Source organism: Triticum urartu, chromosome 4A, assembly GCF_056163025.1.
Source record: "Triticum urartu cultivar PI428250 chromosome 4A, HENAU_Tu73, whole genome shotgun sequence".
In the NCBI taxonomy this organism is placed as follows: domain Eukaryota; kingdom Viridiplantae; phylum Streptophyta; class Magnoliopsida; order Poales; family Poaceae; genus Triticum; species Triticum urartu.
This window is the reverse complement of record NC_141876.1, coordinates 33,886,722-33,958,810: the sequence shown is the minus strand read 5'-3', so window position 1 is coordinate 33,958,810 and position 72,089 is coordinate 33,886,722. Positions and strand designations below refer to the sequence as shown.

General features: G+C 45.9%; 1 long non-coding RNA gene across 2 annotated transcripts; it reads right to left on the bottom strand.

The window, feature by feature from the left end:
* Nucleotides 1-46,305: 46,305 nt before the first annotated feature.
* Nucleotides 46,306-50,224, bottom strand: LOC125550454 (uncharacterized). Of its 2 annotated transcripts, none has more exons than XR_007301647.2 (7): nucleotides 49,937-50,224; nucleotides 49,655-49,794; nucleotides 49,020-49,139; nucleotides 48,457-48,713; nucleotides 47,988-48,318; nucleotides 47,800-47,901; nucleotides 46,306-46,986 (listed from the first exon to the last, which is right to left on the bottom strand). It is a non-coding gene; the product is annotated as an uncharacterized LOC125550454 (long non-coding RNA). The 2 variants fall into 2 exon arrangements; XR_007301646.2 differs by having other exon boundaries at nucleotides 49,682-49,794.
* Nucleotides 50,225-72,089: the final 21,865 nt, after the last annotated feature.

Here is a 72,089-nt window from a genome sequence, read left to right as displayed (position 1 = left end):
TGTTAAATCATTAGGTGATTAGTTTTACTGGATGCGTGTGGATCCTAGTTAAGTCATCAAGTATATGTCATATCCATATTATATATATTTGATCACCTACTTAAGTGATCGAGGTAATATGGATATGGCATATATATACTTGATCACTTAGCTAGAATCCATCTAGTTGAAACTAATATGCAATTTCTTTCATAAATGATATAATAACTCATCATCATCATCATATTAATTAATATAAAAACTCTTGCATCATATATATCATCACCAACGGTTTTCATAGCAAAGATATCATCAAGTTCAACATGGTAATGATATTATAAGCGTTCATAACACCACAAAAGCAAATCACTGTTTGAGATTAAGTTCAAGACGAAGAACACGGACATGAGAGGACAAGTACTAAGAGCATGAACTAGCTAATTAATCACTCCTGCTGCTCTCTCTCAGGTAAAATAGCATAGAACATGTATAGCTTTGCTGATTCATCATATTGGAGCATGCAGATGAACCAGTCTCCTAATCGTGGGTTGCGCTTCTGATTGCTGCCCCCTAGTACTTCTCTGTGATCGTTCACAATTTTGCTCCAGTCTTTTACTATTAAGCATTCCTCGCTATTAGAAATCCGGAATTCACTAAAGTGCATTGTAGGATATCTTGGCCGTAAGCTAACAATATTCATGGTACCTTTAGTCTCGATCCAATCAGGCACAACATTCATCGAGAGTCCCTGTTGAAGAACATCGTATAGTAACATACTTAGCAATGAAGTTTAGCTTAAAAAATAATGTATGCAAAAGATGCATTGAGAAGAAATAGTAGAAATCTTACCATCTTTCCTAAATATATGTGACCATAGTTCAGTACGAACACTATTGGTCGCACGTTTTGAGTACTAACATTTCTAAGTGCAGGAAAGAAATTTGTCTTGACAGCATCAAGATCCTCAAGCCATAAAACATAATGACTTGTCTCCTCGCAGTTTAGTTCAGCCCGGGGACAGTGGATGGTCCTGTCTATCAAGCGCCGGACATGTTTGCTTGACTGGAAGTAAGCTGTCAATATTAATTGAGATCTATTAATTATTCAACTGGTTCAAATAATCTCATATCAAAGACATAAATATGGTTGAGAAACTTACATAATGGTAGAACTGGAGGCGTCCGCACATCGACCCAGATGTCTCTATTACCTTCAATATCATCTTCCGGACGAATATCAAAGGTGATAACCATATCAGGCTCAAATGCATAAGCCTTGCATAGTGCTTGCCAAGTTTTGCATTCAAAATAGGTGTATGTGTCTGCATTGTATAATTTGACGTTGAAGGTATAACCATGCTCGGTCTTCAAGTAAACTCTTTTTACCTCCATAGTTTCGTTAGGACTGAAACCTATCTTATCCAAGACAAAAATTCTTGCATGGCAGGGGATACGCTAGTAGAATAGTGAAAAATTAAAATTAAAAGGTGAAGCAAAATGAAGCATAAGTCATGCTTAATTACGAAAAAAGACTTGTCGTTGTGACTTACTGTATCCACTTCGAAGTTCTCATCCAGCTTGATGCTGAAGCGTCTATCATCAACTAGAAAATTTTGGCCACACAGGCCGCGCTGGTCTTCGCAGTATTCACACATAATGAAATCGTGTTCGTCGTCAGACGACATTCCTATGTTCATAGGTGAAACATTAAACACTTATTAGTTCTATTAATTCAACTAATTCTGTTAATTCAACTAGTTCAACTAAGCACTTACGAAGAATATACCTAATTAATTAAACTAATTCAACTAACTAGTTCAACTAATTAATTGAACTAATTCATCTAATATCTAACATATATGTTCATATATAGGTGAAACATTAAACACTTACTAGTTCTATTAATTCAACTAAATAAACTAGTTCTATTAATTCAACTAAGCATTTACTAAAAATAAACTAGTTCTATTAATTTCTTACTAAAATAAAGTAGGTAGTTCTATATAGTAATATTCTGATTAGATCATCAAATCTCATATACCTAAATTTTCTTACTAAAAATAAACTTGTTCTATTAATTTTCATACTAAAAATAAACTAGTTATATTAATTCAACTAGTTCAAATAATCTTATATATATACCTAATTAATATCTAGCTATACTAATTCAACTAGTTCAACTTGTTCTAATTCATGTAAAATATATTTGACATTAATATTTAACATCTTTTCCATATAATTCATCTAACTGTTAACATTCTAACATTATTATCTACGTAATTTATCTAACATTAATCTAAACAACAGAAAATAGAAAATAAGTAAAAATTAACAATGTGTGTGTGTATGTGTGTGTGTACGTACGACCGGGGGACGACGGCGTACAGGCGGCGGCGGGCGACGACGGGGGGACGGGCGCGGCGGGCGAGAGGCGGCGGCGACGTACGGGCGCGGCGGGGGCGACCCGTGTCGGGCGGTGACGGCGACGGGCGGCGGGGGCGGCGCGCGATGGGGCGACGGGCGCGCGGCGAAGAAGTTTGGATCGAGAAGAACTACTGGTGGTCGATGAACTGATTTTTTCGTAGGTTCCATATATATAGGAGGGGTCTTTAGTGCCGGTTGGAGCCACCAACCGGTACTAAAGGCCAATTTTCGCCAGGCCAAGGGGCGGGAAACGGCCCCTTTAGTACCGGTTCGTACCATGAACCGGTACTAAAGACCCCCCCCCTTTAGTACCGGTTGGAGCCACCAACCGGTACTAAGGTTGTGCGCTGCCATCGGCGGTGCACAATGTTTAGTCCCACCTCGCCGAGCGAAGGGCAGCCGCACTGGTTTATAAACCCAGCCGCGGCTGCTCCTTCGAGTTTCTCTATATAGCAGGCTTCTAGCCTAATTAACTAGGGCGCGCTGCCCTGTGAGCCTGCTGGCCCTTCTGGGCCTGCATTTGCACACCCTAGGTCTGGCAGGCCCACTGGGCAGCGCGCCAACAAATTTTTTATATAGTTTTTTCTTTTCTGCATTATTTATTTTCTTCTATTTATTTTTGAGTAGTTTTTTATGTAGTTTTTTCTTTTCTGCATTATTTATTTTCTTCTATTTATTTTTGAGTAATTTTTTTGTATAGTTATTTTATTTTCTGCATTATTTCTTTTCTTCTATTTATTTTCTTCTGAAAATTGAATGTTGCATACTGAACAATTAGGTAAATGACCGAAAAACAACAAATGATGTCAGAACATGTTGGAAATTGATGACGTCGCTTTGAATGCTGCATACTGAACACAAAAGAACTCCGGAGTTCAAATAAATTTAAAAAACATTGAAGTGGCCGTGTAACAGATGAGTTCTCGTCCGAAACCCTGATACTCCGAAAGAGTATGTCCAATTTGTACACGAAGTGCGTCCAGTTTTTGCCGTGACCCTCTCTACTCTTTCGCGCATGCTATGCGGGTGATATGATGATACCATGTCAAGTTTCAACATTTTCAGGATTCATTTTGTAGTGATTTTCAATTTCACGGTCATTTAGCTCTCTAAACAATTAGTTAAATGACCGAAAAGCAACAAATGATGTTAGAACATGTTGGAAATTGATGACGTCGCTTTGAATGCTGCATACTGAACACAAAAGAAATCCGGAGTTCAAATAAGTTTAAAAAACATTGAAGTGGCCGTGTAACAGATGAGTTCTCGTCCGAAACCCTAATACTCCGAAAGAGTATGTCCAGTTTGTACACGAAGTGCGTCCAGTTTTTGCCGTGACCCTCTCTACTCTTTCGCGCATGCTATGCGGGTGATATGATGATACCATGCCAAGTTTCAACATTTTCAGGATTCACTTTGTAGTGATTTTCAATTTCACGGTCATTTAGCTCTCTAAACAATTAGGTAAATGACCGAAAAACAACAAATGATGTCAGAACATATTGGAAATTGATGACGTCGCTTTGAATGCTGCATACTGAACACAAAAGAAGTCCGGAGTTCAAATAAGTTTAAAAAACATTGAAGTGGCCATGTAATGAATGAGTTCTCGTCTGAAACCCTGATACTCTGAAAGAGTTTGTCCAGTTTGTACACAAAGTGCGTCCAGTTTTTGCCGTGACCATCTCTACTCTTTCGCGCATGCTATGCGGGTGATATGATGATACCATGCCAAGTTTCAACATTTTCAGGATTCATTTTGTAGTGATTTTTAATTTCACGGTCATTTAGCTCTCTAAACAATTAGGTAAATGACCGAAAAACAACAAATGATGTCAGAAAATGTTGGAAATTGATGACGTCGCTTTGAATGCTGGATACTGAACACAAAAGAAGTCCGGAGTTCAAATAAGTTATTAAAAATAAAAAAGAGGTGCAATGCTGGTTAATTTGCTTCAAGCCATTTGGAATAGTGTAGACTGCACTGCACATAGCTCAGTGTAATCTATGCTATTCCGCAAGGCTTGAAGCTAATCAACATGTAGGTGAGCATTGCAACTCTTCGTCATTGTCTGTGCACTCACGGCTTATAAACCGCTCATACTGCCTCTCTCTTGGCGGGGTGGGACTAAAAATCAGCTTACAAAGAAACTCTAGTACCGGTTCATGGCATGAACCGGTACTAAAGGTCTTCATGGGGGCCCCAGACTGACCATAGCCTGACACAGCCTCATTAGTACCGGTTCGTGGCATGAACCGGTACTAAAGGTTACCCATGAACCGGTACTAATGATGTCCGCCCGCCTAGCCGTTGGAACCGGCACTAATGGTCACATTAGTGCCGGCTCAAATTCAAAGCGGCACTAATGTGCTTCACATTTGACCCTTTTTCTACTAGTGCTAGGATACAAGTGTCCTAATAGGACACGACTCCACATCCTATGTAAACAGAATACAACTCATAGTCCAACTGTAACCTACCTTGTACACAATATTCGACACAACTCTAACAAACTCCACCTTGGCGAATATTCTCCACCACCTTGAATTCGTTAATGCGTCAAACTTCCATGTACATTGGACTTGAGCTTATCCCATGAGTACTGCTGCTACTCCAAAAACTCCATATGACTCCACCCGCAACTTGTAGTCCCTCCTTTTCTTGACCACAGTCAACATTCGAGCAAAATTAAATTCCTTGTTACTCTAGTTTGTGCTCCCAACTTCCAGAGCATCAGTCCAACGCCATCACACACTGATCACTAACCTGCGTGAAAGTGAACAACTCACATATTGGGCGTCACACATAAGAGTTACCTGAACTCAACATCACCGCTCCTTTCTTGACCGTCTGTCTGAAACTTGAAGGAATTTCACCATTGCTTGTAATCATCCCAAGTCAAATTCGCAGTTGTCTCACCACATGTATGACCACCAGAGCCCTGGTTCGTCTCCATGCCCCGTGCGTACCGCACGCCTCGTCGCTATTACCGCGTCGAGCCTCCGTTGTCCCGGTTGAGTCTCAAGGGTCGCGAACCCACACCACTCAACCTCCACTGCAGAGTACCACCGATCATCACCGACCGATGACGAGTTTCATGCTTCCATTAGACCACTGGGCTTCAATCCGAACTGCATGTCACTCGCTTTTCCCGCTGAAATAGGCTTCGACTCTCTGAGCTCTTGCGCCGTAACCCCTCAATCAGCATTGAGTGAAGTCCTCCCGACTCCAGCTCCACCTTCAACATGACTCCATGGTAGATGATCAGTCCACCCATCGCGTCCCGTCGACTTCAAACTCACATGCGTACGCCATCTTGAATCAACCCCACGCCATAGTCTCGTCGAAGCCACACAAGCCCTCGGGACCTGCACCACGTGTTTCCACGCCCCAGAAGTCGGTCACAATCAGCAACACGATCCAATGTCGTCATCACCGATCTCACCACCGTATTCTGTACCAACCGACTCGCGTCGATTCGTCAGACTATCTAGTCCGACCCAGCCAAAATTCTTCGACTGCACGACACACTCCAGACTCCTCAAGCCATCATCGTGACCATTACCATCCATACACAAATGTGAATACCAACGAAGAAAACCAAAGCAAAGTCCAGATAGCCTTCCTGTGTGAATATACCAAATCAGATCAACAAAGCTAACTAGCTAAAACTCCTGATTCATCACACGTATGTAGCCGGCCTTTCTTTTTCTTTTCTTTCCCGTGACAACTTCACGATCTGACTAAGCCCATATGTCGTTTTTTTTTCCAAACAAATCACGTGTTAGCTCGGATCCTTTGTCCCAGACTCCCTCCATAGTGCAAGCAGCTGCCTGCATCGGCCACTCCAATCCACCACGGCTGCACAAGGGCCTAGGCCTCCAAGAACGCATTACCAGCCCCATTGGGCCAGCCTGCCACGTCCTAGGCCGTTGCCCACGAGCAACCTTGGCCACACGCAACCGAACTTGTCGACTCGGACAAGCAAGGACTCCTACTACCGCACAAATTCAGCGGGATCCGGCTGGAACAGCTTCCGTATGAACAATTCCTCCTGACAGCTAAACGAACGTAGCAACTCGCCGACACCATAGATTTTCCGATCGGTGCACCCGACCATCGATTTGACGAATTCTTCCACTCCGCTTCTTCCTCTAGATCAACATCCGCACCTTAAATCGAACCTTGCTCATGATACCACCTGTTAGAATAAATCCAAGCCATACCGTCGATCATCCGAGGACCAAGCAATCACATGAGCACGACACCGAGATTTGTTAACGAGGTTCACCGATATGGCTACATCCCCGGGGCTTGACTATGGGCGCTCCTCCCCATGACACCGCTACAATACCGCAACCGGTCACCCTGGACACCGGCACATGCCGCCGGCTTTCCCTGCGTTCCGGTGCTATTATGTTGGCATAGGTTACATCGTGTGTCTACCCCCGCTATATATGAGAGGCCTAGGATACAAGTGTCCTAATAGGACACGACTCCACATCCTATGTAAACACAATACAACTCATAGTCCAACTGTAACCTACCTTGTACACAATATTCGACACAACTCTAACAGGCCCGCTGGGTTGTTCGCGGTTTTGCACAACGTGCCGGTGTTGACTTCTCGGAGACCTTCTCCCCGGTTGTCAAACCTGCCACGATTCATGTTGTTCTTCAGCTTGCCGCATCTCGTCACTGGCCTGTTCATCAGCTCGACATCAACAACGCTTTCCTCTATGGTCATCTTCAGGAGCGTGTTCTCTGTCAGCAGCCTACTAGTTTTGTCGATCCCTCTCGGCCTGATGATGTTTGCCTGCTCTCACGGTCTCTCTATGGTCTGAAGCAGGCGCCCCGTGCGTGGTATCAACGCATTGCAGCATTCCTCACTGCTCTCGGTTTTCGCAGCACCACCTCTGACACGTCGCTGTTTGTGCTTCATCGAGCTGATCATGTCGCCATGCTTCTTCTATATGTTGACGATATTGTCATCACCGCCTCTCAGGCGGACTTACTTCGCGACATCATCGGTCGTCTTGGTTCTGAGTTTCGGCTTAAGGACTTGGGAGCTCTGCACTTCTTCCTCGGCATCAATGTGCGACGTGACACTTCCGGGTTCTTTCTTCATCAAGGACAATATGCTCTTGATCTCCTGGATCGTGCTGGTATGACTGACTGCAAACCTGCTACTACTCCTGCTAAGGCCAGCCGAAGCTCTCTGCCACTGCTGGCCAACCTGCCACAGATGCCGCCCTCTGCTGCAGTATTGTTGGTGCTCTTCAGTACCTCACGCTCACCCGACTAGACATTCAGTTCGCCGTGCAGCAGGTTTGCCTGCACATGCACTCGCCTCGTGATGTTCACTGGTCTTTGGTCAAGCGCATCCTCTGGTACATTCGTGGCACACCGACGTTCGGTCTTCGTCTTCGCGCCTCCGCCTCCACTGAGCTCTTTGCTTACACTAATGCGGATTGGGCCGGATGCCCCGACACTCGACGATCTACGTCCGGATATTGTGTTTTCTTCGGTGACTCTCTCATCTCATGGTCCTCTAAGCGGCAGCCCACCGTCTCCCGCTCGAGTGCTGAGGCCGAGTACCGCGCCGTTGCCAACGTTGTTGCCGAGACATGTTGGTTACGACAACTACTTGGCGAACTTCGGGTCTCCATCCCGAAAGCTACGGTGGTTTTTTGTGATAATGTTTCGGCCACCTATCTCGCGGCGAATCCGGTGCAGCATAAGCGCACCAAGCACATTGAGCTTGATGTGCACTTCGTTTGAGAGAAGGTTCAGTTGGGTCAGCTTCGTGTTCTTCATGTACCGACCATCCAACAGTTTGCCGACATTATGACCAAGGGGCTTCCAACCGCTGCATTCCAGGAGTTCCGTTCCAGTCTTTGCATCGCCGACGCTGACGCTTCGACTGCGGGGGGTGTTGAACGTGACATATTTGTATTGCTTATCCTATCTTCTCTAGCCTTGTATAGATGACTCCTAGAGATATGGTAGGATTAGTTTCCTTGTCACGCAAGACATCATGTGTATATATTATGACCGACTCCCTGGAATACAATTGAGTTGCACCAAATATTCTCTCAACAATCTGAAACAAATGGCTGGCAATCACTTAAGTTAAGAGAAAGAGAGTTTTTTTAACTAAAATTTTCTTGTCTGTGTATTTCATAATTTGTAGAGGGACATTGAGATTTTTGTTTTACTAGTTCTTCCCTTAACCATTAGTAACGGATAGACCTGGACTCTTGGTCTTCTTAATATAATTTCTTCTATTGCTATAGGATGCAATCATGTTGCTTCACATAATATGTCGTTGTAATGGACCCTGGTGCTGATGTGCTCGTCATGTTTTTTGATTGTGTATGGTTTAGATTAATATATCTGGGAAGCTTGGTGTATAGGCAGTATGGAACCACCATGGCTGGGCTGCCAAGCAGAGTTTTTGCCAGGCGTGCCTTCATGGACCACAGCATGAGTTTGGTTCGCAAAGTAGCTCTGCCTCTGCCTTCTCTCCCTGCATGGTGCCTCAGGTAGCCACTTGAATCTGGCGTAGGTGAGCCACTTCGGTTGCTCTCTTCCCTACTTTGTTGCATGCTTTGTGTGCCGATGGTCATCTAACTGTGGTAGCAGTTTGGCATTGCGATGATTTATGGTCCTTTTAGCAAGGCATGTGTAGTGTAGGTGCCATATAATATGTATTTCTTAGATGGTCAGGATGTTTCTTGTCGAACATGGCTCTCGTTTTTAATTCAATTTGGTTACTATTATGATTTCTTAAGCATGTGTATTATGAGTCCTGTGTGTTATGGCCGCTCAGCTATGACCCATGTTCCACCATTGTGGTTCCTTACTGTATGTGTTCTGAGAATTAATAGATAGGATGATCATGTATTATGCTTGCCCCTGCTGTAGGAACCGTTGCTTCTGTCCCATTCTTACAAATTTGCTTGCGGTATTACTGGATATCTTCTTTCCAAACCTGTTGATTTTCTAGATATCTTCCTTGCTTGTTTTTTAGATATTAGCTGCTATTTTGAAGAATCTTATGGTGAAATTGCATTTAAAGGTCAAGGATAGGGAATTAATTCAACTGAATTTGATTAGAAAAATGATGGTGCTATTGGCTACTAGTCTACTGGTTGGGTCCGACATTTACCAAACCTTGTTTTTTTTGGATTTGCTAAAAAGCTATGAGCATTTGTATACTATGGTTATCTTAATGTTTGACGAACCATCTTTATAGTTTCCTATTGAATACTAATAATTTTGGTTTTCACTCACATTTGTAGCATTGTTTCTGGGCAAACCTTCTGGCACGTCGCCGCTGTTCGGCACAAGTTTGGCCGGCGAAGCAGCTCTCCCTGCTCTGGCGCTGACTTTGACGTCTCCCATCCTTCCCCTCCAGTGACCCATTCCTCTTCGGTCCTGACATAGGTTAGTCGTTGGTCCTTTTCTTTGCTATCTCTCATGCTCTATGGCACTTGATACTTGTTGAGGTAGTTGAAACTTGTACAGGCGAATCTTTCCTATCGATGAATTTTTTGCTTGTTTTCTGGATCCCAAATCCTGCTGCTGGCCTGCCGGGGTTTGTTTACGGAGGGAGTACATACATTTTCTGCAAAACTTCCCAGGATACATTACTTTTATCAGTCTTTGGTGTTGTGCGTGCCGGCCATGGAGCCGCTTGTCATCTATGTTGATGCCAGAATTTGGGAATTGCAATTTTTTACTTAGGCTTGCCAAATGATACCGTATTACACGTTTCAACGTCGCTTTTCTGCCCCCTCTGTTTTTAGGTTATATATGGCTATGTCTCAACATGCTACAGTTTGATAACAATCAGTTTTGGGATAAGAACAGTATTATCACTTTTTAGAATTATAGAATGTTGTATAGGGTTCTGAGATTCAGATCATACTAGATACTAGCTTAGCTTCTCTTGTTATTTACATATACAAATATTTGATGGTCTTGGATGAAGAGTAAAGCACGTGCTCTGCTCTTAGATTTGGTGATGACTCAGTTACTAACCCAGCATGGTTTTGGTTCATGTCCTGGTTGTCAAGAACATGGTACTACTAGAGTTGATTTTATATCCTCGTTTCTAGAGTTTGATGAGGAAGAGCGGTACTGGAACTTACTCAATGGTGTTGCACTGTCAACTAAGATGGTAGTTGATCCTTTCACCAAGGCATGTGTAATGTAGATAGTGCAATATGTATTTCATTCTTAGATGATGAGGAAGGGGTGTTCTCTTTTCTTGAATGTGTTCCAGTTGAGAACAAAGTTTTGTTTTTAGTTATTGTTTGGTCAAAATATTATGATTGCTTAAACTGTTGTGGAGTGGCTGCTACTATTAAGTTAAATCATATCCTGCTACCCAGCATGTTAAAAAATGACCTATGTCCTTTAAAATGCTATGTTCTTTATTTGATATAGGCATCGAACGACAATCCTATCCCAAAATGGATTTCTTTGAGATTTTAAATTTTATGAGTTGCTCCTCTCAATTGTAGGCTGCTGTCTCCAGCAATTTTGATCGACCTCCATGGACTACATCGACGAGGAACAACCAGACCACACGCCCAAGCTGTTGAGCTTGACGAGGACATCATCGGGTCGTACCTCAACCTCGAGGTGACGACGACGCTGACTCCCTGCACAGTTTGCTCTCTGCTCTGCCCTCCCACCCAAGCTGTTTTTTTTTTATTTTCAAGTTATCGTTGCTCTGCTCTAGCATAGTTTCTAGACACTCGCATCGTGCTACTCTTCACAGTGGACTAGTTTCTTGGTCTAGTCTAGTTGCTAAGGAACTCCAGTACTGATGTAGACGTTGCTGCTTCACTCAAGTTTTTGCACTTGACAAAACTTTTGTGATGCTACATCATGATGCCTGTGAGGTTGATGATCACATGCTAGTACCTCACTGCTATTACCTTAAATTGTTTGGTCCTTGTCAGGGCTTTGGCTGTAGAGGTCTTTCTAGGACATATTTGTACCTATGATTCTTGACGAGAAACTTGGTTTATTTTCTAGTAATGTGAACATATTTGTGTGCCACGTGTTGTGAGACTTGCTCTTTTACTTGTGAAATGTAGCTATTGGTCGTGTGTTTAGTGACCATGATTTTGTTAGTTCTTGTTGTTACCTTAACTATATGCTTGTCATGTCTGTGTGATCATGTATTATGCTTTTCCGTGTTGTAGGAACCGTTGCTTCTGTCCCATTCTTACAAATTTGCTCGATATATTCTTTCTAGACCTGTTGATTTTCTAGATATCTTGTTTGTTTTTTAGATATTAGCTGCTATTTTGAAGTAACAAACTAATGGTCAAATTGCATTTAAAGGTCAAGGATAGGGAATTATTTCAACCGAATTTGATTGGAAAAAAGATTGTGCTATTGGGTACTACTAGTCTACTGGTTGGGTCGGACATTTACCAAACTAAACCTTGTTGTTTTTTTGGATTTGCTGAAAAGCTCTGTACATCAGTATATTATATGGCTATCTTAATGTTTGACAAACGATCTTTATAGTTTCCCTATCTTGAATACTACTGATTTTGGTTTTCGCTCACATTTGTAGCATTGTTTCTGGGCGAACCTTCTGGCACGCCGCCGCCATCCGGCACAAGTTTGGCCGGCGAAGCAGCTCTCCCTACTTTGGTACTGACTTTGACGCCTCCCATCCTTCCCCTCCAGTGGCCAATTCCTCTTCAGTCCTGGCATAGGTTACTTGTTAGTCCTTTCCTCTGCTATCTCTCATGCTCTATGACACTTGATACTTGTTGAGGTAGTGGAAACTTGTAGAAGTGGATCTTTGTTATTGATGATTTTTTTTGCTTGTTTTCTGGATCCCAAACCCTGGTGCTGGCCTGTTGGGGTTTGTTTCTGTGCATCTTCTATTTCTTGTTGTATTGAAAGAAAAACATGATTTTTCTTAGTGCTCCGGCAGATTTCTGCTTCTCATCAAAAACATGATATTTCATCTCACTATTGGTTATTGTTAGTTTTCAGTTGACCTGAGCAATGTCTATCAATTTTACGGTCAGATGTTCTATGCTTTTTATTTCTAGCTTTTACGAATATACATGTGTCATCTCCTGTGTACCAAACGTCATATGGTGTTCAGGTTCATGTAGTTATAAGAAAAATAATATTGACTGTCTGAAAACAGAACTCTCCGGCAAATTCCAATAGCTTTATAAGCAAGCACTTGGCTTCAATGGTTAACAAACCTTTTAATGTGTGTCTTGCTGCTTCGAAACAGAGATAACTTGCTAGAGTGCTCATTTTGTACCATTTAATTTCTGAATCTGCAATGAGCATGGGATTGAGGCCTAAACAGAGATAGCATGGTCAGCCTTCCAGGGTATTTGGTTGATATTCCTGTTAGGTCTCTGTTTAGGCAATGTGTTATTTGACTGAGGCCTAAACAGAGATAGCATGGTCAGCCTCCTGGGGTATTTGGTTGATGTTCATGTTAGCTTTAGTTTATTTCTTGAATGTCTTGTTTGATGGTTTCTCAGTATATAAGCAGTGTTTGAGAATATGCATTGTTCATCTCCTCCTGTTTCTGTATGGTACATGACTTGCTTTTCTCATATTTGACGCAAATGCATGTTGGTGTCATCAATTGACTAATTCTTAATTGTAGTGGTCACATGGTAAGCAGATGAAATTTCCTTTCTTTCTTCTTCAAGATAATGCGGGACCCTGAAACTGGAAATTCCTGACGTTTTGGCTATGTGAGCTATGACTCTGTTGAATCATCTGATCAAGCAATAGATGCAATGTCATTGTCGCAGTACTATATATTTCGGCCTATTGTGGTTCTGCTATATGTTTGAACTATTACCTTTGTTGTAATTTCCCAGGTCATGAACAACTAGCATTTATGTAATCGGCCAATCACTTGTATGCTTGCAAGAAAGGAACAAAAGGAGAGCGCCATGGCACGCCAGCACCCAGCAGGTATAGTATTTTGAAATATCTGTTGAGCTAGTTGGTTGGCTTGTACAGTGACATGGATCAGCTCTTGCTTATGTTGAAAGAATATTGAAGTTGGTTGTCTAGTCTTTATTAGGCTATTACATGTCTCTGAACTACTATACTTCTCCAAATCCCGCATTTGAAAGAAAAAAAAACTAGACCAACAATGACTAACCCATGTGGCATTTTCATTAAGAAGAAACAACTCAGACACACACCCTGCATAGCCCAAGGCTCGAACGTGGATGGCTTACTGGTTGACGCCCAGTTCCCTAAACCCCCTCATTTGTGCTTTGACGTTTTAGGCCCTGTTCGGCTCACAGATTTTCTATAAGAATCCTACGGAATTTTTTCATGTGAAGTGTGTATGGTTTCCTTAGGAAAGGGAAGGTTTCCTATGCTTTTTAGGTGAAACATAACATCCATTATAAGACCAAAGGAAGCCTGTAGAGTTTCTAGTTTGCATTCCACCCAATTCCTACGCCTCTTTCCGTTCCTTTGTTTTGCACCCCCATGTATCAAATGGGGCCTTGTTGTTTCAACTTTGTTCAAAGTGATTTCCTTCTGAGTATTTCATCATTTGGTTAAACATGATGGATCTTGATCTTATGTGTTGAAATGTGGAGGCATCTACTACATCCTCTGTTTCTAAATGTAACATGTTTTTGTAGTTCAATTTGAACTACAAAATATCTTACATTTAGGAACATCGGTAGTACTATATCACATAGTTGTCACCTGCTCTTACCGGCATCACCACCTATATGCTGTAGACGGTTCTCTTGATCTGAAGATCTTATTATTACTACCTTTTCTTAACTGTGGCATTCTTTCTTCACACATAGTTCCATTAACTCTGTTGTTATATGTTGGCAGAGAGGTTGCTTGCAGCGAACAACCCAGGATCTCAGAATCATAGGCCTTTTTGCCACTACCCTGCCAACCCAAGGGCTTCAAAACGACGGTGTTGGCCTTTTTCCACTGGGAATGTCGTAGGACAGATGCAACATGTTAGGCCGTGGCCGCCACCTGTCGCTCATTACCCTCCCATGCAGATGCATGGACAAGCTCCTCCTCCCCAGAATATGCAAGTACCACCTCCGATGCAACAACAGCTTCAATACAGGCTTCCAGGGATGCCCCCGCACAACAATGACGGCGACGAGCGACAAGGATGACAACGGAAGTGAAGGAGGAAAAGGAGCAAAAAAGCCATCTGTTCCTAAATGTCCGGACGATGAGGACCAAGGACGCATCCCCCCAGCCTTGGTTCCTTCGTGACTACCGCACCAACCTCGGCGCCCAACCCCCTAGAGCCGCTGACAGTCCTGACTCCCAAGGTCCGGTCCGCCTCACGTCTCTCTCTATATTATATTAGCCTTGCCTCACGCCTTCTTTTACCTGCAGATGCAAGCGCTTTAGTACATGGTGTGATGACTTGTGCTCCCATGGCTGGCTGCCTCCTAGGCTACAGTTACATTAGGTGAGTCCCAGGCTTTGCCTTCCTCTTCATGCTCTAGGAACTAGCTTTCATGCTATGGCCATTATGTGCTCTGCTCTGGCCTTCGAGCCGATAGATATAGTGCTTGTGGTCTGTGGTGGTTGTTAGTGGCCTCTGATGCTTTGTTTTTACTATTGAGATATTCAGGCTTAGTAATATGCTCTCTTAAAGATCATGGCTTTGGTTTGTGGATGGTTAGGGCCTGATTAACTGGAGGTTTATCATCTTTGTTCCAAGATTTTGCTTGCTCTGCTCTGCTCTAACCCGAGCATTGTATTTGTACTTGAACCAGCTCATTGTGATTACCTAAAATTGATGATACTGGGTAGAGATTGTTTGGTCCTGATCAAAGCTTTGCCTCTAGAGGAATTGTTCTCTTTATTTGACAATGATTGATTGATGCTGTATAGGACAGTCATGATGTAGTAGTGATTTAATATCGAACATCAGTTTGATAAGATAATTATTTTTCTATTTGGAGTAGCAGGCGCCCTCCAGTTCCATGGATGACATCGACGACCGGGACATGCGCCCAAGCTGACGAGGACATCGTTGAGTCTGACATCAATCTCTACTATGAGGTCGTCCACCACGACTCCCCACAGAAGGTCGATCCCTCTTTACTATGAGGTTTTTTCAAGTTATCGCGCCGCTGCTGTAGCCTAGTTTTTAAACTAAACCAGATGCAGAAAATTATCACCTTTGGCAAAGAAAGTGTCACATTTGACAACTTAATTCACAAACTAGCTCATGAAGTGTTTTTTCTAAGAACCAATCTTGCTTTCTAAATTGGGTCTATGGTTTTGGGGGGTGTCTATTTGTTGCTTCCCTTGTTGATGCTATCCCTTTGTGCAGTTTTTTCTTAACCTCTTGCTCAACAGGGTGGTTAATGACGACTCATGAGTAGTACAGTTTTCTAGTATTTTTATATGTGTTGTAGCTATAGATTTCCCCTACAAGCAATTCTATTAGGCTTCAGAAACGCTACTGTTTCTGTCTTCTGATCTTGTAGTAGTGTGGGTCTGGTTATGCATGATTTGCTTTTTATTCATGGGAGTATTTTTTTTCTTAGGCGTGGAGTTAAAATTATGCTACTGTACACTCCATGACATTTGACGAAATGCATGTGTAGAAAAGGTGCTATCGTTTTCTTGGAATCAATCTATATGTGTGTGTCGGCGTTCTGGGAACGAGGGTCCCCAGACTTGCCTGCCTGCGGCCTGCGGCGTGGCTCAAGCGGGGACCCAGCGCGGCCCATCTTCATCAGCTCAAGCTCAAGACCCTCGTGAGGGGCCAAGCCTCGCAGGGCGGACGACAGGAAGCACAGGCGGGCGCCAGGCAGGCGCCGGCCTACGCAGTGTCCTTGTTTCCCCTTTGGTGCAAAGGGGGCAAAGCACATGCTAAGGCATCAGGCAAAGGTTACCATTCCGGTGCAACGAGACCAAGACCAGCCGGACGGCAGGACGGAGGTCACCATGGAGCCCAAGACGGCGTCATCGCCAGTGCTTTTGGCAGCCGAAGACCACCTTTGGTCAAGATAACTTATACTAGATGTTCCCCTTTGAAATGGCCAATTGTTGGCGCCCTTCCCGCTCATTATTTGGGGAGAGGCCCAGGGCCTCTATAAATAGAGCTAGCCACCACAGAGTAGAGACATCTAGACACCCGAAAAACATCGTGAAATCTGGTAGAACCATAACAGAGAGAGAGAGGCGACTGAACTCACCCTAGCAGTTCATCGCACCAGCTCAAGAACACCTCTTGCGAGGCTGTTCTTCCCTTGTACTGTCCATCATCAGCCCCAGAGGCAGTCCACCACCCCACACACTGGAGTAGGGTATTACACCACAACGGTGGCCCGAACCAGTATAAACCTCGTGTCTCTTGTGTTGTTCATCATTTTCATCTTAGTTCGCACGAGAGGATCAGACGTAGATCGGTAGGGGGGAGATCTCCGCGCGCAACCCGGTGTTCGAACCTCAAGGGTCTGCCGGAACCCGAAACCCGACATTTGGCGCGCCAGGTAGGGGTGCGCCGGAATCTTCCTTCCGTTGTTTGCGTGTGATCTTCCATCTGTCCATGGCTGACGCTCGTCGGGCTCGCGCCGAGCGCCGGGCTGCTCATGCCGCTCGCGTCGCCCAGACGGCGCCCGTCGGCGGCCCCCCTCGTCGTTCCCCGTCGCCCGCCGCCAACGCCGCCACCGGCCCGGCGAGGAACGAGCAGCAGGCCTCGTCCCAGCACCCCTCGGTGCGGCGGGATGGCCGCACCGCCACCATGTCACTGACTCCAGCTGGCTCGTCGTCCCACACCCGTCGCGCACCCATGGATGCGCACGCCTCACTGCTCTTGGCACGGGAGCTCCTGCATTATCGCCCCGTCGACGACCTCTACGAGGACTGGCTTGCCCGCATCACCGAGCTCGTCAGTGCCGTAGGGGGCTCCCCCTTGTGGTCCCTCTCGCTGCCTCGCCCTCCGTCCCGTGCAGGGGGCGAGGATTAGGAGGCGCCTCCGCCACCTTCTCCCCAAGAAGGTGCCTTGACTCCAAGGCGAGCAGCCCCAGGGCGAGACCCTCCATGTTCGGCGCCAGCGCAGCAAGAAGGGAGCTGCCAAGAGATCCCACGTCCCCGGGAAGGTGCTCGCACGCTCTCAGCGCCGGCGCGCCAAGATCGCGCCCCAGCGCCTCCACGACAAAACCCCGCGCTGCTCCTAGTGGCAGCGCGTGGTGACCCGCAAGAACGAGTCCAGCACCAGCAAAGGGCGCCGGTGGCCACGGCGGGCTGCCTCGCCTTCACCCCCGAGCTGCGCGACGTCACATGGCCAGGCAAGTTCAAGCCTGACCTCCCTCCCCGCTATGATGGCACAGCGTACCCCGCGGAGTTCCTGCAGCTCTACGAGCTGGGCATCGTAGCCGCCAACGGAGACGAGAAGGTCATGGCGAATTGGTTCCCCATGACGCTTAAGGACAGCGCCCGCACCTGGCTCCTGAACCTGGCGCCCGGCACGATCTCCTCCTGGAGCGAGATGCGCACCCGCTTCATCGCCAACTTCCAGGGCACTCGCGACTGGCCCCCGACCATGAGCGACCTGCGCCGCATCAAGCAACAGCAAGGAGAAACCCTGCAGAAATACATCCAGTGCTTCAACTACGCTCGCCTTAAGATCCCCAAGGTGACTGAAGAAGCCATCATATCAGCCTTCTCCGACGGCATGCGCGACATCAAGATGAAGGAAGAGCTAGCAATCCATGAAGACCTGTGCACATCCCTGGAGCTGTTCAACTTGGCCACCAAGTGCGCCAGGGCTGAGGAAGGGCGTCTCTCCCTTCTCGAGCTCCCGGCAGCCGACCCGGAAGAAAAGAAGCTCAAGGCCAAGGACGTGAAGCGCAAGGGGGCTGCCGTGCTAGCAGCGAAACCGGACACCAAGCGAGGCAGGGATTAGCCTGAGTGATCTAAGGGTGGACGGTACTGCGTGTACCATGACCTCCACACCCACAACACCAATGAATGTCAAGAGCTCAGAGCTGTGCGAGATGGGTGAATCGGCCGACGCCCAGAGCACAACGATAGGGGCTATGGCCGAGGGGGAGGAAGAGGCGGTGGACGATGGGAAGACCGTGGCCTTCGCCAGGGATGGCGTGACCGCCCTCGCGAGGACCACTGGCAGGACCAGCCTCGTGAGGACCGTCCCCACGGCAACGCAGGCCTCCCTCCTCTGCCGCCTCCACCGAGGAGGAACGAAGACCAACACCAAGACGATGGGGCTGGGGGCTTCAAAGAGCCGTGTGCAATTGCTTGCATCCTGGGCGGCGCCCAGGCCCCAGCCTCACAGCGCATCTTCAAGCAGTTTGCTCGCGAGGTGAATGCAGTCCTTTCCAAGCTTGAGGCCACGCGCACTCTCAGGTGGTCTTCGCGCGCGATCACATTCAGTTCCGCAGACCAGCTCAAGTGTGCGGCAACGGCCGGAGTCCTCCCGATGCTTTGCTCCCCAGTCATCAGCAACGTGCAGGTCACCAGGACCCTCATCGATGGCGGAGCAGGACTCAACGTCTTGTCCGTCGAGACGTTCGACAATCTCCAAGTGCCATACGACCAGCTTCAGCCGACCAAGCCTTTCTTAGGAGTCACCGATGGTTCCACTGTTCCAATTGGGCAGGTTCTTCTTTCGGTCACCTTCGGGCAACGCAACAACTACCGCATCGAGCTCATCGACTTCGACGTCGCTCACATCCGCCTGCCGTACAACGTCATCCTCGGGTACCTAGCCCTAGCCAAGTTTATGGCAGTGACTCACCATGGTTACAATGTCCTCAAGATGCCAGGAAGCGGTGGAGTCATCACCGTACTCTGTGAAGAAAGGGACACAGTGTGCTCGCTCGAGCGTGCGTTCCAAGCCGCAGCAATCGAAGACTCAGATCGCAGGAGCGGGAGGCCTCTCGAGGCGACCCTCAAGAAGAAGAAGACCTCACCTAGCCAGAGCCACAAGGAAGCAGGCACCTCCAGAGGTATTGCGTCAGGATTCGCGTCCGATCAGGGAGCGCCGCCCTCTCGCGCATAGGAAGGCGCGCCCGGCGCCCTCCTCAGGCAGGGCTCGGGGGCTCTCTCTTGGAGAGCCACCGACCTTGCCAAGGTCGCGGGGGAGGTGCTCGGGCACCACTTGGAGGGGTGCTTTCAGGCACGCTTCCCTCAGAAAGGTACAAGTCAAAGGAGACCAAACCCTCAGGAGTTCATCGCAAGGAACACCCAAGAGCTACAAGAGTCCAGAGTCATGCGCGGCAGCCGCCGCTTACCTGCCATGGCCCCACATCCAGGCGAGGATGGAGGACTGCGCGTCTGCGTCGACGTACCAGGGCTCAACCGAGCTGCGTCCCAGGAGCGCCTATGGCCTTCGGCCGTAGGGCGCTGCGTGGGAGCACCCCACAACTATGTTCGCGTGCCCTTTGGCCTACCGAGCGCGGTCGCCGCACATCAGCGCCTGTTGAGGAGCATTCTGGAGGCTCTGGAGGTCAGGCATCGCGTGGTCCTGGCGGAGGTGGCGATGGTCCCCGAAGACCTGCACGTGCCACCAGAGCCTCCCGAGGCCCCTGGGCCTGGGGGCTCATGAGGGCCGACATCTTCACCGCGCATCGCTCACTTCCTCAGCATCACTTCATCTTCAACAGCACCAGGTGACATCTTTTAGAGTTCTACTTTCAGCTGGGAGCGCCCACAGGGCTGCACCATTCCCAGGCCGCGTGGGTTCGTCCCCACGGCATGTATCCATTTTGTTTATGCTCTTTATTTACCTTGTTGGGGGCGCCCCTCGGGCTGCATCATCCCCACGCCGCTCGGGCCCGACCCAGTGGCAGTTGCTTTTCCAGCGTTTACCCTAGGATGAAGTTGTTCTTTCACGCTTAATCTGATTCCCATAATTATCACCTACTGCTTGTCGTCGTGCAAAGCGATTTCACATTAAAAGGGGGACGCCTGAGCATCGCGACTCATGGGCTCTTACTAGCTCTCCAGCCCTCACCCCCTGGCCTTGACCCACGGCATCGCGACCTGTCATACCAGCGATGGCTGAGCTCGCTTGGGGGCCGGGACCTGAGGACGTAGAGCATTTGCATTCTAACAACCCTGCAGGAACACACCAATTGATAAAGGCCCAGAGCCAGGCGCAACCCGCCTCGAGGTAGGGCCTCGTGAGTCCCGCGCTGGCTCACGGGTGCCCAGATACACCTCTCCTAGCCTTACCATGCCGGCCACGTGTCAGGGCGGGGATGTACACGCCCCGGGGGCTCCTCCCGAAGGGGAGCCCCCTCTCACGCACCAATGAAAGCACCATGCTCCACGTTGGCTGACGACACTGCCGAGGAGCGGCTATGCCCGTACACATACGGAAGCGCTATGCTCCGCGCTGGTGATAAACAACTGAGGGCGGCCCATGGCCGTACCAACCTCAGGGAGCCCAGGGCTCAGTGTCCGGCACCATTGCAACGCCTCCCCTCGGGAGTGCCGCGCGAGGGGGCTGGACACGGGGGCTACGCTCGGGCCTCGCCTGAGCACACGCCACCCAGCCAGATCCCTTGGACCTGGTCGTCACGCGCCACTCCCCAAGCGGAGCCAAGGTATGAAACCCGTTTGAGCGTCTAGGGGGACTCCTGAGCATCGCGACTCAGGAGCCTAACTTGCCACGTAGCCCCTCACTCCTTAGTCTCGTCCTTGGTTTCCGGTCGGGGCTAACGCTGGGTGAGGTACGCGCGGCGCCGGGCCCTGCCGACGTAGAACGATCAATCCACTCCTCGCTCCCCCCCTTCCCTACTTGTTGCTCGCGCATCAAGGGGGACTCCTAAGCATCGCGACTCAGGAGCCTAACTTGCCACGTAGCCCCTCACTCCTTAGTCCCATCCTTGGTTTTCGGTCGGGGTTAACGCTGGGTGAGGTACGCGCGGGGTCGGGCCCTGCCGACGTAGAGCATAAACAAGTAGGAGAGGAAAATGCAAATTCCGGGAAATTCAAAGCAAATATTACAAGCCATAAGATTGTTCCACAACGCCAAACACAAGTTTTAACGCCTCCACAAGGCATGGTGCATGTGCAGGAATAAAACAGGATGGAAGTCGTGAAGGAATCACTCCCCAGTAACGCCGTCACCGGTGGTGGAGTCACGCTGGACGGCTTTGCCTCCCAAGGTCACAAGGCCGATGGCACCGCGCCCGGGCAGGACGCTGGGGGAGCGGAACTTCCCCAGCAAAACCTCGGCTCGGCCCCTCACGGCCTCAGCGGCGGCAGCGGCGCGGTCGCCGCTCACGGGCTCCAGCAGGCTGTCAAAGTCGACGTTGGGGTCGCGCAGGTAGACATGGCTGAGGACACGCGTCAGCGCCGCAGAAGATAGGGCACGCGCCTTGGCCTCGATCGTGGGGCCAAGGCCGTCTGCGACGTCCTCAAGCGCATCAACCAGGAAAGGGAGCAGCTTGGCGGGGCCATCCTCCGCACCAGCCAACGGCTCCTCCAGGCCGCTCTCATACAGCGTCGTCAGTATGCCTCGAGCCTTCTTCTCCAGCTCCGTGAAGGCCGCCCGGTCCTCCGTCAGGACCTTTGCCTTGGCGTCCAGCTCGGTCCTCTCCGCCTTCAGCGACCGCTCCAGCGTCTCCAGTCGGCTGTGGCGGACATCAAGCTTGGCGTCCCGTGAAGGAAATATGCCCTAGAGGCAATAATAAAGTTATTATTTATTTCCTTATTTCATGATAAATGTTTATTATTCATGCTAGAATTGTATTAACTGGAAACATAATACATGTGTGAAAACATAGACGAACAGAGTGTCACTAGTATGCCTCTACTTGACTAGCTCATTAATCAAAGATGGTTATGTTTCCTAACCATAGACAAAGATTTGTTATTTGATTAACGGGATCACATCATTAGGAGAATGATGTGATTGACTTGACCCATTCCGTTAGCTTAGCACTCGATCGTTTAGTATGTTGCTATTGCTTTCTTCATGACTTATACATGTTCCTATGACTATGAGATTATGCAACTCCCGTTTACCGGAGGAACACTTTGTGTGCTACCAAACGTCACAACGTAACTGGGTGATTATAAAGGAGCTCTATAGGTGTCTCCAAAGGTACATGTTGGGTTGGCGTATTTCAAGATTAGGATTTGTCACTCTGATTGTCGGAGAGGTATCTCTGGGCCCTCTCGGTAATGCACATCACATAAGCCTTGCAAGCATTACAACTAATGAGTTAGTTGTGAGATGATGTATTACGGAACGAGTAAAGAGACTTTCCAGTAATGAGATTGAACTAGGTATTAAGATACCGACGATCGAATCTCGGGCAAGTAACATACCGATGACAAAGGGAACTGTTGGAAATATGCCCTAGAGGCAATAATAAATTGATTATTATTATATTTCCTTGTTCATGATAATCGTTTATTATCCGTGCTAGAATTGTATTGATAGGAAACTCAGATACATGTGTGGATACATAGACAACACCATGTCCCTAGTAAGCCTCTAGTTGACTAGCTCGTTGATCAATAGATGGTTACGGTTTCCTGACCATGGACATTGGATGTCGTTGATAACGGGATCACATCATTAGGAGAATGATGTGATGGACAAGACCCAATCCTAAGCATAGCACAAGATCATGTAGTTCATATGCTGAAGCTTTTCTAATGTCAAGTATCATTTCCTTAGACCATGAGATTGTGCAACTCCCGGATATCGTAGGAGTGCTTTGGATGTACCAAACGTCACAACGTAACTGGGTGGCTATAAAGGTAGACTACGGGTATCTCTGAAAGTGTCTGTTGGGTTGGCACGAATCGAGACTGGGATTTGTCACTCCGTGTAAACGGAGAGGTATCTCTGGGCCCACTCGGTAAGACATCATCATAATGTGCACAATGTGATCAAGGAGTTGATCACGGGATGATGTGTTACGGAACGAGTAAAGAGACTTGCCGGTAACGAGATTGAACAAGGTATCGGGATACCGACGATCGAATCTCGGGCAAGTATCGTACCGATAGACAAAGGGAATTGTATACGGGATTGATTAAGTCCTCGACATCGTGGTTCATCCGATGAGATCATCGTGGAACATGTGGGAGCCAACATGGGTATCCAGATCCCGCTGTTGGTTATTGACCGGAGAACGTCTCGGTCATGTCTGCATGTCTCCCGAACCCGTAGGGTCTACACACTTAAGGTTCGATGACGCTAGGGTTATAAAGGAAGTTTGTATGTGGTTACCGAATGTTGTTCGGAGTCCCGGATGAGATCCCTGACGTCACGAGGAGTTCCGGAATGGTCCGGAGGTAAAGATTTATATATAGGAAGTCCTATTTCGGCCATCGGGACAAGTTTCGGGGTCATCAGTATTGTACCGGGACCACCGGAAGGGTCCCGGGGGTCCACCGGGTGGGGCCACCTATCCCGGAGGGCCCCATGGGCTGAAGTGGGAAGGGATCCAGCCCAAAGTGGGCTGGGGCGCCACTTCCCCCTAGGGCCCATGCGCCTAGGGTGGGGAAACCCTAAAGGAAGAGTCCTAGGAGGGGAAGGCACCTCCTAGGTGCCTTGGGGAGGAGGGAGTCCTCCCCTTGGCCGCCTCCCCTTTCCCATCTAGGGCTGCCGCCCCCCCTAGGGGTGGGAATCCTAGAGGGGGCGCACCCTCCTCCCTCTCCCCTATATATAGTGAGGCCTAGGGGCTGCCCATGACGCGATCTGATCTCTGCTTGTTGGTGCAGCCCTCCCTCTCTTTCTCCTCATATCTTGCGGTGCTTGGCGAAGCCCTGCAGGATTGCCACACTCCTCCATCACCACCACGCCGTTGTGCTGCTGCTGGATGGAGTCTTCCTCAACCTCTCCCTCTCTCCTTGCTGGATCAAGGCATGGGAGACGTCACCGGGCTGTACGTGTGTTGAACGCGGAGGTGCCGTCCATTCGGCACTAGGATCATCGGTGATTTGGATCACGACGAGTACGACTCCATCAACCCCGTTCTCTTGAACGCTTCCGCTCAGCCATCTACAAGGGTATGTAGATGCACTCTCCTTCCCCTCGTTGCTGGTCTCTCCATAGATAGATCTTGGTGACACGTAGGAAAATTTTGAATTTCTGCTACGTTCCCCAACAGTGGCATCATGAGCTAGGTCTATGCGTAGTTTCTATGCACGAGTAGAACACAAAGTAGTTGTGGGTGTTGATTTTGTTCAATATGCTTGCCGTTACTAGTCTTATCTTGATTCGGCGGCATCGTGGGATGAAGCGGCCCGGACCAACCTTACACGTATGCTTACGTGAGACCGGTTCCACCGACTGACATGCACTAGTTGCATTAGGTGGCTGGCGGGTGTCTGTCTCTCCCACTTCCATCGGATCGGATTCGATGAAAAGGGTCCTTATGAAGGGTAAATAGCATTTGGCATATCACGTTGTGGTTTTTGCGTAGGTAAGAAACGTTCTTGCTAGAAACCCATAGCAGCCACGTAAAACATGCAAACAATAATTAGAGGACGTCTAACTTGTTTTTGCAGGGTATGCTATGTGATGTGATATGGCCAAAAGGATGTGATGAATGATATATGTGATGTATGAGATTGATCATGTTCTTGTAATAGGAATCACGACTTGCATGTCGATGAGTATGACAACCGGCAGGAGCCATAGGAGTTGTCTTAATTTATTTATGACCTGCGTGTCAACATAAACGTCATGTAATTACTTTACTTTATTGCTAACCGTTAGTTGTAGTAGTAGAAGTAATAGATGACGTGACAACTTCATGGAGACACGATGATGGAGATCATGATGATGGAGATCATGGTGTCATGCTGGTGACAAGATGATCATGGAGCCCCAAGATGGAGATCAAAGGAGCTATATGATATTGGCCATATCATGTCACTATTATTTGATTGCATGTGATGTTTATCATGTTTATACATCTTGTTTACTAAGAACAACGGTAGTAAATAAGATGATCCCTCAGAAAAAATTTCAAGAAAGTGTTCCCCCTAACTGTGCACCGTTGCGACAGTTCGCTGTTTCAAAACACCACGTGATGATCGGGTGTTTTATTCAGACGTTCACATACAACGGGTGTAAGACAGATTTACACATGCAAACACTTAGGCTGACTTGACGAGCCTAGCATGTACAGACATGGCCTCGGAACACAGAAGACCGAAAGGTCGAGCATGAGTCGTATAGAAGATACGATCAACATGAAGATGTTCACCGATGTTGACTAGTCCGTCTCACGTGATGATCGGACACGGCCTAGTTGACTCAGATCATGTAATCACTTAGATGACTAGAGGGATGTCTATCCAAGTGGGAGTTCATAAGATGAACTTAATTATCCTGAACATAGTCAAAAGGTCTTCGCAAATTATGTCGTAGCTCGCGCTTCAGTTCTACTATTTAGATATGTTCCTAGAGAATTTAGTTGAAAGTTGATAGTAGCTATTATGCGGACTAGGTCCGTAAACTGAGGATTGTCCTCATTTGCTTCATAGAAGGCTTATGTCCTTAATGCACCGCTCAGTGTGCTGAACCTCGAACATTGTCTATGGATGTTGCGAACATCTGACATACACATTTTGATAACTACGTGATAGTTCAGTTAAACGGCTTAGAGTTGAGGCACCGAAGACTTTTTGAAACGTCGCGAAACATATGAGATGTTTCGAGGGCTGAAATTGGGATTTCAGGCTCGTGCCCACGTCAAGAGGTATAAGACCTCCGACGATTTTCTTAGCCTGCAAACTAAGGAGAAAAGCTCAATTGTTGTGCTTGTGCTCAGATTGTCTGAGTAAAACAATCGCTTGAATCGGGTGGGAGTTGATCTTCCAGATGAAATAGTGATGGTTCTCCGAAGCCATTACCACCAAGCTGCTAGAGCTTCGTGATGAACTATAATATATTAGGGACATATATGATGATCCTTGAGATATTCGCGATGTTTGACACCACAAAAGTAGAAATCAAGAAGGAGCATCAATTGTTGATGGTTGGTGAAACCACTAGTTTCAAGTAGGGCAAGGGCAAGAAGGGATACTTCATGAAACGGCAATTCAGCTGCTGCTCTAGTGAAGAAACCCAAGGTTGAACCCAAACCCAAGACTAAGTGCTTCTATAATAAGGGGAACAGCCACTGGAGCAGAATTACCCTAGATACTTGCTAGATGAGAAGGCTGGCAAGGTCGATAGAAGTATATTGGATATACATTGTGTTGATGTGTACTTTACTAGTACTCCTAGTAGCACCAGGGTATTAGATACCGGTTCAGTTGCTAAGTGTTAGTAACTCGAAATAAAAGCTACGGAATAAACGGAGACTAGCTAAAGGTGAGATAACGATATGTGTTGGAAGTATTTCCAAGGTTGATCAAATATCGTACGCACCCTCTACCATCGAGATTGGTATTAAAACCTAAATAATTGTTATTTGGTGTTTGCGTTGAGCATAGACATGACTGGATTATGTCTATCGCAATACGGTTATTCATTTAAGGAGAATAATGGTTACTCTGTTTATTTGAATAATACCTTCAATGGTCTTGCACCTAAAATGAATGGTTCATTGAATCTCGATCATAGTGATACACATGTTCATGACAAAAGATATAAGATAGTAATGATAGTACCACCTACTTGTGGCATTACCACGTAAGTCATATCGGTATAATACGCATGAAGAAGCTCCATGTTGATGGATCTTTGAGCTCACTCGTTTTGAAAAGTTTGAGACATGCGAACCATGTCTATTGGTATATATGCATGAAGAAACTCCATGCAAATGGACCGTTTTGTACTCACTTGATTTTGAATCACTTGAGACATGCAAATCATACCACATGGGCAAGATGACTAAAAGCCTCGTTTTCAGTAAAATGGAACTAGAAAGCAACTTGTTGGAAGTAATACATTTTGCTGTGGGCAGTCCAATGAGTGCCGAGGCATGTAGTGGATGTCGTTATGTTCTTACTTCACAGATGATTTGAGTAGATGTTGAGTACATTTACTTGATAAATCACAAGTCTGAATTATTGAAAGGTTCAAGTAATTTCAGGGTGAAGTTGAAAGATCGTCGTGACAAGAGGATAAAATATCTATGATATGATCATAGAGATGAATATCTGAATTACGAGTTTGGCACAGAATTAAGACATTGTGGAAAATTGTTTCACAACTAATACAGCCTGGAACACCATAGTGTGATGGTGTGTCCGAACATCATAACTGCACCCTATTGGATATGATGCAAACCATGATGTCTCTTATCGAATTACCACGATAGTTTATGGGTTAGCATTAAAGACAACCACATTCACTTTAAATAGGGCACCACGTAATTCCGATGAGATGACACCGTATGAACTATGGTTTAGAGAAACCTAAGCTGTCATTTCTTAGAAGTTTGGGGCTGCGACGCTTATGTGAAAAAGGTTTCAGGCCGATAAGCTCGAACCCAAAGCGGATAAATACATCTTCATAGGACACCCAAAACAGTTGGGTATACCTCCTGTCTCAGATCCGAAAGCAATAAGGGATTGTTTCTAGAATCGGTTCCTTTCTCGAGGAAAAGTTTCTCTCGAAAGAATTGAGTGGGAGGATGGTGGAGACTTGATGAGGTTATTGAACCGTCTCTTCAACTAGTGTGTGGCAGGGCACAGGAAGTTGTTCCTGTGGCACCTACACCAATTGAAGTGGAAGCTTATGATAGTGATCATGAAACTTCAGATCAAGTCACTACCAAACCTCGTGGGATGACAAGGATGTGTACTACTTCAGAGTGGTGCGTAATCCTGTCTTGGAAGTCATGTTGCTAGACAACAATGAACCTACGAGCTATGGAGAAGCGATGGTGGGCCCGGATTCCGATAAATGGCTCGAGGCCATAAAATCCGAGAGAGGATCCATGTATGAAAACAAAGTGTAGACTTTGGCAGAACAGCTCGATGGTCGTAAGGCTGTTGAGTGCAGATGGATTTTAAAAGGAAGACGGACAATGATGGTAAATGTCACCATTAAGAAAGCTCGACTTGTCGTTAAGATGTTTTCCGACAAGTTCAAGGAGTTGACTACGATGAGACTTTCTCACTCGTAGCGATGCTAAGAGTCTGTTGGAATTATATTAGCGATTACTGCATTATTTATGAAATCTTGCAGATAGGATGTCAAAACACTGTTTCCTCGACGATTTTCTTGAGGAAAGGTTGTATGTGATACAACCGGAAGGTTTTGTCAATCCTGAAAGATACTAATAAGTATGCAAAGCTCCAGCTATCCTTCTAAGGACTGGAGTAAGCATCTCAGAGTTGGAATGTATGCTTTGATGAGATGATCAAAGATTTGGGTGTATACAAAGTTTATGAAAAACTTGTATTTCCAAAGAAGTGAGTGGGAGCACTATAGAATTTCTGATGAGTATATGTTGTTGACATATTGTTGATCAGAAATGACGTTGAATTTCTGGAAAGCATATAGGATTATTTGGAAAGTGTTTTTCAATGAAAGCCTGGATTAAGCTACTTGAACATTGAGCATCAAGATCTATAAGGATAGATCAAAACGCTTAATGGTACTTTCAAATGAGCACATACCTTGACATGATCTTGAAGGTGTTCAAGATGGATCAGTCAAAGAAGGAGTTCTTGCCTGAGTTGTAAGGTATGAAGTTAAGACTTAAAGCTCGACCACGGCAGAATAGAGAGAAAGGACGAAGGTCATCCCCTATGCTTAAGACATAGGCTCTACAGTATGCTATGCTGTGTACCGCACCTGAAGTGTGCCTTGCCATGAGTCAGTCAAGGGGTACAAGAGTGATCCAAGAATGGATCACAGGACAGCGGTCAAAGTTATCCTTAGTAACTAGTGGACTAAGGAATTTTCTCGATTATGGAGGTGGTAAAAGAGTTCGTCGTAAAGGGTTACGTTGATGCAAGCCTAACACCTATCCGGATAGCTCTGAGTAGAGATACCGGATACGTATAATGGAGCAACAATTTAGAATAGCTCCAAGTAGAACAGTTATTTGGAATAGCTCCAAATAGAACGTGGTAGCTGCATCTAGGAGATGACATAGAGATTTGTAAAGCACACACGGATCTGAAAGGTTCAGACCCGTTGACTATAACCTCTCTCACAAGCATAACATGATCAAACCCAGAACTCATCGAGTGTTAATCACATGGTAAATGTGAACTAGATTATTGACTCTAGTAAACTCTTTGGGTGTTAGTCACATGGGGATGTGACCTTGAGTGTTAATCACATATCGATGTGAACTGGATTATTGACTCTAGTGCAAGTGGGAGACTGTTGGAAATATGCCCTAGAGGCAATAATAAATTGATTATTATTATATTTCCTTGTTCATGATAATCGTTTATTATCCATGCTAGAATTGTATTGATAGGAAACTCAGATACATGTGTGGATACATAGACAACACCATGTCCCTAGTAAGCCTCTAGTTGACTAGCTCGTTGATCAATAGATGGTTACGGTTTCCTGACCATGGACATTGGATGTCGTTGATAACGGGATCACATCATTAGGAGAATGATGTGATGGACAAGACCCAATCCTAAGCATAGCACAAGATCATGTAGTTCATATGCTGAAGCTTTTCTAATGTCAAGTATCATTTCCTTAGACCATGAGATTGTGCAACTCCCGGATACCGTAGGAGTGCTTTGGGTGTACCAAACGTCACAACGTAACTGGGTGGCTATAAAGGTACACTACGGGTATCTCCGAAAGTGTCTGTTGGGTTGGCACGAATCGAGACTGGGATTTGTCACTCCGTGTAAACGGAGAGGTATCTCTGGGCCCACTCGGTAGGACATCATCATAATGTGCACAATGTGATCAAGGAGTTGATCACGGGATGATGTGTTACAGAATGAGTAAAGAGACTTGCCGGTAACGAGATTGAACAAGGTATCGGGATACCGACGATCGAATCTCGGGCAAGTATCGTACCGATAGACAAAGGGAATTGTATACGGGATTGATTAAGTCCTCGACATCGTGGTTCATCCGATGAGATCATCGTGGAACATGTGGGAGCCAACATGGGTATCCAGATCCCGCTGTTGGTTATTGACCGGAGAACGTCTCGGTCATGTCTGCATGTCTCCCGAACCCGTAGGGTCTACACACTTAAGGTTCGATGACGCTAGGGTTATAAAGGAAGTTTGTATGTGGTTACCGAATGTTGTTTGGAGTCCCGGATGAGATCCCGGACGTCACGAGGAGTTCCGGAATGGTCCGGAGGTAAAGATTTATATATAGGAAGTCCTATTTCGGCCATCGGGACAAGTTTCGGGGTCATCGGTATTGTACCGGGACCACCGGAAGGGTCCCGGGGGTCCACCGGGTGGGGCCGCCTATCCCGGAGGGCCCCATGGGCTGAAGTGGGAAGGGATCCAGCCCAAAGTGGGCTGGGGCGCCACTTCCCCCTAGGGCCCATGCGCCTAGGGTGGGGAAACCCTAAAGGAAGAGTCCTGGGAGGGGAAGGCACCTCCTAGGTGCCTTGGGGAGGAGGGATTCCTCCCCTTGGCTGCCTCCCCTTTCCCATCTAGGGCTGCCCCCCCCCCCCAGGGGTGGGAACCCTAGAGGGGGCGCACCCTCCTCCCTCTCCCCTATATATAGTGAGGCCTAGGGGCTGCCCATGACGCGATCTGATCTCTGCCTGTTGGTGCAGCCCTCCCTCTCTTTCTCCTCATATCTTGCGGTGCTTGGCGAAGCCCTGCAGGATTGCCACACTCCTCCATCACCACCACGCCATTGTGCTGCTGCTGGATGGAGTCTTCCTCAACTTCTCCCTCTCTCCTTGCTGGATCAAGGCATGGGAGACGTCACCGGGCTGTACGTGTGTTGAACGCGGAGGTGCCGTCCGTTCGGCACTAGGATCATCGGTGATTTGGATCACGACGAGTACGACTCCATCAACCCCGTTCTCTTGAACGCTTCCGCTCAGCCATCTACAAGAGTATGTAAAAGCACTCTCCTTCCCCTCGTTGCTGGTCTCTCCATAGATAGATCTTGGTGACACGTAGGAAAATTTTGAATTTCTGCTACGTTCCCCAACAGGAACAACGTATGTTGTTATGCGGTCTGACCGATAAAGATCTTCGTATAATATGTAGGAGCCAATATGAGCATCCAGGTTCCGCTATTGGTTATTGACCGGAGACGTGTCTCGGTCATGTCTACATTGTTCTCGAACCCGTAGGGTCCGCACGCTTAAGGTTTCGATGACAGTTATATTATGAGTTTATGAGTTTTGATGTACCGAAGGAGTTCGGAGTCCCGGATGAGATCGGGGACATGACGAGGAGTCTCGAAATGGTCGAGATGTAAAGATCGATATATTGGACGACTATATTCAGACATCGGAAAGGTTCCGAGTGGTTCGGGTATTTTTCGGAGTACCGGGGAGTTACGGGAATACGGAAGAAGAAGTATATGGGCCTTATTGGGCTTTAGAGGAGAGGGAGAGGCAGGCCGTGCGCCCCCCAAGGCCTAGTCCGAATTGGACTAGGGGAAGGGGCTGCGCCCCCTCTTCCTTCTCTTCCCTCTTCCCCTTCCTTGTCTCCTAATCCTACTACATGGAAGGACTCCTAGTTGGACTAGGAAAGGGGGAATCCTACTCCCGGTGGGAGTAGGACTCCCCTAGGGCGCGCCATAGAGAGGGCCGGCCCTCCCCTCCTCCACTCCTTTATATACGGGGGCAGGGGGCACCCCATAGACACACAAGTTGATCCACGTGATCATATTCTTAGCCGTGTGCGGTGCCCTCTTCCACCATAATCCTCGATAATATTGTAGCGGTGCTTAGGCGAAGCACTGCGATAGTAGTACATCAAGATCGTCACCACGCCGCCGTGCTGACGGAACTCTTCCCCGACACTTTGCTGGATCGGAGTCTGGGGATCGTCATCGAGCTGAACGTGTGCTAGAACTCGGAGGTGTCGTAGTTTCGGTGCTTGATCGGTCGGGCCGTGAAGACGTACGACTACATCAACCGCGTTGTGCTAACGCTTCCGCTGTCGGTCTACAAGGGTACGTAGATCACACTCTCCCCTCTCGTTGCTATGCATCACCATGATCTTGCGTGTGCGTAGGAAATTTTTTGAAATTACTACATTCCCCAACAGTGGTATCAGAGCCTAGGTTTTATGTGTTGATGTTATATGCACGAGTAGAACACAAGTGAGTTGTGGGCGATATAAGTCATACTGCTTACCAGCATGTCATACTTTGGTTCGGCGGTATTGTTGGACGAAGCGGCCCGGACCGACATTACGCGTATGCTTATGGGAGACCGGTTCTCCCGACGTGCTTTGCACAAAGGTGGCTAGCGGGTGACAGTTTGTCCAACTTTAGTTGAACCGAGTGTGGCTACGCCCGGTCCTTGCGAAGGTTAAAACAGCACCAACTTGACAAACTATCGTTGTGGTTTTGATGCGTAGGTAAGATTGGTTCTTGCTTAAGCCCGTAGCAGCCACGTAAAACTTGCAACAACAAAGTAGAGGACGTCTAACTTGTTTTTGCAGGGCATGTTGTGATGTGATATGGTCAAGACATGATGCTAAATTTTATTGTATGAGATGATCATGTTTTGTAACCGAGTTATCGGCAACTGGCAGGAGCCATATGGTTGTCGCTTTATTGTATGCAATGCAATCGCGCTGTAATGCTTTACTTTATCACTAAGCGGTAGCGATAGTCGTGGAAGCATAAGATTGGCGAGACGACAATGATGCTACGATGGAGATCAAGGTGTCGCGCCGGTGACGATGGTGATCACGACGGTGCTTCGAAGATGGAGATCACAAGCACAAGATGATGATGGCCATATCATATCACTTATATTGATTGCATGTGATGTTTATCTTTTATGCATCTTATCTTGCTTTGATTGACCGTAGCATTTTAAGATGATCTCTCACTAATTATCAAGAAGTGTTCTCCCTGAGTATGCACCGTTGCGAAAGTTCTTCGTGCTGAGACACCACGTGATGATCGGGTGTGATAGGCTCTACGTTCAAATACAACGGGTGCAAAATAGTTGCACACGCGGAATACTCAGGTTATACTTGACGAGCCAAGCATATACAGATATGGCCTCGGAACACGGAGACCGAAAGGTCGAGCGTGAATCATATAGTAGATATGATCAACATAGTGATGTTCACCAATGAAACTACTCCATCTCACGTGATGATCGGACATGGTTTAGTTGATTTGGATCACGTGATCACTTAGAGGATTAGAGGGATGTCTATCTAAGTGGGAGTTCTTAAGTAATATGATTAATTGAACTTAAATTTATCATGAACTTAGTCCTGGTAGTATTTTGCAAATCATGTTGTAGATCAATAGCTCGCGTTGTTGCTTCCCTGTGTTTATTTTGATATGTTCCTAGAGAAAATTGTGTTGAAAGATGTTAGTAGCAATGATGCGGATTGGATCCGTGATCTGAGGTTTATCCTCATTGCTGCACAGAAGAATTATGTCCTTGATGCACCGCTAGGTGACAGACCTATTGCAGGAGCAGATGCAGACGTTATGAACGTTTGGCTAGCTCAATATGATGACTACTTAATAGTTTAGTGCACCATGCTTAATGGCTTAGAATCGGGACCTCAAAAGACGTTTTGAACGTCATGGACCATATGAGATGTTCCAGGAGTTGAAGTTAATATTTCAAGCAAATACCCGAGTTGAGAGATATGAAGTCTCCAACAAGTTCTATAGCCAAAAGATGGAGGGGAATCGCTCAACTAGTGAGCATGTGCTCAGATTGTCTGGGTACTACAATCGCTTGAATCAAGTGGGAGTTAATCTTCCAGATAAGATAGTGATTGACAGAATTCTCTAGTCACCATCACCAAGTTAGTAGAACTTTGTGATGAACTATAGTATGCAAGGGATGATGAAAACGACTCCCGAGCTTTTCATGATGATGAAATCGATGAAGGTAGAAATCAAGAAAGAGCATCAAGTGTTGATGGTAGACAAGACCACTAGTTTCAATAAAAGGGCAAAGGGAAGAAGGGGAACTTCAAGAAGAACAGCAAGCAAGTTGCTGCTCAAGTGAAGAAGCCCAAGTCTGGTCCTAAGCCTGAGACTAAGTGCTTCTACTGCAAAGGGACTGGTCACTGGAAGCGGAACTGCCGCAAGTATTTGGCGGATAAGAAGGATGGCAAAGTGAACAAAGGTATATTTGATATACAGATTATTAATGTGTATTTTACTAGTGTTCGTAGCAACCCCTCGGTATTTGATACTGGTTCAGTTGCTAAGAGTATTAACTCGAAACGGGAGTTGCAGAATAAACAGAAACTAGTTAAGGGTGAAGTGACGATGTTTGTTGGAAGTAGTTCCAAGATTGATATGATCATCATCGCACACTCCCTATACTTTCGGGATTAGCGTTGAACCTAAATAAGTGTTATTTGGTGTTTGCGTTGAGCATGAATATGATTTGATCATGTTTATTGCAATACGGTTATTCATTTAAGTTAGAGAATAATTGTTGTTCTGTTTACATGAATAAAACCATATATGGTTACACACCCAATGAAAATGGTTCATTGGATCTCGATCGTAGTGATACACATATTCATAATATTGAAGACAAAAGATGCAAAGTTAATAATGATAATGCAACTTATTTGTGGCACTGCCGTTTAGGTCATATTGGTGTAAAGCGCATGAAGAAACTCCATGCTGATGGGATTTTGGAATCACTTGATTATGAATCACTTGATGCTTGCGAACCATGCCTTATGGGCAAGATGACTAAGACTCCGTTCTTCGGAACAATGGAGCGAGCAACTGACTTATTGGAAATAATACATACTGATGTATGTGATCCGATGAGTGTTGAGGCTCACGGCGGGTATCGTTATTTTCTGACCTTCACAGATGATTTGAGCAGATATGGGTATATCTACTTGATGAAACACAAGTCTGAAACATTTGAAAAGTTCAAAGAATTTCAGAGTGAAGTGGAGAATCATCGTAACAAAAATAAAAAGTTTCTACGATATGATCGCAGAAGTAAAATATTTGAGTTACGAGTTTGGCCTTCAGTTAAAAACAATGTGAAATAGTTTCACTACTCACGCCACCTGGAACACCACAGCATAATGGTGTGTCCGAACGTCATAACCGTACTTTATTAGATATGGTGCGAACTATGATGTCTCTTACCAATCTACCACTATCGTTTTGGGGTTATGCATTAGAGACAGCTACATTCACGTTAAATAGGGCACCATCTAAATCCGTTGAAACGACACCGTATGAACTATGGTTTGGCAAGAAACCTAAGCTGTCGTTTCTTAAAGTTTGAGGTTGCAATGCTTATGTGAAAAAGTTTCAACCTGATAAGCTCAAACCCAAATCGGAGAAGTGCGTCTTCATAGGATACCCAAAAAGAAAATGTTGGGTACACCTTCTATCACAGATCCGAAGGCAAGATATTCGTTGCTTTGAATGGATCCTTTCTAGAGAAGGAATTTCTCTCGAAAGAAGTGAGTGGGAGGAAAGTAGAACTTGATGAGGTAACTGTACCTGCTCCCTTATTGGAAAGTAGTTCATCACAGAAATCTGTTCTTGTGACTACTACACCAATTAGTAAGGAAGCTAATGATGATGATCATGCAACTTCAGATCAAGTCACTACCGAATCTCGTAGGTAAACCAGAGTGAGATCCGCACCAGAGTGGTACGGTAATCCTGTTCTGGAAGTCATGTTACTAGACCATGACAAATTTGCGAACTATGAGGAAGCGATGATGAGCCCAGATTCCGCGAAATGGTTTGAGGCCATGAAATCTGAGATATGACCCATGTATGAGAACAAAGTATGGACTTTGATGGATTTGCCCGATGATCGGCAAGCCATAGAAAATAAATGGATCTTCAAGAGGAAGACGGACGCTAATAGTAGTGTTACTATCTACAAAGCTAGACTTGTCGAAAAAGGTTTTTGACAAAGTTCAAGGTGTTGACTACGATAAAAATTTCTCACTCGTAGCGATGCTTAAGTCTGTCCAAATCATGTTAGCAATTGCCGCATTTTTATGAAATCTGGCAAATGGATAAACAAAACTACATTCCTTAATGGATTTGAAGAAGAGTTGTATATGATGCAACCAGAAGGTTCTGTCAATCCTAAAGGTGCTAAACAAAATATGCAAGCTCCAGCGATCCATCTATGGACTGGTGCAAGCATCTCGGAGTTGGAATATACGCTTTGATAAGTTGATCAAAGCATATAGTTTTATACAGACTTGCGGTGAAGCCTGTATTTACAAGAAAGTGAGTGGGAGCACTACAGCATTTCTGATAAGTATATGTGTATGACATATTGTTGATCGGAAATAATGTAGAATATACGCTTTGAAGCTCATATTGAGCATCAAGATCTATAGAGATAGATCAAGACGCTTGATAAGTTTTTTTCAATGAGTACATACCTTGACAAGATTTTGAAGTAGTTCAAAATGGAACAGTCAAAGAAAAGAGTTCTTGGCTGTGTTACAAGGTGTGAAATTGAGTAAGACTCAAAGCCCGACCACGGCAGAAGATAGAAAGAGAATGAAAATCATTCCCTATGCCTCAGCCATTGGTTCTATAAAGTATGCCATGCTGTGTACCAGATCTATTGTATACCCTACACTGATTTTGGCAAGGGAGTACAATAGTGATCTAGGAGTAGACCACTGGACAGCGGTCAAAATTATCCTTACTGGAATAAGGATATATTTCTCGATTATGGACATGACAAAAAGGTTCGTCGTAAAGGGTTACGTCGATGCAAATTTTGACACTGATCTAGATGACTCTAAGTCTCAATCTGGATACATATTGAAAGTGGGAGAAATTAGCTATAGTAGCTCCGTGCAGAGCATTGTTGACATAGAAATTTGCAAAATACATACGAATCTGAATATAGCAGACCTGTTGACTAAACTTCTCTCACAGGCAAAACATGATCACACCTTAGTACTCTTTGGGTGTTAATCACATAGCGATGTGAACTAGATTATTGACTCTAGTAAACCCTGTGAGTGTTGGTCACATAATGATGTGAACTATTGGTGCTAAATCACATGGCAATGTGAACTAGATTATTGACTCTAGTGCAAGTGGGAGAATGAAGGAAATATGCCCTGGAGGCAATAATAAAGTTATTATTTATTTCCTTATTTCATGATAAATGTTTATTATTCATGCTAGAATTGTATTAACCGGAAAGATAATACATGTGTGAATACATAGACAAACAGAGTGTCACTAGTATGCCTCTACTTGACTAGCTCACTAATCAAAGATGGTTATGTTTCCTAACCATAGACAAAGAGTTGTTATTTGATTAACGGGATCACATCATTAGGAGAATGATGTGATTGACTTGACCCATTCCGTTAGCTTAGCACTCGATCGTTTAGTATGTTGCTATTGCTTTCTTCATGACTTATACATGTTCCTATGACTATGAGATTATGCAACTCCCGTTTGCCGGAGGAACACTTTGTGTGCTACCAAACGTCACAACGTAACTGGGTGATTATAAAGGTGCTCTACAGGTGTCTCCAAAGGTAGATGTTGGGTTGGCGTATTTCGAGATTAGGATTTGTCACTCCGATTGTCGGAGAGGTATCTCTGGGCCCTCTCGGTAATGCACATCACTTAAGCCTTGCAAGCATTGCAACTAATGAGTTAGTTGCGGGATGATGTATTACGGAACGAGTAAAGAGACTTGCCAGTAACGAGATTGAACTAGGTATTGGATACCGACGATCGAATCTCGGGCAAGTAACATACCGATGACAAAGGGAACGACGTATGTTGTTATGCGGTCTGACCGATAAAGATCTTCGTAGAATATGTAGGAGCCAATATGGGCATCCAGGTCCCGCTATTGGTTATTGACCGGGGACGTGTCTCGGTCATGTCTACATTGTTCTCGAACCCGTAGGGTCCACACGCTTAAGGTTTCGATGACAGTTATATTATGAGTTTATGAGTTTTGATGTACCGAAGGAGTTCGGAGTCCCGGATGAGATCGGGGACATGACGAGGAGTCTCGAAATGGTCGAGACGTAAAGATCGATATATTGGACGACTATATTCGGACATCGGAAAGGTTCCGAGTGGTTCGGATATTTTTCGGAGTACCGGGGAGTTACGGGAATACGGAAGAAGAAGTATATGGGCCTTATTTGGCTTTAGAGGAGAGGGAGAGGCAGGCCGCGCGCCCCCCAAGGCCTAGTCCGAATTGGACTAGGGGAAGGGGCTGCGCCCCCTCCTTCCTTCTCTTCCCTCTTCCCCTTCCTTGTCTCCTAATCCTACTACATGGAAGGACTCCTAGTTGGACTAGGAAAGGGGGAATCCTACTCCCGGTGGGAGTAGGACTCCCCTAGGGCGCGCCATAGAGAGGGACGGCCCTCCCCTCCTCCACTCCTTTATATACGGGGGCAGGGGCACCCCATAGACACACAAGTTGATCCACGTGATCATATTCTTAGCCGTGTGCGGTGCCCTCTTCCACCATAATCCTCGATAATATTGTAGCGGTGCTTAGGCGAAGCACTGCGACAGTAGTACATCAAGATCGTCACCACGCCGTCGTGCTGACGGAACTCTTCCCCGACACTTTGCTGGATCGGAGTCCGGGGATCGTCATCGAGTTGAACGTGTGCTAGAACTCGGAGGTGCCGTAGTTTCGGTGCTTGATCGGTCGGGCCGTGAAGACGTACGACTACATCAACCGCGTTGTGCTAACGCTTCCGCTGTCGGTCTACAAGGGTACGTAGATCACACTCTCCCCTCTCGTTGCTATGCATCACCATGATCTTGCGTGTGCGTAGGAAATTTTTTGAAATTACTACGTTCCCCAACATCCCGGTCCTTGGCGGCGGCCTCCCTAGCCTTCATCTCCTTATCCTTCTCCTGGCGGCTGCGCACCTCCTTGGCGAGCTCGTCGCGCAGGCCCTGCAGCTCAGCCTCAAGCGTCTTTGTAACACCCTCGATGCGACTATATCTCCCATGTGTCGAGGCACGACTTAGAGGCATAATCACATTGAAGGCATATGTCGCAAGTTAGGCAATCTTCACAACATCCCATGTAATATATATGTAATAAAAGGGGAGATAACATAGTTGGCTTACACTCGCCACGTCAATCAAGTACATAAATAACATTACATCATCCAAACACTCATGGCCCGACTACGGCGCCAAAATAAAAGAGAGCCCAACATGCGACACGGTCCCGATCACCCCCAACTGGGCACCACTACTGATCATCAGGAAAAGAAACATAGTAACGTTGAGAGTCTTCGTCGAACTCCCACTTGAGCTCAAACGCGTCACCTGGAGCGGAATCATCGGGCCCTGCATCTGGTGTAATAGTAATCTGTGAGCCACAGGGACTCAGCAATCTCGCACCCTCGCGATCAAGACTATTTAAGCTTATAGGTAAGGCAAGGTAAAAAATATATGTGGAGCTGCAGCAAGCGACTAGCAAATATAGTGGCTAACTTATTCGCAAAAGAGAGAGCGAGAAGAGGAGGCAAAGCGCGAGCGAGAAACTAGAGAACAACCTGCGCAAACATTACTCCAACACCGTGTTCACTTCTCGGACTCCGCCGAGAAGATACCATCATGGTAACTCACACTGTTGATTCATTTTAGTTAAGTTAAGGTTCAAGTTATCTACAACCGGACATTAACAAATTCCCATCTGCCCCTAACCGCGGGCACGGCTTTCGAAAGTTCAAATCCCTGCAGGGGAGTCCCAACTTAGCCCATGACAAGCTCTCACGGTCAAGGAAGGAATAGACCTCCTCCCAAGACGTTCCGATCAGACTCGGCATCTCGGTTCTTCAAGACACTTCGACAGGTTAAAACAAGACCAGCAACACCGCCCGAATGTGCCGACAAATCCCGATAGGAGCTACACATATCTCTTTCTCAGGGCACACTCAGATTGTCCTAGGTACGGGTAGGCCAGCCCAGAGTTGCCCCTGGTGGCCACCGGCAGCTGACAGGTGGACCAACACTCATAGGAGCACTGGCCCGGGGGGGTTTAAAATAAGATGACCCTCGGGCTCCGGAAACCCAAGGGAAAAAGAGGCTAGGTGGCAAATGGTAAAACCAAGGTTGGGTATTGCTGGAAAAGCTTTAATCAAAGCGAACTATCAAGGGGTTCCCATTATAACCCAACCGCGTAAGGAACGCAAAATCCGGGAACATAACACCGATATGACGGAAACTAGGGCAGCAAGAGTGGAACAAAACACTAGGCGAGAGGCCGAGCCTTCCAACCTTTACCAAGTATATAGATGCATTAAGATAACATGGAAATATTATGATATCCCAACAAGTAAAATAATGTTCCAACAAGGAACGGCCTCCAATCTTCACCTGCAACTAGCAACGTTGTAAGAGGGGCTGAGCAAAGCGGTAACATAGTCAATCAATGGTTTGCTAGGACATGGTGGGTTAGAGGTTTGACATGGCAATATTGAGAGGCTTGAAAGCAAGTGGTAGGCATCGTAGCATTGGCATAGCAAAAGAGCGAGCATCTAGCAAAGCAAAGATAGTAGTGATTTCAAGGGTATGATCATCTAGCCTGCACAGTTGTTAGAGTTGACTGGAACCTGGAAAGCAAACCCAACGGGCTCCTTGTTAGCGAACTCGTCTCCCGGCTCTACCCAAACAAGATAAACAAGCAACAAGGACACAATCAACCACGTGCAAGGCTGGAACAATATGATGCAAGGATGGTATGCTATGCGGGATGCGATGCGGGATGCATATGCAAGATGTGCCAGGGAATGCATGAACCTGGCCTCAACTTGGAAATCCAAGTGTGCCACTGGAAAGATGAGATGAAATCGCTTGAAAACGATATAAAGAACGTCGGAATTGGAGCTACGGTTTGGAAATGGCAAGCAATTCGAATATGACACCGGTCTGCGATTTACAGCAAATAGCCATCTAAATGCGACAAGATGAACATGCTACAGCACCCAAACATGACAACAAAATACATGGCAGGGATGCATTCATGATTCTTATCAAAAGTCTAGCACTGAGCTACGGCCAATTCATCCATTAACAGGTTCAAACAAGCATGGCAAAAATGCATATGGCAAACAGATTTTAGACTTAGTGAAATCAACACTTGTCTGGAATTTCAGATCAGATAGCACTCTTCGGAGCAACAAAACTATATGCTACAGGACCTAAACATGGCAAAGTAAAGGATGGCATGGAGCTACTCAAAGAGATTAACAAAAGTCCCTTAGTGACCTAGAGCCAAAAGGAATCAGAAAATACAATTGCAAGCATGTGAACATAGCAAAAACATAATCAGTTCTCAGACTTAGTGAAAACTGGAGCATGCTGAAAACAGATATCAAGTAGGCATGTTTACGAGCTCGATGCACTCACTACGGAGAAAGTCATGATAATCTAAGCTTACACCCAATAAGAACTCACAAAATGCAAGCTAGACAAAGCAAGAACAATAGCATAGCATGCGCAGATCAACTACAACATCATCGGCAAAATTGCAAACAAGTTGACAATCTGCTCAGATTCACAAAGTAGCAAAAGTAGAGCTCGATTGACTCAAGTTAGGGTGCTCCATAATTTCAAACAAAGACATGGATGGATATAGCACTACAAGATTAACAAAACATCCTTACTGATCATCCTCAAAAGAGGCACGGATCACTAGGAAACAACATGAACATATGGCCATATGAGATAAACAGCTCAAGGACTTAGTGGAATTGCTAAGTCCCTGAAATCAGAATTACCAAGTGCCTCACTTGGCAAGCTTGTGCTAGTCACCACACACATCACAAAAATACATGGGTTGCACCTCTGGAAAGATGGCAAAACCCTTAACAAAACATATGTAGAACTCATGGGCATATCATGCACACAATAATCATGGCAAAAATGACAAAAAGCTAAATGGAGCAGCAGATCTGACAAATATCTCAAGTAGCCCTCTTCTAACAGCATTTCGGGCATCAAGATGAACTCAAATGAAAATGATGCAATGGAATGAAATGATGTACTCTCTGAGATGAACATTTTGATACACTATATGCCAAAAATGGAGCTACGGATGCAAAGTTACGAGGCCATAAACAGGAGCATATGGATCTGTGGAAACAGGGACTTGGAAGAAAAAAAAACACCTCCGGATCTAGGGTTTGACCCGAGCACACAAAACGAGGCGGTGGCGCTGCTCGCCGGAGTTCGAAGACGGCGGCCGGCGAGGTCGAGGTCGCCGGATCCGGTCGCTCATCGACCGAATCTGGCCGGAGGAGGGAGGGGACGGCGAGGCGGCGGCGGAGGGCGGCGAGGCGGCGGCGGCCGGCGACGAGCTCGGGCAGCGCGCGGATGCGGCGGCGCCAGCGAGGGCGCGTGGTGGCGACGGCGATGGCGCGCGGTGGCGGCGGGAGCAGCACGGGCGGCGCTCGGGCGGCGGGGAGGCGGGCGAAGCGGCGGTGGAGACTCGGGCCGGGAGGGCCGCGGTCGGGCCCCGCGGGCCGGCGCGGTGGGAGGCGGCGGCGCGCCACGTGGCGATCGCTGAGAGGGCGCGGGCGGCGGCGGACGTTGTCCGGCGCCGGCGGACACGTCCGGCGCGCGGAGAGGAGCGGGGAGCTAGGGTTAGGGTCGACTTGATCCGAAATTTTTGGGGAGGAGGCTATATTTATAGGTAGAGGGAGTTAGAAGAGTCCAAATGAGGTACGGTTTTCGGCCACGCGATTGTGATCGAACGCTCTAGATGATGGAGCAGGTTTAGGTGGGTTTTTGGGCCAAATTGGAAGGGTGTTGGGATGCAACACACACGAGGCCTTCTCGGTCCCTCGGTTAACCGTTGGAGTATCAAACGAAGTCCAAATGATACGAAACTTGACAGGCGGTCTACCGGTAGTAAACCAAGGCCGCTTGGCAAGTCTCGGTCCAATCCGGAAATGTTTAATCCCCACACACGAAAGAAAGCTAGAAATGACCACCGGAGGAGAACGAAGCGCCGGAATGCAAAACGGACAACGGGGAAAATGCTCGAATGCATGAGATGAACACGTATGCAAATGCAATGCACATGATGACATGATATGAGATGCATGACAACGACCACAACACACGGAGACAAAGACCCGAATCCGAGAAAATAAAATAACTTAACGCCGGAAACGGCAAGAGTTGGAGTACAAATTGGGAAAGTTACATCCGGGGTGTTACAGTCTTGCAGCGGCCCTAGGCATTTGCGACGTCGCCCAGGGCAGCATCGCGAGCGGCCTTGGCTTGGTTGGTGGCCCGACTCTCCTCGTCGGAGGATGACACGGCATGGCTTAGCACCGCTCGAACGGAAGCAGCAAAACGGGCCTAGCCAGAGGCCAACTCCAGGCGCCCGGCCACCAGACGAGGGTCCGCGCTCAGGAGATCCCCCCGCGGTTGGCTCAGCTCGTTGGCAACCTGGTCCAGGACAGCAGCGGAGGGAGCAGAAGAGACAAGAACCTGTGGAGCAGGCGGAGAAGATGGCAACGTGGCCACGGCTTGGCAGGAAGGGACCTCTTGAGCCTTGGCCGCCACGGCCGCAGCATCGGGCACAGTCGACTCCAGGTCCAGCGAGGCCACGGGGGCTGACTCCTCGCCGGGGTGCCCCAGTTGGCCTCGCGAGGGCGGTTGGGTCGGAGAGGCGCGGGCCTCGCCGTCCTCTCCCCCAACGGCCGAAGGCGTCTCCCCGGCAGACGGATTCGCCCCAAGCAGGGCCGCAGAAGCCTCCTTCAACCTCTTGGCCGCAGGTGCCGGCCTGCTAAAAGAGCACAAATGTCAAGCCTCAGCGGCAGAAACCAAGCAGAGCACGAATCGAGCACTTATTGGACGTCGTCCGTGGACTCAAGCAACTTCTGGCCATACTTGAAGCCCGAGAGTCTGTAGCGGGGGTCAGCCTTGGAGGGCCCGGAAGCAAAAGGCGCGTCAGAAGAGATGGAGCTGGCCTTGGACCCCCAGGGACCAGAGCAGACCGTGGGGGAACCAGGCTCGACCTGCCCTTCCTCGTGACCGAGGAAGAGCCCTCCCTTCCTCGCCTAGCGCTGGCCTCGTCGTCGTCCGGCATGGAGCGGAGGGCCTGGGACCTGCGTCGAGGGAAGGACTCCCTCCAATCCTCGCCAGTCTCCTCCGAGTCGGACACTTCCTCCTCCGCCTCTTCTTCCCCACTGGAGCTGTCGGAGGACAAGTTCACCGTCGCCAGGACCGCCAGGTCTTCGGGAGCTGCCGCGGGCACCAGCCCCTCGCCGTTGAAGGTGGGCAAGGCGTCCACCACCTGCTCCCAGTCGTCACGGAGGAACAGGGGGGCGGGGGCGTCCACCGGGCTCGCCACATCTCCCCCAACCAAGGAATGGAGGGACGCAGTCAGATCCTCGTCGGTCAGGGCCTCGGAGCTCAGGCGCAGGGCGGCGTCTGCTCCTCCAAGCCTCCACAGTGGGAGCGAGTGCTCCTGGAGCGGAGCCACCCGGTGCTCCAAGAACTCCCTTAGGAGCGTGGCCCCGGTCAGCTTCGCCGCCCCCAAGTTGCTTGGCCTCAGGTCCGCGTTCATCCTCCTCAACACCGCCTTCGCGTGAGGGTCGACAAGCTCCGCGCGGGACCATGCGTCAACGGACTTAGGTTGCCCCGTGGGCAATACCAGACGAGGGTGGAGGCGCCCGACATCCATCATGACCCACTTGCTCCGGTAGCCTTCGATCCTCTTCCCGGGCTTCGAGATGGCGTTGGAGCTGGAGTATGCAATGAAGCTCGCGCATGCGGAGACCTGAGCGCCAGAAACCCGGAGGGAGAAAAAGTGGCGCAGCAAGGCCACCGAGGGCTTCACACCAACATGAGCCTCGCAATAGTAGGCGAAAGTCGCCAGGAGAAGGACAGAGTTGGGGTGGAGATGCAGGGCCTGCAAATTGTATTGGCGGAGAACGGCAAAAAAGAACTCGGAGAAAGGAGGCACCAGACCGGCGACGATGGCGCTCACGAAGAACGGTAGAAGGTGCTCCCCTTGCCCTCAGGCTGGTCGGAGCCGACCTTGAGCACAGTCGCCCCCTCGCTGCCCTGCGCCACCGTCATCAGGCGCGCGAGGGCGAGATTCTTCTCCGACAAATTTGGGGAATCCAGGGCCGGCGAGTACCAAGCATCAGCCGGGGACTTGCGAGTCGCCATGGTGTGTCGGACGTCACTACAAGAAATACGGTCAATTATGACTCCCCATTTTGGTCGTTAATTCGTCATTGCTTTCGTTTATTGACCTTTTTTTGACCAAATTCGGAAGGTCAACAGTTGGCCGTCAAGAACGAACAAACGTGACCTTTTCTGAAATTTTGGTCATGGCCGCCCTTGACCAAAATTTTGGTCGTTAAATCTTTGACCAAAATTATGGTCATTACTAATGAGCCTAGGCCACCTAGGATCTGATGTGGCTGAACCAGCATGGCGCTGGCGTGGAAAAAATGATGACATGGATGCCATGTAGGATTAGTCCAAATCAGTTGTTTTAATGGGCTGGGCCCAATAATTTAGCCCATTTTTACATTTACTTTTGGGCCACGGCCTGTTATAGTTCTTGGGCTCAGGCAATGTGCAGTCCATTTATTCAATGCCAGCCCTTCTCTCTAACCAACAAAAATATATGAATCTTTTTCTATCAAAAAAACTATATTGGGCCTTGAGACGAGCAAGCCCACTCATACAATTTAGTATTTTCGCTGTCCAGCCAATAGCCAACAGTAGCTCAAAAAGAAAAAAAATCATTGCACAATTTGGCAGTCAACCAATACAGGAGAATAGAATGATAAATATAATTCTCCTAGATTTCATTAACTTAGGCCCAAAAGTATCATTACGCCACAGTTTTATAAGATGCACCAACCAAAATAACATAGCCAGTAGCTTAGTATCAGTACACCATGTTCATAAGATGCACCAACCAAAACAGAACCTCATCAAACCACAGCCAATCCCTGGTCCATATTGTGATTCACATGTCCAGTCAACCAAAACTCATCAACCCCAGGTCCAAACAACTCAACATCAAAGGTCCCAAAGCCAACATCAACCATGCCGTACTAAACTATTTTACCTTCGAATAGATCCATGAGACGCGCAAATCTAGCATCACTTGCTACAGCCCTCGCATCGGTGGCCTCAACTCTTTGCAGTAACAACTGATACTCTGCGGCGCGTGCAGCTTCGGTCTCCTCTGATTTCTTCTTGACCTCAACAAGCTCCTCTCACATCAACTCAGCGGCTTGCCTCTCCCTCTCAAGCTTGTACTCTAGTTCTTGTACATGAGCATCCAAAGCAGATGAAGACCTGTTGAACTTCTTGGAGCTCGAATCAAGGCCAACATTTTGAAGGAATGTGTTTGAGGGACATTCTTTAGTGAGAATGTCAGCAACAACAGCAGCAACATTCTTTGGTTCTCCACCTTCTGGTACCCCTTGTTCCATAGCTTTTTATATGTCAGCCTGACATTTAAAGAAAGATGTACACATGTCATTGCAGTTGGTTCTGAATGACTAGGAAACTTTATAAGCAAACTATTCAAGAATGTTGACTAAATAATAATCCAGTCTCCATGCTACTAATTAACTAGTAGTTATTTGAAAACTTTGAAGCAGACAAGCAGAATTAATCATTCTTGGGAATCACTTTTTTTGCAAGTTACTATCAACTACATGAAAGAAGCATGGCACCAGGTTTATTAAACAGGTAAGCATACACAACAAACCATTGTTGAAATTTAAATTAGGAAACTAAGTGCACCTTTGTTTAGCTTAAATGGGAACATGGAGCGGAGAAGAATGTAGTACATTTCAGGAGCGCATATGTTGTTTCTTTAGTACAGTATACAGTATTAGAGAATCCACTTCCACAAGTCCTAAACATTTCATTCAGACCGTATATGAAATGACAGAGTTTCTCCACTTCGAAAGCAAGGAAGATAGATGCTTCAGGCAATCACTAGAAAAATAATCAAAGAGCATACAACACTCTCTTAATTACCAGTGTTAAACGACAAAGCAGTACCTGCTGGACTGCAACAAGAACTAAAATTGCCTGAATATTGTCGCATTTCCAGTACCAAAATGAATATGCAATGCAATGAAACAGAGGATTGGGACAAACAAACTATAACAAAACATGAATCATATACTGTACTACTTTGAACAACCCATCTCTATCAAATCTGTCGAGCAGAAGTCATATAATGTAATCAAGTGTAACAAGGATGAGGTAAACAAGCCTCATCAACACAGAAAAGAATAGTAGAAACTTACTATCGCCTTCTTAACTGGCTCAGAGAAACCAGTCTTCTTGCCATTGTGGCACTCCTTGAATAGATCAAACAAAGTCAACTCTTCACCCTTCCGAGCCTCTTTCTGAAATTGTTCACGACACAATGGAACAATAAGAAACAATTGAAAGAATCACTGTAGTAGCAAATGAAAACATGAGAGATCCTTACCAAAGCATGCACATGGGAAATGTAGGGGCGAGAACCAGTTTTCTGATGGAACTTAACTTCGAAACGGTTCTCCTTGTTCGACTGACAGGTTTCCTACCATGGAAAAAGATGTATGAGAATTAATGGAGCAACCACAAAGGCCCCTAAAGATTGCAATCCAAGTTGCAGTTCAAAAGGGTATGCAGCCATAATAGCATGCAAATCAATGTTATCATCATCTCTCCAAGTAGCACAACTGATGTTTAGTAAAGGAAGGTAGAGATAAAGACAACATATCTATCTTCAGACATCATGTCTTTTTATTGATCGACTTCCTTGCCTTCTTAGGAACCTTCAAAGCATTATAATAAAAGAGAGACAACTATTAGATCTCATGCAAAAAATGTATTTCCAGAATTAGTCAAAGCACTGAAGCACATATAGCATACAAATAGCCCCCATCCCTCAAAAACAAAAGTAGAATTAGCACCTTATCTTCCTTCTCCACTACAATATCATCAACTTCATCCTCCTCAATGACCTCATCGTCAGGACTCTACTCAGAGCTTGAGCCTTGTTGTGTTATGGCAGAAGCTGAGTCCCCATCGGTGATGACACTACTTTGCTGCATTCGATTTGAGTTCCTAACCATCATACCTAATGCAGCGATGCCAAGTGATTGGAATATGCGGTTGTTCCTCATCAAATTTTTAGCCCTAATCTTCTCGTATTCAGCAGTTGGCGCTTCTTTACATGAACAAAAAATATAATTGTAAGACTGAATGGTTGAAATGCATAGGAGAAGCAAGACAACACAAACAACTGAGCTGCGAGTTTCTTAGCAATCCTAGAATACAAATACAAATCAGGAGCGAACTATTTTTTTTATACAGAGTACATATCAGGAGCGAACTATTTTATTTTGTTTTGCAATCCTAGAAGACGTAAATTTCAGTTACTAGGTTACAAACATTAGCTAGGCACGAAACTATGCAAAGCACAATTCACGTCCATAGAAAACCAAACAGCACACTCAACAAACAAGTTGTATACCTGCGAGTTTCTTGCTCGTTGTCATCTTTGTCATAGTGGATCTCACGGGAATTGGAACTGTGCTAGTCAGCTTGGTTGTTGCCTGGTTTACTTGCCTTGCTTGCTGGACGAGTTAATGGCCTAGGGAGCAGCATAGCAGTTACAAGTTAAAAATATAAAGTGGGCAGATGCTTTGAAAGGTAGATAAATAGTTGCACATATAATAGTATCTAGACACAAGCACTTCACTACTTGTCATCGACATCAGTCACACTGTCACACACAAGCTGTAGGCTACACATTTTTAGCTATTGATAAAGATTGCTTATGTATCATGTCTTTGTATAATATACAAGTATTCAGTTGAGAGCAAGTGCAAAACAAAATACATTTGCAGTTCAAATGTTCAGTTCGTTAAATTTGCAGAAATTAAGTGTAGCAATAGGATTAAATATTTAAATTAACAGCCAGTGCAGAACTGATGTTGATTTGGAATTTTCAATGGGGACTGGCAGAACTAGAGCTGCGTGGTCACGTAATATCATGAGTCTACTATTGCAGAGCTATCTAGACTCCCGCAACGCCACTTTTCTTCAGTAAAAGTAGACTTAGTTGTCCAGAAACTGAATCGGATTTAGTTAAAATGGACCACCTACTTGGATGTGCGATGAACATGAAGTTACCTAGGGGAGGACAGAGAACATAGTCCGCTTGTACTTGGGCACCTCCGTGAGCAGCTTGTCCTGAGAGGTTGGTCGAACGGCACCCTCTTCTGCTTCCTTTCCACCTCTGCAACCTTCACCACGACATAACAAATACAGTGAGAAACGGTGGAGTGTGATGGTGCAGAGAGAGAGAGAGAGAGAGATGTGGTGGTGGAGTGTGCTGCTGGGTTGGGCGAGCCGGAGCGGGGAAGCACAGGCGCCAGAGGCCCGTACCTGGAGAGGTCAAGGTCACGCCGTTGCTCCCGTCGCCCCGCCGGTGGTTGGACCGGCCGCTGCTCGCGTCGCCCCTCCGGTGGCTGGACCGGCCGCTGCTTTCGCCGCACGCCGGTGGCTGGACCGGCCGCTGCTCGCGGCGCCCCGCCGGTGTCTAGATCGGCCGCGGCTCGCGCTCGAGGGGAGGGCAGGGGCGGCTAGGGTTCGTGGGGAGGGCAGGGGCGGCTAGGGTTCGAGGGGATTTGGGGATTTGGGGGACGGGAGCGGCGGTATGGTGTGGTGCGGCTGAATTGGTTTGACGAAAATACCCTCATATCGTGCGGTGCGGGCGTGTGGCGGTGTTCTCTAGTGACAAAAATACCCTCATATGTGGAGCGGGAAAATTTTCGCCAGCAGCGGAAAAGATTTTAGGTGTGGCGGGAGGAGATGTGGAGGTAGAAAACTTAGCACATATTATGTACAAAAAAATAATTAAGTCATTTTTATGGAAATTTGAACTACAACTCCCTTATAGTTTACTTGTTATTTTAAAAAAATATTTTTAGGTACACAAATATCTATTTCATCATTTTTTGCAAGATTCAATCCCTAAGTATGAACAGTTATTCTGGCATTTTTTGACTGCATTTTGAAACCGACATAACAAATTCAAAAAAAATCAAAACAAAGAACCTTCGCATTATGTAATTATATGTGGCCTAGCTGCCGGGAAAAATGATAAACTTGTAATACGACAATTGTCTCAAAAAGTGTTCTAAAAAATTAGCTATCATGTATGAAGATTCATGAATTACAAGCCAAATGACCGCTGTGATGGAGCATTTGTTTCGGCTAGAGCAAACCAGTCGACAGTGAAACAACATGGCGCCGAGGTCCCCACCCGTAGCCACCGGCGGAGCGACAGATGAAGGCAGGGACCAGCGGCTTCGCCGGCGGAGGGAGGGGGCAATGATTTCTCTTCCTCGTTTGCCTCTCGTGCGGTTGGGGAAGAGAACGAGTCGCCTTCAATATATTTTTCCATGCTCTCCTCATTATTGGTATACTTCATCACATCGCTCATTGTTCCGCCGAGCACTCTCCACAACACCAACAAGCTCCAGCGTGCCTTTCTTTTGGCAGGTTCTGACAAGACCACAGGGGCAAAATGCAAAGTAAACTGGGACCTCGTATGCCGCCCATACGACCGTGCAGGCCTCAGTGTGCTCAACACTGTCAAATTCGTGCGCGCCCTCCAAGATGTGGGTTGGCATGGGCAACCCTTGCGATGAAAAGAACCGGGATTTCTTCTATGCCTCCACTTCTATCACTATTGGGAACAGGGCCAAGACCCCTTTTTGGGAGGCGCCTTGCGTGCATGGCAGGAGACCTATTTATATTGAGCCTCTCATCCATGAGGCTTCCACAAGAAAAAACTGAAAGGTGAGAGAAGCTCTCAACAAGGGATCCTGGATCAACAAAATCAAGATGACCGCCAACTTCTTTATGACACACATTCGTCAATTTGTTGATCTTTGGCTTCTGATCTCGGAATTCTCACTTGAGGAGCACACGGAGGATGAGATTACTTGGAAGCATGCCACTAATGGCCAACACTCCACGACGGCGGCTTACTCCGTGCAATTTCTTGGAATGGTCCACTCTCCTATGGATCACACGGTTTGGAAGGCTTGGGCACCGCCCAAGGTGAAATTGTTTGCTTGGCTGGCCATACAAGATCGAATCTAGACAGCCAATAGGTTGGCCCGGCGTGGATGGCCAAACTGTCAACTCTGCCCCCTATGCAAAAGAGAACAAGAATCTGGCCTACACCTTTTCGTCAAATGTCGATTCACCCTTCGCCTATGGAATTTGGTCAATGAGTAGGTACATTTAGAAGATCTTGACACATCTACTTGGCACCTTGAGGACTCTTTAAAGGAATGGTGGGTAAATAGATCAAGCAAGAGCACCCCCAACCAGAAAGCCATGGCCCCCCTCGCCATGCTATTGGGATGGACCATTTGGAACGAACGGAATGCCCGGGTCTTTCGACAAAAGAGTATGCCTCCAACGGTTTTGCTCAACAACATCAAAAGTGAAGTCATCCTTTGGGTAACCGCCGGGGCGAAGAAATTGGGTAACATAAAGTAACACTCTTTTGTTTTTTCAGTTACGAGGTGTATTTCAAACTCTATTCCCCCTTAATTAATATATGAGGCAAATATTTTGCCTCGGTTTCAAAAAAAATTAATTAGTGGCAATGTCAGTTTGCTTTATGTTGGTTTTCTAATTTCTACATGTTCCTTTCTTACAGACTCTTCTTTTGCAACGTACGGGTATGTGTCTTAGTGAAGGAAATATGCCCTAGAGGCAATAATAAAGTTATTATTTATTTCCTTATTTCATGATAAATGTTTATTATTCATGCTAGAATTGTATTAACCGGAAACATAATACATGTGTGAATACATAGACAAACAGAGTGTCACTAGTATGCCTCTACTTGACTAGCTCGTTAATCAAAGATGGTTATGTTTCCTAACCATAGACAAAGGAGTTGTTATTTGATTAACGGGATCACATCATTAGTTGAATGATCTGATTGACATGACCCATTCCATTAGCTTAGCACCCGATCGTTTAGTATGTTGCTATTGCTTTCTTCATGACTTATACATGTTCCTATGACTATGAGATTATGCAACTCCCGTTTGCCGGAGGAACACTTTGGGTGCTACCAAACGTCACAACGTAACTGGGTGATTATAAAGGAGCATTACAGGTGTCTCCAAAGGTAGATGTTGGGTTGGCGTATTTCGAGATTAGGATTTGTCACTCCGATTGTCGGAGAGGTATCTCTGGGCCCTCTCGGTAATGCACATCACTTAAGCCTTGCAAGCATCGCAACTAATGAGTTAGTTGCGGGATGATGTATTACGAAACGAGTAAAGAGACTTGCCGGTAACGAGATTGAACTAGGTATTGGATACCGACGATCGAATCTCGGGCAAGTAACATACCGATGACAAAGGGAACGACGTATGTTGTTATGCGGTCTGACCGATAAAGATCTTCGTAGAATATGTAGGAGCCAATATGGGCATCCAGGTCCCGCTATTGGTTATTGACCGGAGACGTGTCTCGGTCATGTCTACATTGTTCTCGAACCCGTAGGGTCCGCACGCTTAAGGTTTCGATGACAGTCATATTATGAGTTTATGAGTTTTGATGTACCGAAGGAGTTCGGAGTCCCGGATGAGATCGGGGACATGACGAGGAGTCTCGAAATGGCCGAGACGTAAAGATTGATATATTGGAAACCTATGTTTGGATATCGGAAGTGTTCCGGGTGAAATCGGGATTTTACCGGAGTACCGGGAGGTTACCGGAACCCCCCGGGAGCTATATGGGCCTTAGTGGGCTTTAGTGGAAAGGAGAAAGGGGCAGCACAAGGTGGCTGTGCGCCTCCCCCCTTCCCCTAGTCCTATTAGGACTAGGAGAGGTGGCCGGCCCCCTCTCTCTCTTTCCCCCTCGGGGAATCCTAGTCCAACTAGGATTGGGGGGGAGTCCTACTCCCGGTAGGAGTAGGACTCCTCCTGCGCCCTCCTCCTGGCCGGCGGCCCCCTCCCCCTTGGCTCCTTTATATACGGAGGCAGGGGCACCTCTAGACACACAAGTTGATCCTTGAGATCGTTCCTTAGCCGTGTGCGGTGCCCCCTGCCACCATATTCCACCTCGATCATATTGTAGTGGTGCTTAGGCGAAGCCCTGCGACGGTAGAACATCAAGATCGTCACCACGCCGTCGTGCTGACGGAACTCCTCCCCGACGCTTTGCTGGATCGGAGCCCGGGGATCGTCATCGAGCTGTACGTGTGCTAAGAACTCGGAGGTGCCGGAGTAACGGTGCTTGGATCGGTCGGATCGGGAAGACGTACGACTACTTCCTCTATGTTGTGTCAACGCTTCCGCAGTCGGTCTGCGTGGGTACGTAGACAGCACTCTCCCCTCTCGTTGCTATGCATCACCATGATCTTGCGTGTGTGTAGGAAATTTTTTGAAATTACTACGTTCCCCTACAGTGGTATCAGAGCCTAGGTTATTTATGTTGATGTTATATGCACGAGTAGAACACAAGTGAGTTGTGGGCGATATAAGTCATACTGCCTACCAGCATGTCATACTTTGGTTCGGCGGCATTGTTGGACGAGACAACCCGGACCAACATTACGCGTACGCTTACGCGAGACCGGTTCCCCCGACGTGCTTTGCACATAGGTGGCTTGCGGGCGACTGTCTCTCCAACTTTAGTTGAACCGAGTGTGGCTACGCCCGGTCCTTGCGAAGGTTAAAACGGAGTCAAATTGACAAACTATCCTTGTGGTTTTGATGCGTAGGTGAGATTGGTTCTTGCTTAAGCCCGTAGCAGCCACGTAAAACTTGCAACAACAAAGTAGAGGACGTCTAACTTGTTTTTGCAGGGCATGTTGTGATGTGATATGGCCAAGACATGATGCTAAATTTTATTGTATGAGATGATCATGTTTTGTAACCGAGTTATCGGCAACTGGCAGGAGCCATATGGTTGTCGCTTTATTGTATGCAATGCAATCGCGATGTAATGCTTTACTTTATCACTAAGCGGTAGCGATAGTCGTGGAAGCATAAGATTGGCGAGACGACAACGATGCTACGATGGAGATCAAGGTGTCGCGCCGGTGACAATGGTGATCATGACGGTGCTTCGGAGATGGAGATCACAGGCACAAGATGATGATGGCCATATCATATCACTTATATTGATTGCATGTGATGTTTATCTTTTATGCATCTTATCTTGCTTTGATTGACGGTAGCATTATAAGATGATCTCTCACTAAATTATCAAGAAGTGTTCTCCCTGAGTATGCACCGTTGCCAAAGTTCGTCGTGCCCAGACACCACGTGATGATCGGGTGTGATAAGCTCTACGTCCATCTACAACGGGTGCAAGCCAGTTTTGCACACGCAGAATACTCGGGTTATACTTGACGAGCCTAGCATATGCAGATATGGCCTCGGAACACGGAGACCGAAAGGTCGAGCGTGAATCATATAGTAGATATGATCAACATAATGATGTTCACCATTGAAGACTAATCCATCTCACGTGATGATCGGTTATGGTTTAGTTGATTTGGATCACGTGATCACTTAGAAGATTAGAGGGATGTCCATCTAAGTGGGAGTTCTTAAGTAATATGATTAATTGAACTTTAATTTATCATGAACTTAGTCCTGGTAGTATTAGCATATCTATGTTGTAGATCAATAGCTCGCGTTGTTGCTTTCATATGTTTATTTTGATATGTTCCTAGAGAAAATTGTGTTGAAAGATGTTAGTAGCAATGATGCGGATTGGATCCGTGATCTGAGGTTTATCCTCATTGCTGCACAGAAGAATTATGTCCTTGATGCACCGCTAGGTGACAGACCTATTGCAGGAGCGGATGCAGACGTTATGAACGTTTGGCTAGCTCAATATGATGACTACTTGATAGTTTAAGTGCACCATGCTTAACGGCTTAGAATCGGGACTTCAAAGACGTTTTGAACGTCATGGACCATATGAGATGTTCCAGGAGTTGAAGTTAATATTTCAAGCAAATACCCGAGTTGAGAGATATGAAGTCTCCAACAAGTTCTATAGCTAAAGGATGGAGGAGAATCGCTCAACTAGTGAGCATGTGCTCAGATTGTCTGGGTACTACAATCGCTTGAATCAAGTGGAAGTTAATCTTCCAGATAAGATAGTGATTGACAGAATTCTCTAGTCACCATCACCAAGTTAGTAGAACTTCGTGATGAACTATGATATGCAAGGGATAACGGAAACGATTCCCAAGCTCTTCGTAATGCGGAAATTGACGAAGGTAGAAATCGAGAAAAACATCAAGTGTTGATGGTAGACAAGACCACTAGTTTCAAGAAAAGGGCAGAGGGAAGAAGGGGAACTTCAAGAAAAACAGCAAGCAAGTTGCTGCTCAAGTGAAGAAGCCCAAGTCTGGTCCTAAGCCTGAGACTAAGTGCTTCTACTGCAAAGGGACTGGTCACTGGAAGCGGAACTACCCCAAGTGATTGGCGGATAAGAAGGATGGCAAAAGTGAACATAAGTATATTTGATATACATGTTATTGATGTGTACTTTACTAGTGTTTATAGCAAACCCTCAGTATTTGATACTAGTTCAGTTGCTATGATTAGTAACTCAAAACGGGAGTTGCAGAATAAACAGAGACTAGTTAAGGGTGAAGTGACGATGTGTGTTGGAAGTGGTTCCAAGATTGATATGATCATCATCGCACACTCCCTATAATTTCGGAATTAGTGTTGAACCTAAATAAGTGTTATTTGGTGTTTGCGTTCAGCATGAATATGATTTGATCATGTTTATTGTAATACGGTTATTCATTTAAGTAAGAGAATAAATTGTTGTTCTGTTTACATGAATAAAACCTTATATGGTTACACACCCAATGAAAATAGTTCGTTGGATCTCGATCGTAGTGATACACATAATCATTGAAACCAAAAGATACAAAGTTAATAATGATAGTGCAACTTATTTGTGGCACTGCCGTTTAGGTCATATTGGTGTAAAGCGCATGAAGAAACTCCATGCTGATGGGCTTTTGGAATCACTTGATTATGAATCAGTTGATGCTTGCGAACCATGCCTCATGGGCAAGATGACTAAGACTCCGTTCTTCGGAACAATGGAACGAGCAACAGATTTGTTGGAAATCATACATACTGATGTATGTGGTCCGATGAATATTGAGGCTCGCGACAGGTATCATTATTTTCTGATCTTCACAGATGATTTGAGCAGATATGAGTATATCTACTTGATGAAACATAAGTCTGAAACATTTGAAAAGTTCAAAGAATTTCAGAGTGAAGTGAAAAATCATCGTAACAAGCAAATAAAGTTTCTACGATCTGATCGTAGAGAAGAGTATTTGAGTTACGAGTTTGGCCTTCAGTTAAAAACAATGTGAAATAGTTTCACTACTCACGCCACCTGGAACACCACAATGTAATGGTGTGTCCGAACGTCATAACCGTACTTTATTAGATATGGTGCGATCTATGATGTCTCTTACCGATCTACCACTATCGTTTTGGGGTTATGCATTAGAGACAGCTGCATTCACGTTAAATAGGGCACCATCTAAATCCGTTGAGACGACACCATGTGAACTATGGTTTGGCAAGAAACCTAAGCTGTCGTTTCTTAAAGTTTGGGGTTGCGATGCTTATATGAAAAAGTTTCATCCTAATAAGCTCAAACCCAAATCGGAGAAATATGTCTTCATAGGATACCCAAAGGAGACTGTTGGGTACACCTTCTATCACAAATCCGAAAGCAAGACTTTTGTTGCTAAATTCGGAGTTTTTCTAGAGAAGGAGTTTCTCTCGAAAGAAGTGAGTGGGAGGAAAGTAAAAAAAACTTGATAAGGTAATTGTACCTTCTCCCTTATTGGAAAGTAGTTCATCACAGAAATCTGTTCCTGTGACTACTACACCAATTAGTGAGGAAGCTAATGATGATGATTATATAACTTCAGATCAAGTTACTACTGAATCTCGTAGGTAAACCAGAGTAAGATCCGCACCAGAGTGGTACGGTAATCCTGTTCTGGAAGTCATATTACTAGACCATGACGAACTTGTGAACTATGAGGAAGCGATGATGAGCCCAGATTCCGCGAAATGGTTTGAGGCCATGAAATCTGAGATACGATCCATGTATGAGAACAAAGTATGGACTTTGGTTGACTTGCCCACTGATCGGCAAGCAATTGAGAATAAATGGATCTTCAAGAGGAAGACGGACGCTGATAGTTATGTTACTATCTACAAAGCTAGAATTGTCGCAAAAAGGTTTTCGACAAGTTCAAGGTGTTGACTATGATGAGAGTTTCTCACTCGTATCTATGCTTGAGTCTGTCCGAATCATGTTAGTAATTGCCGCATTTTATGAAATCTGGCAAATGGATAAACAAAACTGCATTCCTTAATGGATTTATTAAAGAAGAGTTGTATATGATGCAACCAGAAGGTTTTGTCAATCCGAAAGGTGCTAACAAAATGTGCAAACTCCAGCGATCCATCTGTGGACTGGTGCAAGCATCTCGGAGTTGGAATATACGCTTTTGATGAGTTGATCAAAGCATATAGTTTTATACAGACTTGCGGTGAAGCCTGTATTTACGAGAAAGTGAGTGGGAGCACTACAGCATTTCTGATAAGTATATGTGAATGACATATTGTTGATCGGAAATAATGTAGAATTATTCTGGAAAGCATAAAGGAGTATTTGAAAGGAGTTTTTCAAAGAAAGACTTCGGTGAAGCTGCTTACATATTGAGCTCCAAGATCTATAGAGATAGATCAAGACGCTTGATAAGTTTTTTCAATGAGTACATACCTTGACAAGATTTTGAAGTAGTTCAAAATGTAGCAGTCAAAGAAAGAGTTCTTGCCTGTATTACAAGGTGTGAAGTTGAGTAAGACTCAAAGCCCGACCACGACAGAAGATAGAAAGATAATAAAAGTCCTTCCCTATGCCTTGGCCATAGGTTCTATAAAGTATGTCATGCTGTATACCAGATCTATTGTGTACCCTGCACTGATTTGGCAAGGGAGTACAATAGTGATCTAGGAGTAGATCACTGGACAGCGGTCAGAATTATCCTTAGTGAAATAAGGATATGTTTCTCGATTATGGACGTGACAAAAAGGTTCGCCGTAAAGGGTTACGTCGATGCAAGTTTTGACACTGATCTGGATGACTCTAAGTCTCGATCTAGATACATATTGAAAGTGGGAGCAATTAGTTAGAGTAGCTCCGTGCAGAGCATTATAGACATAGAAAATTGCAAAATACATAACGGATCTGAATATGAAAGACCGTTGACTAAGATTCTCTCACAAGCAAAACATGATCACACCTTAGTACTCTTTGGGTGTTAATCGCATAGCGATGTGAACTAGATTACCGAATCTAGTAAACCCTTTGGGTGTTGGTCACATGGCGATGTGAACTATGGGTGTTAATCACATGATGATGTGAACTATCGATGTTAATCACATAGTGAAGTGATCTAGATTATTGACTCTAGTGCAAGTGGGAGACTGAAGGAAATATGCCCTAGAGGCAATAATAAAGTTATTATTTATTTCCTTATTTCATGATAAATGTTTATTATTCATGCTAGAATTGTATTAACCGGAAACATAATACATGTATGAATACATAGACAAACAGAGTGTCACTAGTATGCCTCTACTTGACTAGCTTGTTAATCAAAGATGGTTATGTTTCCTAACCATAGACAAAGGAGTTGTTATTTGATTAACGGGATCACATCATTAGTTGAATGATCTGATTGACATGACCCATTCCATTAGCTTAGCACCCGATCGTTTAGTATGTTGCTATTGCTTTCTTCATGACTTATACATGTTCCTATGACTATGAGATTATGCAACTCCCGTTTGCCGGAGGAACACTTTGGGTGCTACCAAACGTCACAACGTAACTGGGTGATTATAAAGGAGCATTACAGGTGTCTCCAAAGGTAGATGTTGGGTTGGCGTATTTCGAGATTAGGATTTGTCACTCTGATTGTCGGAGAGGTATCTCTGGGCCCTCTCGGTAATGCACATCACTTAAGCCTTGCAAGCATTGCAACTAATGAGTTAGTTGCGGGATGATGTATTACGAAACGAGTAAAGAGACTTGCCGGTAACGAGATTGAACTAGGTATTGGATACCAACGATCGAATCTCGGGCAAGTAACATACCGATGACAAAGGGAACGACGTATGTTGTTATGCGGTCTGACCGATAAAGATCTTCGTAGAATATGTAGGAGCCAATATGGGCATCCAGGTCCCGCTATTGGTTATTGACCGGAGACGTGTCTCGGTCATGTCTACATTATTCTCGAACCCGTAGGGTCCGCACGCTTAAGGTTTCGATGACAGTTATATTATGAGTTTATGAGTTTTGATGTACCGAAGGAGTTCGGAGTCCCGGATGAGATCGGGGACATGACGAGGAGTCTCGAAATGGCCGAGACGTAAAGATTGATATATTGGAAACCTATGTTTGGATATCGGAAGTGTTCCGGGTGAAATCGGGATTTTACCGGAGTACCGGGAGGTTACCGGAACCCCCCGGGAGCTATATGGGCCTTAGTGGGCTTTAGTGGAAAGGAGAAAGGGGCAGCACAAGGTGGCTGTGCGCCTCCCCCCTTCCCCTAGTCCTATTAGGACTAGGAGAGGTGGCTGTCCCCCCCTCTCTCTTTCCCCCTCGGGGAATCCTAGTCCAACTAGGATTGGGGGGGAGTCCTACTCCCGGTAGGAGTAGGACTCCTCCTGCGCCCTCCTCCTGGCCGGCGGCCCCCTCCCCCTTGGCTCCTTTATATACGGAGGCAGGGGCACCTCTAGACACACAAGTTGATCCTTGAGATCGTTCCTTAGCCGTGTGCGGTGCCCCCTGCCACCATATTCCACCTCGATCATATTGTAGCGGTGCTTAGGCGAAGCCCTGCGACGGTAGAACATCAAGATCGTCACCACGCCGTCGTGCTGACGGAACTCCTCCCCGACGCTTTGCTGGATCGGAGCCCGGGGATCGTCATCGAGCTGTACGTGTGCTAAGAACTCGGAGGTGCCGGAGTAACGGTGTTTGGATCGGTCGGATCGGGAAGACGTATGACTACTTCCTCTACGTTGTGTCAATGCTTCCGCAGTCGGTCTGCGTGGGTACGTAGACAGCACTCTCCCCTCTCGTTGCTATGCATCACCATGATCTTGCGTGTGCGTAGGAATTTTTTTGAAATTACTACGTTCCCCTACACTTAGTTATATAATTTTCCGAGTTCATATGAATTTATTATGATCTTGGGAGTTTAAATATAATTTAAAGGACACGGCCCCACATGTCATAGCTTTAGTTACCAAGGGAGTTCTTTAGTAAAAAAAGGGGAAATTCTTTAGTATTTTGATTAAGTCAGCTTCTGTTAGCAACACAGTCGGTGGCAGCAAACACGGCCGCGAAACACTAAGCCTGAACCCAATTTTTCGGCTGTTTCTGAACCCAACTGAACCAAAGCCACACAACACTAAGTCTGAACCCACGCATTCTGTGCATTTTCTTCATTTTTAACAAGCCGCGTTACAACAGTCTGAACCCACGCAACACTAAGTCAAAACCAACTGCTTCAATTTTTATCCAATAAAGGTAATATAGATGCAGGTCAGCCCAACAGATGAGGCAAAATTAGTAGTGCGGCTTTGTACCAATAAACATACGATTCCATGATCCAGATGAAGTTTGACTGACTTAAACTCTAACAACAACTCAATCACTCAAAAGGTTACTAGCTAGCATGGGACTTCTTCAGGATGACACACTCATACTTGACCTGGAACCACTTCATGGCATATTTTTTTCATGGCATCTTCCTTGGTCACCCTTTGGTGGATCCCAACACAGGCCTTGCATCGGCATCGCCGGGGACGCGGTATCCAGCATGCTCCAGAACAACAAAGAGGTCCATACTCCATACCATAAATACCAGTTGATGGATAAGGTTACAACTTACAAGTTCAGTACCTGTTCAGGAAGTCATACCTGAGGGAATTAATCCAGTAAGTTTGAAGTATGTAAGAAAATATCATATCAATATTAGCATGCAAACCATAGTTCACAGAGGAACACAAAACACTTATCGAGAACAAGGTTACAACTTACAAGTTCAGACATACATAAAGTATGTTAACTATCAAACCTAATGGACAACATACAGGTATAACCGATACAACCAAACAAGGCAAGGTATTATATAGATAACATTTAGATTTCTTTACTTGAAAAGGACAGACAAAATATACCATAGACCTTTCTGTAGTAGAAGCACAAAATATCAATTGACCATAGACCTTTCTGCACTAGAACCGAACAAGGCAAGGCAAGGTATTAAGAAAGATGTGAACAGATGAGATAAAATCTAGAGACGTGAACACAGAAGATAAATTCACAGACCTGGAACTACTCGTCATCATCACCAATATTGTGACCAGTGTGATGTTCATCATCACTACGATATTGCATCATAGTTTCATCGTGGTCATCCTCCTCCTCACTTTCATCCAATAATTCAATATGTTGTTTGACAAGTTTTGCTGCTACAACAGGATCAAAAAAGTGTTCTAAAAAATAAGCAATCATGTAGGAAGAAGAACAGGAGGTTTGCGCCGCGCAAAACTTGCGGATTTTCTGCCTTTCATTCACCGAATTTACTTCCAGTACAGCAAAGGAAACGGGCTCATGGCCCCTAACTACGCGGCACCACCGATCGTGGCGCTCGTGCCATCCCACGAGCGATTAGAGGGGGCGCCAGACTCACTCTTGGCACTAACTAACTCGAGCTAAACTCACTGACAGAAAACAACCTCAAAACTACTACTGACAAAACTGACGAAACTAAAGAAATAAACACTAGCTACTGAAGACTTGGCTTTATTCAACAGATATGACCATGCTAGAAAGAGTAGATTTCTCACATAACAATTGATAATGTAATATCATGCATGTGTGTAAGATGGAAAATTTTCTCAAATTTTGAACCATTAGATATCGATGCAGAGTTGAGATGGCAGGTAAACATATAGCAGAGTTGAGATGATTTAAGTACGACACAATACTCGGGAGTATTTTTCCCCACAAAAATGATCAGAGAATGAAAAGAGCTACAATACTCAGGAGTAAGCTTGTGTGCTGAGTGACTCGCTTAGAAAAGAGCTACAATACTCACTGAGAATGAACAGCAGCTTCAGAGCACTAACCATAGAACAGAAGCTTTGTTCGGCTGCAGCACTTAGAAACGGCAAGGATGCCGTCCGCCCTACGCAGACCGCTCTAGAGATGACGCCGTCCGCCACCGTCTGTACTCAGCAGATGACGCTCTCTGCCACCGGGCGCTGCCCGCCACCCGATCAGTGCAGGTGATGGACGGCCACGGCGCCGCACTCTCCCCGCTCGGTGCAGATGATGGTCGGCCGCGGCGCCGCCCGCTGCCTGACCGACGCAGGTGACGGTCAGCCCCGCCGCCGCCGAACACGATTGGGGATTTTTGTTTCTAGGTTCGTTTCTAAGTCACGGACTTGGCCTAGTTTTTTTTCTTTTGTTCAGAAAAAGGGACTTGGCCCAGGTAATCCAGAAAAAGTGACCGTCCAGTTTTGGCCCAAAGGAGGCCCACTCATCACATATATGTCTGGTTAGAAGATTCACAATCTCAACGTAAACAAATTTCACAATGAGGTCTAACTGGTAAGTGGCTGTTTGGATGAGCGATTGTTGTTCGGTGCGAGTCCGGTGCTGCCCTTTTTTTTATCAACTTTATTATGTAATTAAATTCCTATTTTTATCAACTTTATGTAATTAAATTACTGAGTTGTAATCTAGTCATCCTCATCTCCTATGATGATTGACAACTAGGAACGCCACGTAGACAAAATTGCTGAGTTGTCATCCAGTCACCCTCATCAAGTTTTTATGATGATATAGCTTGGTCATTATGGACTGAAATAAGGTAGTATGCACCATTCACATCTTTATGACCTTTCTATGAAATCAAATAACGACCATTTGGCCCTGAATTGTCATGAGACTATAGGGTTTGAACCCTTCTACACCCTTCATGACTAATTTGTGAATTTTGGTCATGGATCTATGACTAATTAAACCGCGGTCACTAATTTTTTTCATGAACGAGCGTTTTTCTTGTAGTGCGCGAAGGATTGAGACGGATCTGGAGGATTTCGGGAGCAAGAAGGAGGAAAGAGAGAAAGGGGATCTAGGGCAAGATGGACGAGAGCGAGGCAAGTAAGCCTGGCCAGGGCACCCCCTTTTGTCAGTCGTGTAGTTGCCGAGACGTCGTGGGAAGTGCAGGCGCCCACGCCCAATCAACCGCCACGCGGCGCCCAAGGCCGCAGGCTGTTAGGGCCTGCGGCGCTTCGCGCTTGCCCCTTCGCTTCTCTGCTGAGCCAAGCCCGCGCGCGCCTTGGGCCCGGGGCTACTGTCGGCGTTCTGGGAACGGGGGTCCCTAACTTGCATGCCTGCGGTCTGCGGCGTGGCTCAAGCGGGGGCCCAGCGCTGCCCATCTTCATCAGCTCAAGCTCAAGACCCTCGCGAGGGGCCAAGCCTCGCGGGGCGGACGACAAGATGCTTCCTCAGAGGCAGCCTCATCAGGCAGGCTCGCGAGGAGGCGGAGAGATCAAGGCAGGGGTACCTCGCGAGGAACCCGTGACGCAAGCCATGACGGTCGAGACCAGGCGGGCGCCGGCCTGCGCAGTGTCCTTGTTTCCCCTTTGGTGCAAAGGGGGCAAGCACAGGCCAAGGCATCAGGCAAAGGTTACCATTCCGGTGCAACAAGACCAAGACCAGCCGGACGGCAGGACGGAGGTCACCGTGGAGCCCAAGACGGCGTCATCGCCAGTGCTTTTGGCAACCGAAGACCACCTTTGGTCAGGATATCTTGTACTAGATGTTCCCCTTCGAAATGGCCAATTGTTGGCGCCCTTCCCGCTCATTATTTGGGGAGAGGCCCAGGGCCTCTATAAACATCGTGACATCTGGTAGAACCATAGCAGAGAGAGAGAGAGGCGACTGAACATCGTGGAATCTGGTAGAACCATAGCAGAGAGAGAGGCACCATAGCAGAGTAGAGACATCTAGACACCCGAAGAACATTGTGAAATCTGGTAGAACCATAGCAGAGAGAGAGAGAGAGGCGACTGAACTCACCCTAGCAGTTCATCGCACCAGCTCAAGAACACCTCTCGCGAGGCTGTTCTTCCCTTGTACCGTCCATCATCAGCCCCAGAGGCAGTCCACCACCCCACACACTGGAGTAGGGTATTACACCACAACGGTGGCCCGAACCAGTATAAACCTCGTGTCTCTTGTGTTGTTCATCATTTTCATCTTAGTTTGCACGAGAGGATCAGACGTAGATCGATAGGGGAGAGATCTCCGCGCGCACCCCAGTGTTCGAACCTTAAGGGTCTGCCGGAACCCGAAACCCGACAGTGTGTTGTGCTTTACTGCAAGAGTAAATTCTCTAGTGTTAAGCATGCACCATAGGGGTTTAAATTTGTTCTGATTGGTTGTTGCTTATTAGTTCCCAATGTGCCCTTTCTCTGATGCAAATGTTCCTGGAGAAGGGGAGCACCACGGAGCATGGGAAACTATGATCTGAACACCATTGTCTGCATGGGCATGTATGAACTTTAATTGGCAGATGCACTTGATTATCCCAATTTGTAAAGCTTTCTGCATCATTGAACTAGTCATTTGAGATGCTCACTCCTGCCTAGTTCCCAATTTGAGATGTCCATGTTTTATTGGTAAAATTTGACTTGTGTAGGCTCCAACAAGTCTGTTGTGGTAGATGCTGATTAGTCCACCTTATTTTTGCAATCAATAGTACATATGTTCTCCATATAGATCTACTACGAAGTGTGTGTGGGAAGGATCTCATAATGGATTTATACCTTCAATTACCTTACTGAACTATGAGGGGTTGAAGGTCTCAAATGTGTGTGTTTGATTTCGGTCAATGTTTCTTCCCTGTCATTTTTACTGAATAATTTGCCTTGATTTCATCTATTTTTCCAGAAGGTGGATCCAAGGAACCAGGCCTGTGCTCCTCGTTGTCCTCGACCACCAAGGACGCAGCCCCCCAGCCTTGGATCTTCCGCGACTGCCGCACCAACCTCGGTGCCCAACCCCCTAGAGCCACCGACAGCGCCGACTCCCAAGGTCCGGTCCTCCTCATGTCTCTCTGTGTATTATATTTACCTTGCTGGGCAGCCGATGAGATGGAGGGTTACATTAATACTAAAAAAACTTGTTCGGAACCTGTGTTTTTCTCTTTAGATTAAGATTGAAAAGAAACAAGTATATGCAAGCAACAATCAGTAGGTTCTTGGCTATGTTTCACTATTACAGGCATTTCACTATTATAGATTTTGATTTTTCATGGTTCTTGCACATGGCATATGTATGTCGATGCTTCTTTCTTGGCAATGTTTTGTTATTACAGATTTTGTTTTTTCATGTAATTAACAACCAACACATAGCTTGATGCTCCATGGATAATATACTATGAGATCAGATCATTCATCATGATGATCTTTCTGCCAATTTCGATAACTGTAGTCAACTAATATTTCAGTTATATCAATCATGCATAGGTGTGAGTGGTTTCTATTTGGCTATGGGGCAATTTTATTTTCTTGTCATTCACCGTACAAGGATGATCACTAGTGCAAGTAGTGGGTATATTACGTATTGATTTGTGCATCAATTTTCTTAAATCCCTAGCTCTCAACATATAGAATCGTTTTGCATATATAATTAAATACGTTTGTGTTGCTTGCAGTGAAAACCTTGTTTGGTTCTGGCCAGACTGATGGCGGTGAATTCCATGCGTCGTTCCCTTCTTGAAGGCTCCATGTGGCCCATGCGTCCTTCGTGTTACTCCGGGTGAAAACCTCGATTCCGTGAGTCGGGCGGTGACGACTCTCAGGTGTCATTTCTTTCCTTGAAGCACCACTTTAGAGTCCCTAGTTCGTCGACTTTCGGCTTCGTCTCCTCATGGTGATTCATTCCTGATGGAGAGCTCCCTGGTTATGTCGTTGATATGTTCAATGACGCACTCTGAATTATGTAGAGATAACTCCACTCTCACCTGTAATGTTAGGCCTTTGGCTTCACACTGGTTAGTTTGGTTCTATTAAACCAAAGTACACTAGGAAACCTCACTCTTAGTTTTGAAATTGCATTCGCTTTATGGTGTCATTCAACTTTTTTCCCTTTCTCTTTCTATCTTTCCGATTTGAACGTGCTTAGATCCTTGAGTCACAAGGTAGTTTTTATTAATTATTTTTGATTGAAACTGCTCTTCTTCGGTTTATAAGAACCTTCTGTTTTAATCCGATATTAAGTGCTTGCTACCTGACTGATGTTGACAATTAGTGCTCTGGTTCAGGAGCCCGTATACTAGTGCTAAATGCAAGTTGCTAATCAACTTTTGAAATGCTCTTTAATTTAAGAACCCTCTGTTTTTATCTCATGATGATAAGTATCATCAAAGGCAACATTCAATGATGTTCTCCGTGATATGCCATAACTGAATATTGTCTTCGGCAATGCTAGCAAGCACCCAGTTCAAGTCCTCATCACTAGGGGCAAAGATAAGGGGGCCCTTGCCCCCTCCCATAATACCATTGATTTCAGCTAATCTTTGTATGAACATTGTGGATTTTGTTCTTATTGCTCCCCTTCAACATCTAAAATTTCGCAATCCTGCCTCTGCCACTGAATATCTATATACAGAGAACTATTAAACACCCCTTATTATTCATGTATGATCTTGGTCTCTATCAGTTCAATATTCATTTTGCTAGAGGCACCACATGAACTTGGAGATGATAAGTTACACACACTTGCATAAAATAAAAGTATGAAAATTTCGCTACATTAGTTTGGTATTAAAGTAGGACACTGGGAGAGATATGTTGTCGGTTTCTTAACCCAAAGCTTGATGGATTCTCTCTAAAAGGTCAAGCGTCAACAAGCGGAAATTGACACGCACGACGACGTGGAGTACAAGTTCCAGACTCAGGAGTATGAGATGGAACAAGTACGTGAAGAAGCAGACGAGCAACGAGCCAAGGCATTGCGGACATCCGCAACCAGCAAGGACGCGCCCGCTCGCCGTTATGACAGAGCTTTCCACCCTGGAGCCGTTTGTACCCAGGTACACTCCATACCCTGTCGATGACCTCCATGATGGACACCACGCCCAATAGGTGTCCGATCAAATGCCACTGAGCTTATCCAGATCAGCGTCACCAAGTTTTGCGACGTGGTTTGTCAGCTCGAGGCAAGGTGGCCATTGCACGTGGCAGAGGATGAGATGGTAAGTTTTTCTTTCTCTTGCTCAACTTGTTGATTGATTCATTCATTCAATGTTGGTCTAGATGTTATATGTAGCTCGCACGTGCTATCGTGGTGCCACATGATAGAGGGACGGTCATTTACGTGCATACGCTGTTGGATGAAGCCGAAGGGCAAATATGTGTGAGATGACATGATCTGTTCATGAAAAAATTGTTGGAATCGGGGATCTAGTCGAATTTGGTTTGCATGAACATCGTTCGGTTTGTTAAAATGCGGGTTGAAATGTATACGGCTAGGATTAGATGGCGTCGTCCCGCATCAGTGTCAGCGGACTAGTCCCCTGTCCATGGACGGATGTGCGAAAGGAAATTTGCGGGTTGCTGTTGGAGATGCCCTTATCCCCTCACAGTACACCAGTGCAGTATTGTTTTCTCTACAGACATGTTAATATACTACTCCCTCCGTTCTTAAATATTTGTCTTTTTAGATATTTCAACAAATAACTACATACAGAGCAAAATGAGTGAAACTACACTCTAAAATATGTTTATATATATCCATATGTGGTAGTCCATTTGAAATCTCTAAAAAGATAAATATTTAGGAATAGAGAGAGTAGATGATTATATGTATTATCTGTAACCATATGCATGCATCCTCCATTATTAAACACTAAGCACACGAACGGAATAATAATCAAGTCGACGTTGCTGTCGATGGTATAGATGACTAGATAGGAAATGCGGCTTGCCGCACCCGGCAACAAGCTGCCGGGTATGTTTATGTTCTATATATTTATACAACCACCGAAGCATTTCAAGTATAAAAAACCGCAAACAGAAGAAAGCTCATGTAGAATGATACTCCTTCAAAAGAAAGTTGTAAATAGATAATATAACACCAAGAAAAAACATGCAAGGATGTATAGGAGCTGGAGGACACGTAGCCCTAATCATAAATGGGCAGGCCCATCCAGGGAGCCCACGCAGCGCCCCTGGCCTCGCGCAGTTTGAACGACCCAGGCAAAATGAACCATGTGCCACAACGGTTTCCACATGAAACAATAATCCTTGTAAACATTGTAACGATTTAATAAAAACTTTGTGATGTTATCTTAAAAAAAATGAAACACTAATCCAGATCCTACAAAAAAAGAATAATCATAAGAAAATGATAAGTATATATAAAAATATAAATAGTCCCTAAGAAAACGTTATTTTGTATCTTTGCGCATGTAAGGAAAAAACGAAAATTAATCAAAAAAAGAAGGAAAACAACAATCTCCCATGAAACAATATTCCTAAAAATAATAAATATCTAGATTAAGGCATTGTAAGTAGACCAGTCAGAGACAGGAAACAAAACGATACCATTAATGCGCGTTAACAAAAGGTACACGTCGGGTGTCCAAACCAGGAGCACATCTAGCAAGCAGTATCAAGCATGCATGTATAAAGAAGAATCAGAACAGGAGCAATGCCAACGTAACAAAGTTGCAAGGAAACTGATGCAAAATACATGTATACGCCCTTTTTTGATACAAAGACATGAACACCACAGACGTGACTAAAGCAGTGGACAACAAACACACACACACACATAATATATATATATATATATATATATATATATATATATATATATATATATATATATATGTCATCTGCCAACAACAACCATAAGCAACACAATTCTGAGTCTGCTGTTACTCTGCCACATCATCGGCGACACACATTCAGCAAGCAGAACATAATAAGATAGGTCCGTTCAAATTTGAAAGTAAACGCGTCACGTACCGCATACAGGAAATAACACTAGTAGAAAAAGGGTCAAACGTGAAGCACATTAGTGCCGGTTTGAATTTGAGCCGGCACTAATGTGTACATTAGTGCCGGTTCCAACGGCTAGCCGGGCCGCTCTTATTAGTACCGGTTCGTGCCACGAACCGGTACTAAAGTGAGTGCTGGCAGGATGTTGTCAGTCCGGAGCCCCTCCAGCACCTTTAGTACCGGGTCGTATCACGAACCGGTACTAAAGGTCGTCCTACATAGACCCTTCGTCCATCCGAGCTCGCTCTGTTCTTCCCCTTTCCCCTCTCCTCTCTATTCTTTTCCCTCTTCCTCTTAAGCTCATCACACATTTTGCCCAAGATTTGAAGGCCCTCATCCATTCAAATGATCACAAAGGTTAGCAACTCTTTCCTTTCATCTCTCATTGCTAGATTAGCTCGTGCAATGCTTTATATAGTGATTGATTTTTGAGTTTAGTAATTTGGGAGGAATTATATATATGTGCTAGTATTTGATTTATATGCAATTTGAGGTCAAAAATAACACTTAGTTTTGCATATGTAGGTGTGGTTTACTTAGTACCTTCTAAATCTCCGTCGTAACCACCGTTGATCGCTCGCAACGTCCCGTCGCTGGCACCACCTTGTGGTGAGCCTCTTGTTCATGAAGTTTTATATAAAAAATGATGTTTGTGTGATTTGGATATATAGTTACTCGTATAATTATCTTACCCATACGTTGTTTGTTATGCATAGTGCCATGGTTTTGATATCCGTCCCTGTCGGCCCTCGTCCGGGTTATGATTCGGATGTGGTATATTCTCTTTTTTAAAACCATTCATTGCATTTCGTGTTTATGACAAATTATGCCCATGAAGTTGACATAGATATTTGTATGTAGGAGGTAGTTGAACCCGAAATTTCAACCGACCCTATTGTCGAGAGGTTAAATTTAGTTGAAAGAGAAAACGAGGATTTGAAGGAAAAATTGAAAAGAATTAAGGGGGAGAAGATGGAATTGGAGTTGCATGTTGCCGATGTCGTCGATGATCACAAGATTAAGATGGAGAAAATGCGCTTGAAGATTAGAAAGATTAGAAAATATGTCATTCATAGTGAGGCTTGGTATCATTATGCTGTTGGATCAATTGTTACCTTAGTTGCGATCTTGATCGCATTTGTTGTTGCATTTAAATTCTTTAGCTAGAGAGTTATTTGTTTGTTGCATTGAAGTGTTGTATGCTCTTTATGTATGAACTTTATGTATTGTATTAATTTGATGTTTTCGGTGCTGTGTATTGAAGATGAGCCGGCAATGGATGTACGATGACCGATGCTCTCCCGAGTTCATTAATGGCGTGCGTACTTTTCTGCTTGCGGCTGAGGCAAACAAGCGAGCGGATGGTTTTATGCATTGTCCATGTGCTGGCTGTAAGAATGGTCGCAATTACTCTACGTCAAGAACCATTCACGTCCACCTGTTTGAGTCCGGTTTCATGCCCCACTATAATGTTTGGACCAAGTATGGAGAAAGAGGGGTTATGATGGAAGACAATGAAGAAGAAGAGGACGACGAAAACTATCCTGGCCATGAGTTCCCTGAATACGATGATACAACAATGAGGGAAGAAGCTGAGCCGGTAATGCGGGAAGAAGCTGAGCCGGCAATGCGGGAAGAAGCTGAAGAAGAGGCATCAGATGAGCCCGTTGATGATCTAGGTCGGGCCATTGCCAATGCAAAGAGAAACTGCGCAAGTGATTTGGAGAAGAAGAAGTTGCAGCGCATGTTAGAGGATCACAAAAAATTGTTGTACCCGAATTACGTAGGTGACAAGAAAAAGCTGGGCACCACACTGGAATTGCTGCAATGGAAGGCAGAGAATGGTGTATCTGACAAGGGATTTGGAAAGTTGCTGGTAATGATAAAGGATATGCTTCCAAAGGACAACGAATTGCCCGAGAGTACGTACCAAGCAAAGAAGGCTGTCTGCCCTCTAGGGTTAGAGGTGCAGAAGATACATGCATGCCCTAATGATTGCATCCTCTACCGCGGTGAGTACGAGGATTTGAACGCTTGCCCGGTATGCGGTACATTGCGCTATAAGATCAGCCGCGATGACCCTGGTGATGTCGAGGGCGAGCGCCCCAGGAAGAAGATTCCTGCCAAGGTGATGTGGTATGCTCCTATAATACCACGGTTGAAACGTTTGTTCCAAAACAAAGAGCATGCAAGGCGATGCGATGGCACAGAGAAGACCGTAAGAAAGACGGAAAGTTGAGAGTACCCGCTGACGGGTCGCAGTGGAGACAAATTGAAAGAAAGTACAGGAAGGAGTTTGCAGATGATGCAAGGAACGTATG